The following is a 72089-nucleotide window of genomic DNA, read 5'->3' on the forward strand; positions in this document are numbered from 1 at the left end:
ACTTCTTAAAATTCAGGATGACATCTATGGTTTTAACTAAAATGAAGAGAACAATGGGAATTAATTTCTCTGTAAAGTTCAAGGCAATCTTCTCATCAGAAGGCAAATATGTTTATCAAAGTGCACCACTTGTACAAGCTTGAAAATATATTTGTCCAATGCTTAAAATTCTAATGTAATAGCGCTTAATCATCAGGTACCTCCTTAAACACTGGTAATGCTACAGAGGATAACTCTACATCATACACTGTGCTGGTTATTTACGTGCTGTCTGAAGAGATGCAATTTTTCATCAGTACTAAAGTAAACATTCATATTGTGTACTGTTCAAATTACAGATGAGTTCTTTGCTCATTCATCTCCTCAGATTTTCATAATCTGTTCCTTCCTGGGTTCTTTGTCTAGTGTCTACATGTTTAACAAAGTGGTAATGCTGTTTAATATATTCTAAAACAGAGTTGTATTTTATTTATTTGCACAGTGGCATTTTATATAATAATTAAAGCAAAATGGATAAGAAGGAATGAATATGAACGTAAGTCTGTGATGTTGTTACACCGGCTTAAATTTTATTATGATTGGGTCCAAGGGCTGGAGATTATAAAAGGGCTACATTGAACATCTTTCCATAAAAACCAGAGTGGTGTAATTTGTAGAGTGTTGGAATAGGAGTCAGGAGATCTGGGTTCTAGTCCCCACTCAGCCATAGAAGTCTACTGGGTGACTTTCACAGACTCTCAGCCCTACCTCACAGGGTTGTTACTGTGAGAATAAAATGGAGCGGAAGAGAATTGTGAGCCCCTGCTTGGAAGGAAAAAGGTGGGATATAAATGAAATAAATAAATGGAAGATTAGAAAATCTCCCTATATTCTCCCACTGCCCCCCACCCAGCCACCCATATACTTCCTTTCATAAATGAAGCTCTTTTCTGGTTGCGTTAGCATGTTTTAGTTAATGGCTGACAGGAAAATAAAACACAAAAAATAGGTTCAAAATATCACCTGTTGCCTCAATGCCCGGCTTGCCCTTTAACTTGTCCCCTGTATTCAGCTTCATCGAAAGCATTCTCAGGATTCTGAGGGGTATGACAGAAAGGTCCACATATCTTTTTCTCTAAATGGCAATTTTGTCAAAGAATGCATTGTTTACAGGAGACATTTTTCTCTATCTGCGTCCTATTAGTTTGACCTTAGCAAGTTTTACTTTACTGCCACTTTAATCCTTAGTTAGGTAATTAAGGTTGCAATCCTGTACACACTTCAATGGAAGTAAGTCCCATTGAGTCTACATCTGTAGGATTGCACTGTAAGACTCAGCTTAATTGTGCAACAAAGAAATGAAAACATGCTGGACTCTTTCCCTCCATTTTTGCTTGGTTGTTTGATAGATTGTGCTCCTATTATAAATCACCTGAAGAAATAGGAACTGAACAGAACACATTCAATGTAGACAGTGCTAAGCCAGTTGTAGTTTTCTGAAGCATAAAGACATAGTGTGCACATTATGGACGAATCAGTGCGTTTTTGGTCTGTGGAATTCCTCAAATATATAATAAAAATTTATACAAGGCAAAAACAAAAATGAGTATTACTTCCACATATTACAAAAAACACATGATGGACGCCATAACTCCCTCTTACTGAAATCAATCCTGACCTTCACAGGATTGTGCCTAATGTATATATTATGAAATATAAAATATCCTCTATGGAAACAAATTTAAAATTTCAGAATGTAAATGTCATATTCCAATGAGGCTTAACTCTCACTGACATTCAAAATACTATTGAAAAGGTCACTGTTTTGAAAGTCTCTGGTCTTACAAAAATCAATACACATTTCCTCAAGCAAGATTTCTAAAATAGGGAAGTGGCCTACTAGACATTGAAATCTAATTATCTCAAGTCCCATTTGCTAGACAAATGGCATGATAAATGGCATGTTACAAATCTCAAACAATAAGATTCATTTTCCATGGCTAAAATAGACACTGTGAAAACCTGTCATTGTATTTACAACATTAAATTAGTCCTAAATCAGCCAACCAATGGCAACTTTTTCCTTCAAACTTAACTAACCAATATTTGAGTTGCTAGGAGGATTAATCTCTCTGAATAGGTCTTTTGAGACATATTTCTTTTCTTCCACATACAAACATGGCCTTATATTATAATATTTGTGTGTAAACAATACAAATGTGCATAATCAACATGCATAATCCCACATTTCAAAAATAAAATAAATATATTATTGGAGTGGTTCCGATAGATAAAGCAATCAGTAAAATAAGGATTCTGTAAGGTTAAATCGAAATCTGGGGGGCGGGGGTTGTTGTTGTTATAACCTTACTAAAATTGAAAGGGTTTCACTAATCTTCCTGAATATTGCACATGCCAGAAAGAAATGGCTGAAAATTTCAGGAAGATTGGTTAAAGATTGGCACAAAAAAGAAGAAAAACTTGGTCGTGCAAAAGTGTTTCAGAAAACTTGTTGACAATTGTTTATGCCCAAGAGGGCCCTCTCCCTTGTTGCCACTTTCTGAGCCTCCCTTGGAGGAGACACCTGGAGGAGGACCTTAGATGGTGTACATAGTGTATGGGTAGGTTCATCCCAGGAGAAGCACTGTATCAGGTATTGCGGTCCCAAACCATATCAGGCTTCATAGGACAAAATCAGCACCTTGAATCAGGCTTGTAAACATACAGGCAGCCAGTGCAAGTGGGCCACAGTTGGTCTTATATGGTCAGACCTTCACGTCCTTGTTATCAATCTGGCTGCTATGATTTGCACAAGCTGTATCTTCTAAAGCATCTTCAAAGGCAGCCCCACTTAGAGCGCATTGCAGTAACAATATTAAAAGGAAAGAAGGCAAGTAGCCATTTGCAACTCTCATCATATCTGGGTGAGGACTTCGCACGCTAGTTATTACAAGCAGAATAACATCTAGAATCCTGAAGATCCAGTGTCATGGGCATTGTAACACTATTCAACCAATGATCGTAGGAACGTAGGAAACTGCTTTTTGCCATGTCCATCTTAGCCTAGTATTGCTAACATGGACTAAAGCCAACCCTCCAAGATTTCAGGCAGGGGTTTTTCCAGCCTTACCTGGAGTTGCTGAGGATGAGCCTTCCACATGCAAAGCAGGTGCTCTACTACAGCTCCTTCCCAAACCATATGAATCTACTAGCCATATCACAGATCAAGCATGTGCTTATTTTTCTGATTAATCATTTTGTCATCTACTGAAAGCTAAGTAGATGTTTGCTGATTTGGGATTGTGCCAGTGTCCTCTGCCTGGACTGGATTCTATTATTATTCCATTATATGGAAAGAGGTCAAAACCCAATGCTGTTTCACTTATAATAATTATTTCAATTAGACGTGATTACATTACCTTCTGTGTTGACTGATAAGGAATCCAGTTGCCTGGCAACTAATTTACATTACTGATATTTTATCCAAGTGAGAAAATTACACATGTGTATTTTCCTCATCCAATCACCATGGCCTAATTTATTGAACAGTAAGTAGTTTTGTATCTCTGAGCTGCATCTTAGATTTCCAGGTTATTTCACCCCCCCCCCCAAAAAAAGTGTTTTTGCCACTCCAAAATCTATGCTCAGAAAATAGTTGTATTTGCAACTTTCCTTTTGTTCAAGATTAGAATTCATGCTTTTTTGCATTCACCAGATCTTGGAGGCACTGCATGTTACAGCTGTAATACTTCTATTGAATGATGTGTGGTGTTGAATAAAACTGGGTAATTTAGTGGCATTAATTCCATTGGAAGCGCTGGGAAGACAACACTCATTTATGATAAAACACTAGCCTTGAATGCTCAATAGCTGCCCCAGGAACTTGGTTTCATATGTTTCCTTTAATTACTTGCACACATCAGGTATCATGAGAAATCCACATGAGTGCAATCTTTAATTCTAACAGATCCTTCAGTGTAATTTGGTTCATTCCAAGCACCTCTAGAGGGTTGTTGAAAGCAAGACAGCCAATTGGTAATTGCATTTGGCAGCTTTCTGTCTTGATTGGGCTCATGCTCACATCATGGCCACCTTCGTCGCTCTGCAAATCAATCCCCAATCTGTTACGTGGAAAGCTCCATCACACCTGAATGTTTGCCTTTGTATTATCCCACTTAGCATTTGAAAGCCTTACATTTCATTCATCTTCACACCTCTCCTCTGAATTGCTGTCCCCACCCCCACCCTGCAGATCTCATTTGTACCTCCCTTTACAATCTATTGGTTGTTTGCAGGGACACCTCGCCCTGGCATGCCCCCTCCCTTTTACCAGCAATGCCGCCCATCCTCAGAACATCAGATTGAGTATGATGGGATAAAAATACACGTAGAGGGTCGAGTGCATTGCTGGAAAAAACATTCCTTCTCCACACTTGGAAACCTCGCAAAGAGGGGGGGAGAGGTGAGATCAGGGCAGGACATGGACGATGTCATCTGAGTCCTTTGTATGCAACACACCATGACAGCGGGCTATAACGGGTGTGTTGGAGCTTTTAGATGACAATGCCACTAAATTCTCTGGGGTTTCATTGGTTTAGAAGAGTGTCCAACTTCAGCTTGCCATCCAGATGAACGGTTCCAAATGGACACTGAGGGAGCTTTCGCCATCTCCTAAATATACTCTATGTACTATGTGCCTGAATATATCTGTCAGCATTTGGAAGAGAAAGGCCATTTCTATACCTGCTTCCACCACCACCCCCGGATCATCCCTGTGCATGCAAATGACACACAGGGGATCCCAAGAGCAGGCAGGGATGATCCCTCCATTTTCCTGGGATAATCCTTAGGTGTAGAAAGGGCCAAATAGTTCATAAACAGGACTTGTTTCCCTCCTCAACCTGTATTTGCAAGAGAATCAGCAGGGATGAATGAGACAAAAGAAAAAGAGCCCTAATGGCTCAGACCAAGAGCCCATCTAGTTCAACGTTTTCTTTCCAACAACAGTGGACAGCTGAATGCCTTGAGAAAACACACAAATATTTTAAATTTATATCCAACCTTTCCACTAAAAATGGTGCTCAAGGCATGAGGGAAAGAGTTCTCTCCTGTACTTTGTCTCCATCATCTGCTATTCAGTGGCTGAATAGTAAGCATCTGGGATTATTCTACACTAAAAGATACTAGTGGTGGTGGGAGAATTACTGATGGGAACAATGCTGAGAATATATAACAATCAAGGGTGGAGATGGAAATTATACCAAGATTCTGGGGGTGCCCCGTAGTCTCAATGGGTGTGGATTGGAACCTCCTAACGTAGGAAGATATGTGTCAGGGTTCCTTCTATGACCTGGACCTCATGAGAGATTCCTTAAGAATCTCTGCCTCCTTAAGAGTTCCACCTTCCTCATCCCAACAGAAAAACTCCAGGCCTCTAAGGAGTTTTTACTTTGCCTCTGTAGGCCTCAAACCTTCACAACATGCAAGGGCAGACCAGTCATAATGGCATTGCCTTCCCCATGAGGCACAAGATGCTTCCATTGTTTCTGTTCATTGATGGGAGCTTTTCCCCTTGAACCCTCACCTTCCACCAACTGGTAATAAATGCTTCATCCACAGACATGTCTACACCTAGGGAGGAAGGGGGAGGATCTCATGATATGCTGATCACAATATCCTCCCACTGGATTCACATGTGGCACGTGACATCCGGGGCGGGAGTCATGACTGCCATTTTGGGGGAGGAAGCAGTGGGGCTGGTCATGCAAGAGCGAGGCCCCACTCCAACAGAAAGTAAGAAAAATAAAAACAAACTTTCCCCCGAAATTGGCTCCCAAACCCCCGCCCCTGCCATCCAAGGGGTGGCGAAATTGCTGCCATCCCCTCCCCTGATGGGTACGGAGCTGCACTGGCTTTGTGCCCATTTCTGGTCCTGCGCTTACTTGCGAGTAAGCAGGCACCAGGTGGGATGGGCTAGAACCCCTATTCAGATGTTCAAAAATCTGCTCAAGTTAAAACACTAGTGAGGTCGCATACCCCTGCCCCTGACATCACACACGTTACATAGGCATTCCAGGAGTCTGCACATAGGCTTCTGCCTATTGTCCCAGTCCCTCAGGCAAGCACACATTCTGGCAAACTGACATGGGACAGCCAAATCAGTGAGACATCTTTATTGCAGGAAATCCCACGGCAAAGCTTAATGGTTACACCCTTCAGAAATCATATAGCTGATGGCCAGTAGCTACAGGTACCAAGAGATTCTAGAACAGTCAAAAGCTACTCACTACTACTGTAATGAGATCCCCAACAATTTGTCATCCCATAAAGCTGTTTGGTGGGAGATTCAGAACAAATAAAAGGAAGTACTTATTCACACAGCGTGTAGTTAAATTATGGAATTCACTACCACAAGATGTAGCGATGGCCAACAACTTGGATGGCTTTAAAATGGGGTTGGATAAATTCCTGGAGGGGAAGGCTATCAATGGCTACTAACTCTGATGGTTATGTGCTACCTCCAGTATCGCAGGCAGTAAGCCTATGTATACCACTTGCTGGTGAACATGGGTGGGAGAGTGCTGTTGCACTGTGTCCTGCTTGTGGGTTCCTTGGTGACAGCTGGTTGGCCACTGTATGAACAGAGTGCTGGACTAGATGGACCCGTGGTCTGATCCAGCATCGCACTTCTTATGTTCTTATCAGTGTGGTTTCCCTGTTGCCATCTCCACAGGTCTGAACACAAGGGAAGGTCAATCCATACATGGGTTCCAAACCCGGACAAGGGAGAGGGATGGTTCCTGACATGATCCCTCAGGCAATCAAAGGAGCAAATTCTTGAAAGGCCTAACAAACCACCCAAAGAGAGCGAGTCCAACCTCAGATCACACGTTGGTAACTCAAAGACAAAGGTGAACCTTCAGACGCAAGGAGTTGCATACCTTCCAGGCTACTTCTAATTAAATCTTAGCTAAAAAGTACAAGAACACATGACCAGTGCCTTAACTATCCCTGACAACTTCAGACATTCACACTGCATGTGTGGATACTTGTGGAGGGCTACGTGTTCATGTGACATCAAGGGTGGGGCAATGTCAGGGCCTGGCAGAATCCCGATGACAACTTATTCCAGAGGTGCGGACCACTGCGGAAAAGGCCCTCTCTCATGTTGTCACCACCTAACTGTCCTCACAAGTGGGCAAATGAGAAGGGCCTCTCTTGTTGATCTTAGAATGTGGGGAGGCTGATATGGGTGAAGGCATTTCCTTCAAGTAATTTGGTTCCAAACCAGAGTTGTAAACCTCCATGCAGAGTCCTTGGTTTCCAAATCCACAATACCTCCAACTTGCCTGAATTAAGTTCTTTAACCTCATCTACCCCAAAGCAGCCTCCAGACACTGGTTCGCTATTGCTGTTCAATATATTTAAATTAATAGACACAGAGTTTTAATGTAAGCCATCCTGGGATTATATTAATAATATATAGTATGCCTTTTAATCAAAGCTTGTTTGATATTATACAAATGTCTGTCTCATAATTACAGCAAATATTCCCTACCTGATATTGTATTCATTACTCATCGAAACTGATAAAAGGCCTATCTTGAATTGTCTGCCCATATTAGCCTCCTAATTCACTTTCGTTATTTCCTATATCTCAGTCAAAGGCAGAAAGCCAAAAGAAAAAAGAAAAAAGAAGTCATTTATGGCTCAATTAGGCAAATACTTTCCTGGAGGCTGATCTAATGGGTAACAGTTATCTAGTCTGTTATACTGGCAAACACAGCGACCATCCTGTGCCCTTGGCATTTACTGAGAACCCATAGGAAACATTTGTTATCTTGTTTCCATAATATATCATGGTCTTTAACTCTCTGATCCAATTACTGGCCTAAAAGTATATTTCTTCTATAGGCTTTCCTGCCATGTTCTTACCAGATGATATTTAATGTAATTGTAATATTTCCCATTAGAAAGAAAACAGGCTGCATAGATTAGATAATTAATACCAGTTAGGACTTCTGTCCCCTCAATATGGCACTCAGCATGGTTTCAGTTATCCAAGCCAAATCTCATCCGTTAGCTGATTTTTCACCCACCTCCTGTGAACGGTGTTATCACCATAAGCTAATTACAAATACTTGCTACATGAAGAATAAACATAGTTCGCTAGGCTGGATGTCTCCCAGTTTTTTCAGATTAGTTCATTGAGGGCACAATCCTATGCATGTTCAGACAGAAAAATAAAATCCTACAGATCCAAGCATTGCCCAGCCAGGCATGCTGGGAGTTATAGGGCTTCTTTTTCTGTCTAAACATGCATAGGTTTATGTCTTAGGATATGGAAATCCTGATCTTCAGAGAAGATGTCTTGCCCCACTCTTGGCTTGGTACGTCTGTGCTAAATATCAAACCAATGCCTTGGGGGTGGGGGAGGAGAGGCCGTTGCATTGGTTGTTCGTAATCAGACTCCCCCTATGCAAACAGCAAATTGTACAGACTTGTGGGCGGAAAGGGAGTGAATTGACATGGGGGGAAATTGTGTGGACATGAAGAACACAGAGGAGTTTGTATGTGCATGACGCACACACCCATCCACCGTGAATGGGCATTTTTAAAAGAATGTCTCATAAGCTCCACTTAACTCTGTCCCCTGGGCTTCAGTTCCCCGTCCCGCACAGCAGTTTTCCAGCTCTGGGTAGGTCAGGCAGATTCGCAATGGTGTTCTCATTGGACGGTGGGTAGGTCAAGCCTTGCCTGTCAGGTAAGGTGCCCCTGCAGGTGGGCAAACTACTGCATGTTCACTTTGGGGCCCTGTGGCTGGCCCTTGATTTAGTCACAGCTTGCTGCTATGGTTGAATCTTGGCGGAAAAAGCCCAAACCCTGTATTCTCTATCTCTGCCCATGATCTATGGGATGGAGGAAGTAATTTCTAATGAAAGTATTCCTTGAATCGCTGTCTTGAAACACGTGTTTTATAGTGCACTTGTTCCTGGCCACTTGGATGTTCGTGGGTCATTCTGATGATGCCATCAACCTCCTATGTGTCTCCCACTCTGTTTTCTGGTTTTAGCGCTAAAAATAAAATGAAAGAAAACTCGATTTATAATTATGCTATAAAATGCCCACTAGCAGGTGCTGTCTGATTCAACTGCATTGAGGTTGTACAAGCCACGTGGTCGCTGCTTTCTTCCTCATGTAATTATAGCTCATTGCAGAAGCAGAAGAGAAGCAGGAAGCAGAGCCACAGTAAGGGAACATGATTTCCCCCATCTGAAGGAGCTCACTGAGCCTTTTGGGGCCCTGAAAGTTGGAAACCGTGATCTAGAATACATTATTTCTCATTTCCCTAACTGCTGAAGGCCTACTTAGGACACTTGCAGTTCTTGTCTACTTTCCTGAAGGGACGTGTCAAGTTCTGACCTTAGGAAACACCCAGGGGTGTGGGGAGTTTTCCTAACCAATGCTCAAAAAGGAGCACAGATATGTAGCAAATTAAAGATAAGCCTGTATCATGTATTGTGCTGTCTCAGACTCAGGATTCAGAGACATGAACTATCAGAATCATATAAGTATTCCTTTTATGGTGTGACCAAATATGATATATGAGGTGAAACACACAAAATATTAGACTAATACTAGAACCTGTTTAGCTAATGCAGGCATTGAAAAAAAGAGAATAAAATTAGCAGGTGGAAGATAAGCATATGTCACGAATCATACAGTCACAGAATATTTTTATTGACATTTCTATTAATATACAAGATGTTATTTGGTATAGGAACGGTCTCATTTACATTGGTTTGGCTCCCATAAATTTTCAGCACTTCTATTTTTACGAAGAAAAATAATGCTGTGAAAAGAATGGCATGTTCCTAGGTTGTCTGTACTTCTGTAATTCTTTAAATAATCAAGCAATCAAGCTTCAGTCATGAAGCAAGACATCAGGAAAGCATCTCTCTCCCCCTGCCCCTTTGGTATAAGGCACATGAGAAATAGCCAGACATTTAAGAATGGTGAAAAGCCAAACAGTTCAATTAAATAAAATCACCAAGATGATGCATATCATTAAAAATTACTAATGGCTCATTTGCACCTTAAACTTTTTCAGCAGTAGGATTACATCCCACACTTATTCTAACTACCCAACACCTACCAGATCTTTTTAATTTTCTTATATCCAATCCTAATATAAGGATGTAGCCATATGTGTATTCTTGTTGTATCTACTTTGCTCCCATACAAAGCTATATTTTATGAGATGGAGCACTGGGTAGAAAGGGAGGGAGCTAAACCCTGCCTCTCCCCCCCCCCTTTACTCCTTGTTAACCAGGGCTGGGCAACTACAGGAGATCCGGGGGAACATTTTTGCCCCTCCAGTAACAGCATTTGTTGGAGTTCCTATTCTAGTCAATGAGTAAGACATTCAAGGCTTCAAAAATGGAGTAAATGGAGCCCCTGCCTTGGTTCTAAAGTGAAATATGGCACTAATCCAAGCCTCCGAGCCAAGGTGACCCGCCATCTGAGCCAACTAGGAGGGTTCTGAAATTGACTTTCTTCTTTTTGCACTGCCCTAGTATTTAAGATTGAAGAAGTAACTTACCTCTGAGGAATAATTTACCTCTACATGAATATGAAGGTAAAATGGAAGAATGAAAAGAAACTGGGGAGCTTTGGAAGGAGTTGCTGTAGAAAAATATGTATAGTGAGTTGGGTAAAAAAGAAAATGGATGAAGAAATATTGCAGATGGATAAGGACTGGTGCAAAGTGAGAAGCAGTATGAGAGGGGACGTTCTAGGAAATTGAGGATGCGTCTAAGACCCGGGTGCAGAACTTTAGGCCTCAAAACTTAATCTGGTCCTCCTGGGGTCCCAATCCAGCCCTCTGGAGTTCTCCAGATGGCCACACCAACCATTAGATAATTTCCTGGCTTTTGTGCAATATTTTCCTCATTCTAAAAGTTTTAAATGTGTCTCCTACCTACTGGCAGTAAGAGCTTTCAGCTAAAATATGCTGATATTTTGCCTTGCCCCATCCCTTTTGGACTTCAGCCCTGCCACCACTGGAAAGCCTACCCATGCCACTGAGCGCTTACACACAAAAAAAATTTAGCCCTCACACTGAAAGAGGTTCAACGTTCTTGGTCTAAGATATGATGGAAAGGGAATTGGAGGAAAGGAGAGCAAGAGCAAGACCTGTATGCAATTACATAAAGAGAACTGAAAATCAATGGAGAGACATGCAGGCTTGTGCAAGACAGATAAGAAGAGACAGCTCTCTCAAGTACCAATTTATGGGGTGAAGCATGTAAGATAGTGCTTCATGAAGATCTTTTCAAATCTTTCACTATAGCATCAGTTAAATTCATTGTTCCATCAGCTAGACTACTGCAATGCAGCTTGTTGGATTCTATTTCCTTTACTTGCTTATGAAAGCAGAAAAAGTCCTAAATACCAAATAGTAGACTGGTTGTCGCTTGAGCAAAAACAAAATGGAAATTCAGCTTGTAGATTAAGATAGTGTCAAGCATCTTCATCCAGCAAACTCTTGCAGTTGTATGGGGTCTAGTGGTGCCCCCCCCCAAAAAAAACCATAAGAGCATGAAAGATTTGAGTGTACCCTCCGTTGAAACGAATAGGAGGTCCAACTGCAGATCCAAAGCGAGTATCCAGAGCCCTGTGTGCTCTGGAATCACAGGCTTCAGTGCTTAGTGGTGCAAATGTGATTAATGTTGACCTATCTCTGTAAATAAGTTTGCCTAAGTGATAACTACTGCCCATTTTCATTTGTACCAGTGTATTATTAGTGTGAGACCATTGGCTTCAGTTCATTCCAATTGCTATTAGTCTTTTAGTTGTGTAAGTATATAGGTATGTCGAGACATTTTAAAGCACTAACATGATGCAATGAGAGTTCATTACACTAAAGATTCCATGGGGCTCCTATTCAGCTCGCATTGAAATCAATGGAAAGGGTTGAGCAGGTAAACTCAGGTAAAAATATTGTTTCTGGCATTCTAGATATAACACTCGGACATAATGCAGTATCAAGCAGCTTTTATATTTTGTGTAACACAATTATGTGCAGAAATACAGATTGTACAAATGCTACATTATACAAATGAAAGACATTATAGGACAATGAAATTCAAAACAATTTCAAGCTAACCAGTATAGCTACAAGTCTGACTTTCTAGTCTCACTCTTACCGAGTAATATTGTAAGTGTAGAAAGTCCTTTTAGTTTCATTTATTAAAAATGTATGTGTTTACTTTTATGCAAAGAGAACAAAGTCTTGAGCAGCCGTTAACGATGAAGTCATAAAATGAATACAATCATAACATTATAACTGTAATTTGATTTTCCCCATTTGCAGCAGTTTTTATGTTTTCAAAAGAGAAGTTATTCTTGTGTCACTTTAAAATACAGTACATTTCTGAGAGATAGTAACACCCATTTGCAAAAAGAAGAAAATAGGTTGTCAGATAATAACTTCAAAAGCAGGCGCATTCGTAAAACAATATGGAACGCTAAAGGGTACAATCAGCACATACATTCCTAGCTAGACTAATCTGCATGTGGGAAGTGAGGGAAGAAGCTGCACACTTTTTTTTTTTTTATCTGTGAAATGGCTACTATTTGAAAATGTTTAAAGCACATGCCATATTAAATTTTATACTGTATGAGTACAAGAATATATTTTGTTTTCTTGTGGTCGGTCTGAAAAAACTTATTGAAAATCACTACATTGACATCCTGAAATATATTAGATTCAGCCCACAACTGAATTTTAACTTCGTAGCATTCCTTTTCATTTTTTTGTGGTTTTTGTTTTTTTTTTACTCGTTTGAAATATGTCTTTGTACAGGATAAGAGATGCAGAAGGGTACAAATTAATATTTTACAGCTGTCTGAAACAGAATGATATTCATATAGTAATCAGTTCCTTTCATCTGAATTTCTTGAATAGTTCAAGATGACAAAGATGGCATTCATGAGAATACTAGACTATTTAATTAACATCTTTATAAAATGTCAACAAAAGTAATTGCCATGCCAATAAAAAATAATTTTAAAAGCCACCAAGGCCTTGCATTGCACATGCTTCTAATGGCTAGGACGGTGTTTCTCAAACTTGAACATGAGTTTCCCCTTCAAAATAAACTCTGCCTTGTCCCCTACATGCCAACATCAACAATCTGTTCTATGGGGTTTTGTATAGAGATGCTCATGGGCAAGTCTCACATTTAATTTGCTGTCTAGTAATGCTATGAAGTGAAAACAAGCATCTCCTCTGGAAATATAAGCCATGTCCCATAATCTCCATCAATTTACCTACATAATCCTTCTTTACTAGGGAACAATCAGTGAACTTTGCCGAGGTCTGTGAAACCCTTTGTATGTTTACTTGGAAGTAGGTCACTGTGTTCAGAGGGGCTTACTCTCTCAGGGCAGCAGCCTTAAGCAATACACACTTATGTACAAATAAGCCCTACTAAACACAGTGGGACCAACTTCCAATTAAAGATGAATAGCCTTCTTTGGCAGGTCTTTTAACATAACCTGGTTTAGATGCTTACCAAGACCAGAATTTCTTTCTGATTCTTTTGATGGTTGAGCTGGCAAATGGACCCACCTCTGCCGTAGTCATAACATAATATGCAACTTGGGGCAGATTTACACCTTGTGTCTAATCATTACAAATGTGGAATAAAAAGCAGGAAATAACTCAATGACAACGGTATATGGAATGTGGAATGTCATCACACCGGGGGGGGGGGAGAGAGAAATCACATTTGCTTACCATCGCTTCTCCACCTGCACGATTGTCCCTCATTACTTCCTCTTTTGAAAGAGGAAGTAAGCAACGTGTGCATGGCCCATTCAGTGGGCCATTTTGATCACACTGCTTCTCCTGCACACAGCAGGAGATAGCGGCAACTTCCATCTTTAAAAATAAGTCAGACTTACTGGGGTTTTGTTGTTTTTTGTGGTGCAAAGAAGGCTAGAAGGGGCAGGAGGCGCATGGGAGGCAAACGTCATGAGAGAGACCCACAAAAATCTGTGAGTGCCCAGTAACGAGTGTGCAATAAAAAGTTTATCTGATGAAGCTCGTGGATTGTTCCTTAACAGATATCAGTGCACTTTAATACCACTATAAAGCAGTACTGTAGTTCCAGCCTAGGGCTTTTCAGTGCTGCCTGTATGCAGAGAGGCCTAAATTACATAAACATTTACCCCTTTAAAATGTTATGAACCTAGTGGTACAGGAAGTATGCATGCCTATGGAAAGCATTTATTTATTCCTTTTTCCAGGCCGGCAAGGCCTGGGCGTGGGGAGGCTTTTGCGGGCGGGGTGAGGACAGGAGACATGTCCTATTGGGACTGGATAAACAGGGAACCACGGGGAGGGGAGGGAAACAATGTTTGCTTATAAATAGGCTCTTACCCCTCCCTGATTCCTTTTCATGCACCCAAACATTCCGGCCACAGTCCTCCTGCTGCTGCTATCGGCACAACACTAACTACAGCAATAAATAAATAAATCAGCAGTTTGCCACCAAGTTTTTGGCAGCAAACTGTGGCTGAGATTTAAAGGGGATAGATGTAGCTTGTTTTCAAGTTAAATTTGTCTCTTTTAAGCCTCCATCATGGCTTGCAAGTGAAATTCAACTGCAAACCATGATTATTATTATTTTTGCTGCTGCCATGCCAATGAATTTTGGCAGAGGGGCTGCACTAGAAGCTACCGTAGGTTGGGGGGGATGTGTTGCCAACCCCTGCTTTATTGATTCATTAATTCATTAAAAGTAGTGATGAACACCTTTCCAAGCTCAAGGGGAAATGTTATCATTAATAGTTAACACAAATTCAAAATCAGTACAAAAGCTTCTGAACTGGTCCACAGAATAAGCTATTGATCTTTCTCAAGAATGCCATGTTCACTTATTAATGGATAAATGCATGGGAGAGTCAATGGTCCTTTGACTAACCAAAATATCACGGCTGTGCAAAAATTGAAGGTGGATTTCTGTTTCACATCTACTTTCTTGGCACCAATCAGCAGTTTTCTGCAGAAAATCCATCTGTCTGTTCAAATTCCAACCAGTTTTGTTTGAACTTCATTCAATATTGTCAGTTGTTCACTTCAGTTAAAAGCTTCACATCTTTTATAACCTTTCTTGTTTTGTGATTGTGCTGGGCTTAGTTGATAAAAGTGTGAAAACAATTAAAAATGACATTCATGCTTCTTCATTCATTGCTCAGAAACTTGTAAAACATACTGTGAATTGCAAAATTTCATTTAGACTATTAATTTTCTACATGGGCGAACAACATAAAGCATCAATGAACTGGTGACAATGAGAGAGTTTTTCATACACAAAAAAGAGGAGACAATATATATAATGCTGCCCAAGAAACTGCGAAAATGTCTTAAGATTTGTGTATAAGTAAAGTGCATGAAATTAATGTGCAAATACTAAGGCTGATTTGGAATATGTTCACCTTCCAGTACTGCCCCTGCTGTCTAGCAGTGGGGCACCTGTATTTCGAGCCTTTGAACCTGTCATTCCATCACCAATGCTCCACATCTTTTGGAATATTTTGTGCATTACATTCAGAACAGTTGCAGCAGGACAGTGGATGAGAATGGAGAAACAGCACCTGCAAATATAAGTAAATGGAGAGCAAGGCTGCTCACTCAGCTCCTCAACACCACAAGATTGACCTGATTTTTGCACAACTTGAGAAAATCTAGATTATTATTTTTTAAAAAAACTCATGATCTGAAAGTATCAGGTTTCTATAGGATCTTTCACTTGACCGTGGGCCTGTTCAGACAACATGCTAAGCCATGGTTAGGCAGCTAATCCTTTTGCAGCAAATGGTTAGTGACAGTGTTTAAACCATGGTTATTCCATGGTTAGGAATGGTTCACACAACATGCTAAGTAAATATATATGTTTTAAATTTTGTGATGCTGCCTTGAGGCCCAGCATTGGACAGAAGGTAGGATATAATAATAATAATAATAATAATAATAATAATAATAATAAGTCGTCATCATGGTTCACATGACATGCTAAGCCATAATGGTTAGCTCAAAATGCTTAACCACCATGTTTTACCATTTCACTGAATAGGGTCAATGATTGCTTCCTCTTCTCTGGCCCATCATGAAATGGACAGGGATGTGTCCTGTGACTTCAAATATATTTGCAATTGGGAATGGTTGGTAAATGCCAAATGAAGTCAGCTGTCAATGAGATTAACTAAAAACTGACTTTAGGGTTGAGTTTTCTCAATCTCTTGTGAACAGCCCAGAGAGCTTCAGCTATTGGGAGGTGTAAAAATGTAATAAATAAATAAATAAAAATAAACCATGCAGTATGGGTTGTTTGGAAGGCTAACTGGAGTGGGCATAATTTGGCTAAAATTTGGGGGTAAGGCAGCATGTGTGGCCTATGGATTTCATTAAATGCCCTCCCCACAATAATTCATGCAGGAGTCAAATCCCTCCTGACACAGAAGGAAAACTAAGGGCAAACCTAACAGGGAGACTGAGTGAAACAAAGTAGGGTTTGTAGTTCCAGTGACCTATTGTAAATTAGCAGCATTCCTTGAACAAACTGTAATCAAGAGACTGGACAGATTTTCCATGGAAATCTGTGGCAATCCCCTCCTTGAATGGAGATTGATTATCCTGGGGATTTCATATTTTTGAGACATTCATTCTGGGTAGAATGAACATAAATGGGGAGAGTGCTACAGGCTCTGACCTACACATATTTATTTCACCTGGAATAACCAGCTATGTCCAGGTAAATGAAAATGTCATGTCTAGTTTGACCCTCACGCAGTATACTGAAAAAATAAAATAAATCACCTTGGCCTGTGATGGCTTTACAATCACAATTACAACTAATAATCCAAAGCCATCTAGTGTGTTTTGTATCTTCATTATACAGCTCGAGGACATAAAGAAGAAATAATTTTTGGTATCAACTCTGGAAATAAAACAAATAAATGGATGGCTTGAACTCAAAGCAAAAGTTAGATGTTTTTAGTAAACCAATTCTCTTCTGTGCATGGAACTACATAAGATTCCATGTTTTCCAGATAGCAGAAAGAAAATGATCCAAATCCATATTTAATTTGAAATTACTTTCCCTAAAATCTAAGAATTTAGATAAAGCTGTGTTTGAATGGGTGTTCTGAAAAATATCACTGTGCGCTCTACTTTGATATAGTAACAAATAAAGTATCAAAATGTAGATACTCATTTGCTTATCCCTTACAACACAGAGCCAGAGCACTAAGTGTCTGAATTTCATTGTTGGTGTGCACATTACAGATTTGGAAACAGGTCTATAAATCCCATCTGCATGACATTCTTTCAATATCCATCCACAGGGGAATCCCCTACAGGTTTGCATGCACAGAAAGCAAAGCCATCAACCTGATCTTATTTATCGTGCAGAGCAGGACATGGTAAGAAGTTCCATAAAACAGCAGCGATTGTGTTATTAATTACATGGGGCCATTGCATGGTCTGGACAACAAATCTTTGAGGCATATTCCAATTCTATCCATTAAGTGCCTATGATTTAATTTGTATCCCATTTCCTGACAAAATTATAATTATTCAAAATAAATGGCTTAGCGATTTATAAGAGGGAAAATATTATATAATCAGTAAAAAAAATATACACCTCTCCTTCTAAATGTATATCAGGCAAATTACACACAAGATTTACTTTTATAGCACAATTAAAACAAAAACAAAAACCTACGGTCTTTTTCATCTGAAAATCCTTCCAGAATAAAGATATTAGCATGTCTTTCATTTGAATCCAGATTTTTCTTATATTAAAGTTACTCATTTTCACCAGCTGTTATTACAAACAGTACTTCAATAATCTGAATACCAATTATCAATGTACACCTTGAAATACTTGCTCAGTTTGGGAGCTCTTGTGCTTTTATTTTTTAAACAAGTCCATTCATGTGATAACCCAGCATTGCAGATAAAGACATTTGTTGTTGTTGTTCACACATGTGTAGAATTAGTAGATGGTGGTGTGTCAATATTACTCTTATTTTCTTTGACTTCATTCAGAGGAGAGCTGTTACCGATCTGGCATTTGAATACTTGCTTATAGGACTTCCTAAAATTCTCAGAGAGGAATGCATATATAATAGGATTCACAGAAGAATTGCTATAAGCCAAGCAATGTGCTGCCACTCTGAAGAGAAATGAGGCTTGAGTCAGGGGGAAGTCTCCAAATTCAGCCCAGAGGTGTACAATATGATGCGGCAGCCAGGATATCCCAAAAACCACTACGACCACTAGGACCGTTTGTGCTGTCTAAGATAGAAAGGGTAAAGCATAGATTATTTATTAACAAGCCAACAACCTGCCCCACAATGTAGGCTTGACAAGCATTACCAGTCCACATCAAAAGCAATAGAAATAAGAAAGAATGTGCCAAAGCACAATAAATTCTCAGATATGCTATTCAAATATACTGAGCAATGTCTTGCATAATTTTAATAAATTGTTCAGGTGATCTCTTAGGGCAGCCCTTCCACAATGCCTGACTCAGAGAAAGGACCCTCTCAGAGCCAGGCATTTCGGCCTGACTGGCTTTCTGAAGAGCTTCCTTGGCCAATGTGGCTCTCTAGAGAGTCCGCCCACCCTCACCTCAGCATGAGACAGAGGATGGGTGGCCGAGACCAGTCACCTGTTCTCTGAGGATCCCCTCAGAGTGAAACAGAGGTCAGGTGGCTGCTCTAGAGAGCTCTGCCAGCCCTGCTCTTTCAAATGCCAGAGCAGGAGAGTGGCTGGCAGGGCTCTCTGGTTCACTCACTGAAGGTGGTAGTGGCAGTGGGCCCTCTTCCTGCTCTGCCACCTAAGGCAGGAGCTTTGCCCTTTCTCAAGTGAAGGCCAACCGTGCCCCCACCCCCAGCAGATTACAATAACCCCAATGATCCTGAGGAGCTTTTGGACTCAGCCAGAGGATCAAAGGTTGCTATGCCAGTCACCTAGGTTCTTCTCTTGCTCTTAGACCTGCCACCATCAACCACAGGATAGAGGAGATGGCAAGTCAGGCAGGAGCTTCAGGGCTTCTAACAATGTTCCTGGCTAGCTATGTGCCATTTTACATGGAAGGAGGGGAAGTACATACAAGTATTTGCCTGGATAAAGACCGGACTGAGAACCAGGAATGGGTGGAGCCTATAGCTCATATACAAATCCTCAGTTTGAGCTATGTCATCAAGTAAGGGCTGAAGGAACTGGAGCAGTGGTTCCCAATTGGTGGTCTGTGGACCCCAGGGGGCCCGTGTAACCCACCCAGGGAGTCTGTGGCACCATTCAAACATTCACCATTCGTTTCTGGAGTCCACTGACAACGAATTCCTACCAGAAGTAGGAATTCCTGCCACTAGCTTCAGAGATTACTTCCCTGCACCTAATCCTGAAAACTCATGGATAAGGAATCCTTTTGAATATGGTGATGTACAACTAACAACTCTATCTGCAGAAGAGCAAGTTGCACTTGTTGACGTGATTTGTGATAGTTCATTGAAATCATTTTTCAAAGAATATAGACTGGTCCAATTCTGGGTGACGGTTTTTCCTGATTATAAGAAGTTAGGTGAAAAAGCTTTGAGACATCTAGTTCCCTTTTGTTCCACATATCTTTGTGAACAAACATTTTCGACATTTTGTTATATGAAGAACAAGCATAGAAATCGGCTCGATGTTGATCCAGATTTGAGATTAAAAGTAGGAAATATTGAAACGGATATGGAATGGATTGTTCGGGACAAAAAGAGGCATGATTTCTCCCATCACATTTAGCTTTAGTAGCTGCTAGACATGTCATATTTTTTTCAGTTGTAAACTAGACATTAGTAAAATTAAATTCGTCTTTATATTCCTAACTAAATCATTGTCATTTTTGCGTGATAATATCACAAATATCACAAATTTTACGGTCGGTCTGTTTTTTAGTATACCTAAAATCCTTTGCTTATTAGGGGCTACCCCTTATTTTCTCCAAAAAATTGCTTCGCACAGGTAACTACCATAGAGATAACAATTTTTTCAAAAGTAGTGGGTCCATGGCTTGGCATTTTAAAAACAAGGGGTCCGCAGTACTTAGCTAATTGGGAACCACTGCTTTAGAGCACTGGTGTAAAAGTGTCTTGAACTTGAAAAATTGACATGATGTATTGTAGCCTTTTTCCTCTGATACTGGGATCAGACCGTGGTCATTCAAAAGATACAATGAATTCACTATGTCTTAAGAGTTGATCAAAAAGTAGGCCTTATTGTGCACAAATATATGCCCAGATTGGTTTCAGGATGGAATAAGGTAATGAAAGATATTGTCTCCTTTTATGTCATGAGGCATAGCAATCAGTCCTTAAAACAAATTCTAGGCTATCTGGATTGTCCTTAGTTTGCCAGTATAATAATCACATAAGAAATAAAATTAATCCTAATCTAAAAGACTATGATTGAAAATATATATGACAATGAGGAGGAAAAAAAGGGGGGTTGTTGTATTATCTTCTAATAATGAACAGCTCTTTCTCCCCATGAATCTAGCTGAAACACAATATAGTTCCTGTCATATTTAATTATATAACAAATTAATATCTAAGCATGCTTCATTTGCCCTGTTAGTTTAAAAACTATGAGCTTATATGTTAGACACAAGCAACACTGGATGTAACTGATGGCAGAATTTGATCACTGCCTCTTAAAATCTATCATACATAAGACAGATGGTTACATTGGCAGGAGTAATTGTGCATAATAGCCTGAAAATCCCTTGCAATGTCTTATTCCATTATATCTGGAACTCTTTATAATGTTATTGGTATAATTTGCAACCAAGGAAACACTACAAGGCTGTTCTTGTTTGTTTAATGTAATCACTCTTAAGGATTTTCCTTCAAAAAATGAAAGTACATGAAATTTCAGCGAACATGGAATGCATTTCAAATATTTTATTTGTATTGTTTATGCACCATAAATAAAAACTTTCTTACCAATCTGCCTCTTGTCAGGCTGTGACATTTATTCATTAATAGATCTTATGAGTAGGCATGTTAACCTACCACTTGGAACAGCATCATTGGATGCTTACTTAAGAGTATTTTTATTCATTGCTATATGCCTCAAACCAACTGTTTCAAATACAAGATTATGGTTGTGATCCTATACACACTTACTTGTGACTAAATCCCATTAAATTTCACATGCATAGGATTGTACTGCAAGGTACCTATCCAGAAAAGTATTTATCTGCAAGAAAGTGCCTGTCATTAAAACTAGCATTTACAAAATCTACCCAGAACCTGATCTGCTCATGCATAAATGTTCAAACTTTTCCCTTGGGTTTTTTGTGTCTCTTGATCCTTGATTATTATTATTTTATTCTTTGTGCACATATTCAGCAAATAAACAAAGAACAGTCCAATATCAGAAAGTGACATATGAGAGTGAAGAGTCAAACAGAGGAAACAAAATGGCAGAGTACTTTGAAAAGAACTGATGAAATAGTTTCTGTCCTGCAAAAGGCTGTGGTGCTCCGAGTGCCTCTCTCTCATTGCATGGTGCCTCTCCCAGATCTCTGGCTAAGGAACAGGAAACAAGGAGGCCACTTCTGCTTTTAAGCAGGATAGCACAAATATTTTATGAATTCCGTAAAATATTATTTGATTGTATGATTATTGATTGGCATTGATTTGTTAAAATAGTCAAAATCACTGATACTGGCATTGGCTTTTTTTTAAAAAAAATGCATAATGTGTAGTGGGGACATCTGAAGAGCAATTACTTTTTCTGTAATTCTTAATATCTCTCATTTGGAAAAATGCCAATATTTATTGGTAAAAAGATTTGACGGTTCCTAAAATGTGCTGGTTGGTACATATCATAAACTACTCCTGTATCATCAGATACGATTTTGGCATTTACTAACATGCCTTCATAAATGTCACCCTTTATGGCATAAAGAATGGAAATAAGAATAAAGTTTCATTATTAACGAAAGGGTCCTGGCTGGCCTTGACGTATATCTGCTTACATGCTTACATGATGTTGATTGTAGCTAAAATTATAACGTATTGTGCTGTATCACCTAAAAAATGCAGTCTGTCACATAAAGGGTTTAAACACGATTTCACCAAGCTTGGAGTCTAAATGGACTGATTTTATGCATGTCTACTCAGAAGTAAGTCCTATTAAGTTCAATTTAGCTTAGTACCAGGTAAGTGGGTAAAACTGCAGCCATAGGTACATAGATGCATACTTAGCTGAAAGCAAATTTCAGTTAACTCAATAGAACTTATCCTCAGTAGATATAAGATTGCACTATAATGACTTGTCTGCAAATCCAAACTTTGATTTTTTTATTTTTTTTATTTTGTGCAATGTGCAACTACAATGATCTGAAGTTTGGATGGGTTGGCACAAGGGGGTTCCTAAGAAGGATAGAGTATGCAGTTGCAATTCTGTATCAATTGAAGATACTATTCATGTACTGCTAGAATGCTCTATTTATAATGCTCTCAGAACCAAATACATTCATCTGTTGTTGAGATCGTTCAAGGGAAGGCCATCCCTTGCTCAGGCTTGTTTCCTATTGTTTGATGCTGAGAAGTATGTATCTTTTAGAACTTCTAAATTTCTTGTCAATGTTCTATAAATATGTGCCACGAAGTCTAAAAGCTGTATGGAAAACTATTCAACTCTTAATGGTTTGTCGGTGGAGTTTTAAATTGCATAGTATTTTATTCTGTGCTTGTGTATAATGGCAATTTGCTAAGACACAATAAATCTGTGTGATTTAACACCCACTGCTGCACAATATCGTATTTTATCTTATTGTACGGTGACATCATTTTATCTAGTACACCATCTAAAGTTAACTCTAGCTGTCCAGTTTCTCTCTCTTTCTGTTTTGTATCTACCAAGTAACCTGTGTATTTTGCCTAAGAATGGAGACAGATCCAGGTAACAGCTAGACTTTATATTTTGAAAACAAGGCAGATGAATCATTGCATGTTTGTTTCTTCATCCCAGCTTTCCTAGAGACAATCCTAGGTGCAACTGGAAATCACAGCAAGTAGCAGGGCATACATTTCATCTTAAGAGTGAGACTCTATGGCCCTTGCTTTATTTACCATTTAACCTGATGAAGAAATCTGAAAAACCTGAAAGCTTGCACGCTGTTTGTGACATTTTCATTGGCCTATTAAAGGTACTGCCCTAAAATAGATTTTGGAATAAGAAAAACTATTTACCTTCTTCTTCGATGCTTCCGACTTCTTTGATATGTTTTTCAGCTTTTTATGTAGATGACTGAGGACCTGAAAAGATAAATTTGCACCCTTCACTTTATTTTATTTGTAAAATTCAAAGTCTTATTAAAAGCATGCACACATTTGCATTCATTGCATAAAGAAGAAATAGCAAATACATTTCATAATAACAAGTTCTAAACTGATAAGTGTATTACTTTGCCTTAAATGAGTGGACAGCGTACTATGAGGCATATTAGAGGCAAATTCTAAATTCTGTTCTTTGGAAGCAACATCTATTGACTCTTCTAAATCACTGTATTCCAAATTGGAGTTAATTAAGCAAATACAGCACACGCTGTAGGTCAGTTCTTACCATTACAGCTGCCATATGAAAGCTGCTAGGAATGATGCCCCATGACAATGGCTACACACATCAGCTCTAACATATGATTGGTACTCACCTGATGGATTATTCCAATCACATAGGTTGATAGTTTCCAAGCATTACTGATGGCAGCTGGCTATGGTGAGAGATAACTTTCTAACAGACATATCTACTCAGATTTTTTTTTTAAACTGAGTTCAATAGGACTCTTAGAATTGAAACTTAGGCCGTTGCTAGACAATGAGTTAGCCCGGTGCGAGCCCTGGGCTCGCCCCTGTGCATCCGGATGACGCACAGGGGGTCCCGGGCTCAGGCAGGGGTAACCCTCCCTTGGCCCGGGATAACCGGCACCACTTGTGGCCCGGTTTTTCCCATGGTCTCGGCCTGAGCCTGAGAACACAGGCATGTAGACCAGTCTGCTGCTTTTCCTGGCTACCGCAATTACTTGCGAGTAGCTGGGGAAAGCGCCAGACGGAGCGCAGCACTCCACAGGAGCACTGGGCCCATCAGGGCAGGGGGAGAGATTGGGGGTGGGGAGATTGCGGGGGGGGAACTGGAGATGGGGGGGAATCTTGGCCAGGGTGGGAAAAGCGGAGATCACGGGGGGGGGGACTGGAGATGGGGGGAACCCTTTAAAAAAAACACCACTTACCGGTCGATGGTGCGCTCCTGCACAACCAGCCCTTTAAAATTTAAAAATGGTGGACGCGACGGGTCCTTCCTGCAGCCCGTTGCACCTGACGTGTAGACTGGGGGGAGAGCCCGTGCTACTCGTAGCGCGGGCTGGCCCCTCCTCCCACATGGATTATCAGGTAGGTCTAGCAAGGCCCATAGTGTTGAGTAGTCAACACACATTATGGCCACAGTAAGGAGCCAATGCCATACAAGAGCATTTCTTATATTTCCTGTGATTGAATGGCAAGAAACATGAAAATACATAAAGTCTATTATGTTAGCCAGTTGACATCCTTATTAGTATTTGATTTTCCTTTTAAACAAAAGATAAATTTATCAAATGTCTATCTTAATTTTGACATTACTTTCAATATTTTCTTAAATAAATTCTGTATCATGACCACAATTGGAACCTAAAGATTCAAACTTTAGGGCTGCAGTCCTATATCCACATACCTAAAAGTAAGCCCCACAGAACTTAAGGGGTCTTAGTTCTGGTTAGAGAGGTATATGTTGAATTAGGTACTTATTAGGTATCTGATTTATTTACTACATAAATATATTAAATACTAGGTTGTTAGGATTTTTCAATCAGAATAATTTATGACTATGTTTTAAAATATCACGTTTTGATTAGATTGACTTATAAATAATCATTTCATTCTGGGAGCAGTATGAACGCAATATCTCAGAAATGTGAAAACAGCAATTAAAGACAGGTGTGAGACATAGCAGCCAGACTAAACTAGCACAAATACAATCCCTCAAAGACTGAGCTCTCTGTTCCTCTTTAAACAAATAACTCATTATGTACGGGACTGATTGATAATAATGTGGCCCAAATGGGGGGAAAGGAGGGGGGATCAATTGAGGTAAACGTGCTTCAATATCCAGCACACAAAAATGCATAACATTATGCTCATTTTAAAAATGCAGTAAAGGAATCACAATGTCTTCCTTAATTTAAACTATAGAAAATGATTTTATCAATGGAAAAAATAATCTGGCCCTTTAGTTGGATTCTTTGAGGAGTGTGTTGTTTTCTGACCTATTGTAAGAAGTGATTACAGGGAAACACGGGAGTGTTTCCCTGTGTTATAGGCGATCAGTGAAAAGAGCATTCCACCATGTTAAGGCCAAAATTGGGGGTGGGTCATTCTGACGTTCATAAAATGGAAAATGTTTCACCAATCTTTGTGAAACGGAGACCTGCCAGAAAGAATTGCTGGTTTTACATACCCTGCGCATTTCAAGAAGATTGGTGAAATATTGAGGGCAGGATGGCAGTTCAAAGTACCAAAGTGGGAAAAGCCTCTCTGCTTCAAACTGACACAGACCTGCTTCCGGGTGGCGACGATTTTTTTGCTCAATAAAAGCTCTGAATTGGGACCCTTACCCTTCAAACCAGTGGTGGGATCTTATCCCCCTATCCTTCTAGTTGGTGGAATGGCTTTTCTTTTTTCAAATTTCGCTTCCGTTGATTTTTAATTAATATATTTCTTTGCCCCATTAAAGTGAATGGAAGGCCCGATAGAGCAGGAGCATGCTCAGTAGTGTCGATCTCCCCCTTCCTCCTGTCTCAGATAGACTGGAATGTTGGAAATAAGATGGCCGCCTGGCTCATCTAGGAGCCATTTCCTTCTGCAGTTGAGCCAAGGGCTCTCTCCTTCCCCACAGTGCTGTGGAGGCCTGGTAGGGAGAGAGAAATTATCTGCCTTGCTTGGAGGGAGGCCATTCCCTGGCCTCCAAGGAAGAACAAAACCTGGCTGGCTCAGGTAGGGGTTTGATAGAGGGATAGACTTTGTTGTGTGTCTGTGATTGTGAAGAGGGAGGGAGGGTGTGTGTGTGTGTTTGAGTTTGAAGTGCTGGTGCATCCTTCTTAATTCAAAGTAAAGAATATATGGCAAACTTTCCTTTGGGGTGGCAGCTCCTCACCCAAGCCTCTTATAAAGTTTAAATTTTATGGAAAGAAATATTGAGTTGAGACTAGGAATGAAAGGAGGTTAACCCTGGCCTATCTGCCATGAGTTTAAGCTTCTTCAGGTAGTGTGTGTTTCTTTAAAAGGTGCTGAACTACATTTTAAGCTTTCTTTTATAGATTTGTGTGTGTGTGTGTGTGTATTTTGAATTTGAATACACATATAGGTCTCTTTAAAAAATATCTGGTGTGAAGGAAGGTGAATGTTTTGGTGTGAAGGAAGGTGAATGGTTTTGGTTATACATAGAAAATATTTTCCCTTCTCTGTGTACCTGCTTCTTATAAGCTAAATCTGCTACTTTATGTTTGTATGAAAGGAAAATGTTTTCTAAAATGTACCGTACATCTATGAATCTTACACCCAAAACATTACTTCACACCAGAGAAATGGTTAAGGGACCTAGTTTTTGCTACAACCTGGCACCCTCCAGTTGCTGTAGACTTAGATTCACAGAATCATAGAATTCAATGCCCCTCAGTAGTTGCAGTAGTCCAGGGCATGTAGTCCTCTTCATCCTCCTCTTCATTTTATCCTCACAATGACCCTGTGAGGTAGTGTAGGCTGAAGGAAAGCCAGGAAGGGGGGGCATAAGGAATTACATTTATATACTGCCCCATAGCCTGGGTGTATTTATTTATTACATTGATGTACCACCCCATAGCCAAAGCTCTGCAATAAATACCTAAACGTGTTGTTAACAATGATCTCCACTTATTGACATAGCAAGAAAATACGAGCAAGGAAGCAACATTTGGTGATGCCTTTCATCTGGAAGTTATGTGATATGTGGGTTATCAAGCAGTTATATGAAAAATGCTAGATACTCTGATCCTTGGTTTAACTGGATTCTTTAATGTCAATATAGTAAAAACTATAAATTTTAGTGTAATTTTTAAAATAATTACACTATAGTGTAATAATTTAAATTTTTTAAATAGTGTAAATTGCAAAATTACTTTAAAAAAAATTTTTTTTCTCCCCTGTGTGGGTTCTTTGATGTCTACTCAAGGTCCCACTACAGCTGAAGCTTTCCCCACATCCCATACATTTATATGGCTTCTTTCCTGTGTGGTCATCCGTTACACAAAGCCATGAAATTCAATAAACAAAAAACCTACGGTTTACAAAACAACGTTAAAGGCTCTACAGTTTTCAACCAAACTCCAAAAAGCAGGGAAATTGGGAGTTATGGCTCACAAGGCTTTAACGTCACATCCTCCCTAAGGAGGCAGAAAGTGCCAGTGAAATTCTCATTCTCCCAAAGCAGATATAAACCATGAGGACAGGATGGAGAATAGGATATGCAGAGGTGACTGTGGGGTTGTGGAAAACTGATGACGAACAACTTAGAGTCACCTACTTTTCTTTTTTTTGTTTAGAGCAGCCCTTCCACAACCTGGTGCCCTCCAAAGGTGTTAGACTACAACTCCCATCATTGCAAGTCAGTATGTCCCATGATCAGGAATGCTGCGACTTGTACTCTCAAACATGTGGAGGGCAGCAGGCTATCATATGCAGAGGTGACTGTGGGGTTTTGGAAAACTGATTGGGGAATGCTGTTCTAGAGCAAGGGCAGGCAAAATGTAGATCTCTAGATGTTTTGGCATTCAACTCATAAAAGTCTCTGTCAGCATGGACAGTGATCAAGAATGCTGTGACGGCAGAGGATTTTTCTTACGTGTTCAGCAGTGTGAGATCAAAGGCAGAGCTACCACCTAATAGATTCATGTGTAAGGAAGGATTATTTTAAAAACTATTGATGAAAATGATTTTTGTCCTCACCATAACATGGGAGTTGCAGCGCAGCACATCTGGAGAGCACCAGGCTAGAGAAGGATGGTTTATACTTGGATCCTATACATGTCTTCTTAGAAGCCAGTGCCACTGATTTTACTAGGGCTACCCCCAAGTGGTATAGGATTGCAAACTAATCTCATCTGAAAGGAGTTCAAGACACCCAAACTAATCCTTTTCTGTTCCTCTGTCACTCTGATGAGATGATGTATTGTGGAGGGATTGTGGGGAGTGAACAATATATTTTGTATGAACACATTTTAAGAAAAAACATTGGTTCTTTGAAGGGCAGGGTATTTACCAAAAGCTGAAAGTGCCAGCCCTTGCTCTGGTTCTACATCTCCAACAAATAGTGCCCCTTCTTTTATCAATCGTGCTGCTCTATACAAGATGTGTGTGAGGAAAAAATATTGCGCAGTCCCTGTATTTGGTAAGAATATAGAACAGTGTTCCCTATCCTGCTGTCCCAGCTTTCCTGACCATGGGACATACTGACTTGCAATGATGGGAGTTGTAGTCCAACACCTTTGGAGGGCACTAGGTTGGGGAAGGGCTGCTCTAAACAAAAAAAGAGAAGTAGGTGGCCCTAAGTTGTTCGTCATCAGTTTTCCACAACCCCACAGTCACCTCTGCATATCCTATTCTCCATCCTGTCTTCATGGTTTATATCTGCTTTGGGAGAATGAGAATTTCACTGGCACTTTCTGCCTCCTTAGGGAGGATGTGACGTTAAAGGCTTGTGAGCCTTAACTCCCAATTTCCCTGCTTTTTGGAGTTTGGTTGAAAACTGTAGAGCCTTTAACATTGTTTTGTAAACCATAGGTTTTTTGTTTATTGAATATATTTATAAGGTGATCACATGAAAAGGAAGGCAGGGCTCCAGTATCTTTAACAATTGTATTGAAAAGGGAATTTCAGCAGGTGTCATTTGTATATATGGAGAAGTTGGTGAAATTTTCTCTTCATCTAACTAACAGACTAGATATAGGGAGAGACTACTAATATTATGACTGATCTACCCATTTATTACTTTTATTTATTTATTTATTTCTAGCATTTTATAGACTGTGTTCTCACTAGTATTGTCTGTAATGGTACTTCTTATCACAAGATGTCAGAAACAATATTTCTGGAAATTCACATAAGCAATACAACCTCTGAAATAGCTATATGACTAACTTAAATCAAAGCTCCTTCTAAGATTTTCCCTACACGTTCAGACTGGAAAATTCCCTTGCAAGATTAGAGTTTAAGAACAACTCAGAGACCAAAAGAGGTTTGAATAAATTTTAAACTACAAAAATAGGCAGTATCTTAATGCATTTTATTAGGCAATCCCTACTATCAGACAGAGTGGGTGGCTGACTTCAAGCAGTTGGTTTCAAATATCATTAAAGGACAACAAATAATTTTGTTTTTGCTTTATTGTATTTTCTGCCTCTGGCGCAGAAATAAATTGGCCAACCTTGGATACTATGCACATGGACCAGGGGAGGAGGTGCTGTTTCCTGTTTTCCCCACTCAGCAAATGTCTTGAACCAGCCCAGCAGACTCATCCATTCCATCTGTAGCCTACTGTAAAGGTTTCGGGTAGTTTATCACTAGATCTATGACCAATTCCCTCCACAAGCAGAGAACACTTAAGTGAAAGTGAGTAGGCAATGAGGGGAGAGAGATAAACTAGTTCAGATTAGAAGCTATTACTACCCCAGGGGAACATGGCAGTTGCCAGTTTGGGACAGACTAATACTTCATTACATTTATCAAACTGCCTTACTAAAATTATACTGATGTAGTGAATGGGTTGTCAATAAGGAAAATTAGGGAACAGTACTTCAAAGTAACTTCTAAAGGGCTTTTGTACATGAAGTTGTCCAAGAATTGAGATCTGAGCACTACATGAAGAGCATCTCCTTTCCTGCTTTTCCACTACATAACCTCTAAGTGGCACTATGGTGTAGCAGAATACCATAAATACACAATTAGAAACAGTGCTTTTTTTCCCCAGTGAGAAATAACGTCCCATATTCCCTGCTCTTAAAAAAAAATCACTGAAAGTGCTGTTTACAAACAGAAGCAAAACCGGAGGGTCACGATATAATCTAAAGAGCCCATAAACAACCATGAGTAGTGAATGCTGAATGCACAATAAATGCCTCATGTAGAAAAGCTCTTAGTACCATTACAGAGTTATTTTTCTAGACCTTAAAGCTCACCAACATCAATTTACTCTTTGTTCTCAAGCTAGATTTTGATGTTTTAAAAGCATTCTATTTTGGCCAGGAGGAAAGACATTCTGGTAAAGGTATCATTGATGCTAGGGCTGTGCATCACTTCAGATCTGAATCCCAAATCCAAGGAAAATTGGGGTGATTTGGAGGGCTTTGTAACAGTTCTGAATCGAATCGAAACAGGTCCAAATCAGTCCGAAGCGAATCGGCATGATCCGAATCAATTTGGATTGATTTGGATTGATTCAGACCTTTTTCCAAGCACAGATGAACATGAAAATTGGCACCATGATAGGGCTTCAGTAGGGCTTCAGTCCTGCCAAGTTTGAAGCACATTGGTTCATTCCCTGATTTCTAGGAATTTTTAAAATTTTGAGGTTTTGAAATTAATTATTTTAAAAATACGGTGACATTTTTAAAGATAGAGATCATAGAATCATAGTATAGTAGAGTTGGAAGGGGCCTAAAAGGCCATCGAGTCCAACGCCTTTAGCAATGCGATAGCTCTTAAGTAGGGCTTTAGGCATTCCAAGGTTGAAGCATATTGGTTCATCCCTTGTTTTGGGGGGAATTTTTAAAGTTCAAACTCAAACCTCATTTCAGGGAGGAAATAGAATTACAGATAAAGACATGAAAATTAGCACCATGGTAGGTCATCGGTAGGGTTTCAGCTGTACCAAGTTTGAAGCAGATCAGTTCAACCGTTGTTGTTTTTTTATGGAATTTTATAAAAGCGTGCTTTATTTTGTGTACTGTTTGTGCACAACACACAGCAGACACACACACACACACACACACACACAAAGTAGAAGACACTGAGAGACTAAACACCACAGAACTCACAGAGGAGATCATCATCATTATTATTATTGGCTGTGCTGCTTACAGTGCAATAAGATGGACCTTTAAACAATACTCCTCCTAGGCTCCTATTAAGGGGTTGCCGAAATATCTCTCACTGTCTATGTTTTGAACCACTGTGCCCACCTTGCAGGGCCGGTTTGTTTGCTTTCTGCCAGCCTCTCCAGGCCAGCCTGCCTCTCTGCCTGGGAGATGTAGATGGGTTGTGTGGGTCAACCCCACAAGCCAATGGCATACTTGCTCCCAGTGTTCCATGGACATAGGTGCCTGCTGCCTCCCCCTCTATGCCTGCCTCGCAGGGCTGGTTTGTTTGTTTTCTACCAGCCTCTCTGTATCCACCCGCATAGCTGCCTTCTTGCCTCTCTGCCTGCCTGAGCACCTGCACACTTCTCTAAAACAACAACAACAACAACAATAATAATATATTACCAGTCTCTCCCTCTGGATCAAGGAGCATATAAAACCAATACAATATTAAAATAACAATCACAACATATTAAAATTCTTAGGTTTAAAATTCATCTGGGTAAGCCTGCCAGAAGAGACTAGTCTTTATGGCTGTCTTAAACTTGGAAAGACTGTTAAGGTGACAAATTTCCTCTGGCAGGCCATTCCACAGTCTGGGGGCAGAAGAAGAAACGGTCCTCTCGGTAACTGTTGTCAGGCTAGTTGTGGCTGACTGGAGTAAATCCTTTCCAGAGGACCTGAGTGTGCAGGAAGGATTGTATGGGAGAAGGCGATCCCGCAGGTATGATCTGTCCTGTCCCACCTTGCAGAGCTGTTTGTGTTTCTGGCTTTGCTTTGACTCAATTTCTGAGGCACATTGCTCCCAGCCAGATAATGTGTGTATTGTAGGCTGCCTACTTTCCTTATTTCTCTCTGAATGGGAAGAGCCTGAGGATGTGTCAGCTTCAGAACAAACAAAAGAAAAGTAGGGGAGATTTGCACTTGAAGGGATAGTGTGAGCTTGAATGAATACACACCTTCTCAAATCACTCTTTGCTTTAAGTGGCTGCTTTAATTGGTTCCTTGAAAAATCACATTTTAGCAGTGCATTACAGGAAAACCACTGCACAGATGTGTCTGAAATTTGGCACACATGAGCACCTCCAGGGCATCTGGAAGGTCACCAACTTTCATGTTTCTATCTTGAAAAATAAAAACAGTATAGGCATTTATGTTTTCCAATGCACAACTATGAGAAAATTAAAAATCCGCATAATTCAGACATCTGAATCTCAATTTGGATTCGGGGTGAGGCAGACTGGGTCCAAATCAATCTGAAACAAATCGGGAGGTCCATGCATAGCCCTAATTGATGCCAGTTTGTATGTACATCTTATGTATCAATACTTTTATCCTTTCCTGAAAGCAAAGAGAATGAATGCCTGTTATTGATCATATGTTTTCATGAGCTTTTAGGGGCACATTCCTATGCATGTTTAGACAGAGAAAAAGTCCCAAAACTTACAGCATTCCCCAGCCAGCTAAGAAATATAGGCCAGATCTACACTTCGGGCCTGTTCAGACGACATGGTAAGCCATGGTTCAGCCACTAACCCTTTTGCAGCAAATGGTTAGTGAGCATGTTTGAACCATAGTTATGTAACCACCATGGCTAGGAATGGTTCACGCAACATGGTAAGTAATGGTTCACATGACACTCTAAGCCATAATATTTAGCTCAAAACGCATAACTACCATGGTTTAGTGAGTTGTCTGAACAGGATCCATGTGTCAAATCATTACCAATGTGGAATAAAAAGCAGGATATAACACTATGAAAGTGGTATATGGAATGTGGATTGTGGCCCAACAGTTATCAGTGCACTTCAATACTGCTATAAAGCAGTAGTATAGATTATTATTATTATTATTATTATTATTATTATTATTATTAATTTATATAGCACCATCAATGTACATGGTGCTGTACAGAGTAAAACAGTAAATAGCAAGACTCTGCCGCATAGGCTTACATTCTAATAAAATCATAATGAAACAATAAGGAGGGGAAGAGAATGCAAACAGGCACAGGGTAGGGTAAGCAGGCACAGGGTAGGGTAGATCTAGCCATTGATGCATCCCTCTTTATACCACAAACTGGTATAACACAACATTGCAGACAATCCCCATTTGTATCCTCCTACTGCCTCTTCTAGTAAGCTTTTCTATTTTGGAATGAGGAATAAAACAAGAATTAAAAAAAATCTTTGGGGCATCTGCAGCTGATATTTCCTTAAGGTGTTTTTATACATTCATCCAGAGGAGCTTCTTCTAATGGAGGAAGAGCTACTTCCATCAGAAGAAGTACCTTCCTCTAACAGAGAAAGTTCTTCCATTAAAGGAAGCTCCGGTAGATCCTACCTATGAGATTTAAAGGTAGTCTTGTTTCAATTGGGGGCTCATCTACACCAAGCAGGATATTCCACTATGAAAACGGTATATAAAAGGCAGGAGCCACACTACTGCTTTATAGCGGTACTGAAGTGCACTGACAACTGTTGGGGCCCATGACGCATCTACACTAAGTAGGATATAACATATGAAAGTGATATATGGTATGTGTCAATGAGCCCCAACAGTTGTCAATGCATTTCAATACTGCTGTGAAGCAGTAGTGTGGCTCCTGCCTTTTATATACCGTTTTCATAGTGGAATATCCTGCTTGGTGAAGATGAGCCCTGGGTTTGTAATGCAATTGTGAAACCTACATTATTCAGAATGTTCAAATATATAAATATATAAACTAGAGAAAAGAAGTCAAGAAAGTATAGGTGATTTTTCCCCCACACATGGTGAGGTGTAAGAAAGAGAAAAATACTGAAGGAACATTAATGACATCTTGCAATTAATTATTCATAGACCATATTCATTCCTGAATAATATAAATATATTATCCTTACTGTTAGTCAAAAAACAGGTCTATATATTTATATTTAAACCATACAAAACTTCTCCTTGCTAAGTCCTGGGAAAATAGCCATAGATGGAAAAATGCAGAATTACCAATTAGAATTTGGGATCAGTTATCCTTGGTATAAATATCAATGCAAAAGTATCATTTTATGTTAAATAGATGGGGAAAGTACAATATGTAATGAACAAATGATCAATAGTTGTTTCTATGTATTTATGATGAAATCATGCCCCTAATTTATATTTTCGCAAGATAAATATTTAGTAAACTTTTTTATAATATTGTCCTTTCGTATCAGTTTGATTGTAACACTTTTTTTTGGAGGGGGTGGCATCTTCAGGAATACTTATTCACATAACAAATATAACCTCTACTTTTGCTCATTCACATTTCTGATGCTAAGTCTTCTGCATTGGTAAGACATTAATATATAAAAAATAATATAAGAAGCTTAAGCATAATTTAGCTTCCAAGTATGGTATTATTCCTTCTTGTCCATGAATTAAAATAGTTTCAAATGAATGCACTTTTTAACTTGACCAGGAACTGTACAAGAAGGTGAATTTTACAATTACATTTCAACCTTCATGCACTTTTGATGTCACCTGGAAAGGATGATTTCTTCCTCTGGTGGATTCTATTCACTAATGAGTAGAATAGAAAAAATCTTTAGAAAAGTGTGAAATTGGATGCTCCCAAATGATGTTGATTTAGATGAACAGTTTAAGCTCTGTTCTTGTGGTCTACAGTTTTACAGCAGAAGGATAAAGTCATACATACTAATAAAAATAAATACAGGAGTGAATCCAAAGATGCACTTCTGTTAGCCCACAAGGGAGTCACATTTTTTCCCCAGGCTACAACCTCCCTGTGCCCTATTGCACATTGTTTTGGAAGTTCCCCTGAGACACTGGAGTAGCTTCCCATGGTGGTGTGTGGGCGGCAACCTAAAAGTTCCCCAATGCATTTGCAGAAGGTACTGTGTCCATGTTACCATAGACTAAAATAGTAGTAGTGGACAGTATTAACTAGAATGGAAAGAAAAATTCTGTTGTCATTATTGGATATCCTGACATTACCATATCTAACAGAATGATTTAAAGAAACTCTGATATAAAAACATTTCTGTGAAAAGCCATGATTTGAAGTGTAATGAATTTGTACACTTGCCTCCATTGTATGCTTTTTAGTAAACCAATTATTAATTATAGGATAACTTCAATAAACTTTATTGATACATTAATTTAAATGGAGTTTTCCCATACTCTAATTGCTAATGAAGCTACAGCCTATGAAACAAGTTGAAGAATCTACAAGCATAATTATTACCTGCTACAAATAGAAAAAAATGCCTTTTGTATGAAAATGCCCTTAGAAAATGCTCTTAAAAATACTGACAAGTAAAATACCTCAGAAAAACCTAACACATAAAGAGCTCACTTTTGCTTCTATTGTATTTCTAGTGGAAAGCAGCTTTATGAAACAGCAATTGCTCTTCTTAGGAGCCAAAAAGACATCGTACTTCAGCAACATCTCCCAGGCAGCATGCAGAATAAGATGCTTTGAAAATGTCTAATAATAATAATAGTGTTAATAATAATTTACAATGTAATATTTTACAATAGCAGAAATATTCATAACCCTTAGCTATCAGAACACTTTAATGTTTTGTCTGCAGATATAGTAGCGCTCCATCAGACAGGAGGAAATTACACTTCCTTACCGATGCTTCTCCGCCCTTGCTTTTGTTGCTCAATACTTCCTCTTTCTCAGAGAGAGGAAAGAGGAAGTAAACAACTTGCATGTGGCCCATTCAGTGGGCCATTTTCATCACACCACTTCTCCTGCACACAGCAAGTTCTGACTCTAAAAATAATTCGAACTTACTGGGGTCTTTTTTTATCATGGGAAGAAGGTTAGAAAGGGTGGGAGGCATGTGGGAGGTGAACTATGTCATGAATAGGACCCATGAAAATCTGAGTATTCAGTAAGGAGCGTTCAATAAAAAGTTCATCTGATGATGCTCAGAGATGTGGATCCCTATAGCAGGCTTGCAAATAGTTTGCAAATATTTCTTACAGAAAAGAAGAGCAAGGGGGCTAATTACTTAATTTGTCCCAAAGTCCCAGCAATGATGGCTCTCCTCTCAACCTATATATATATATATATATATATATATATATATATATATATAAAAACCCCAATTTGGTCTGGTGGATACCTTAAGTAGTCAACTTTTTGATCCCATTAAAATTATAGGGTAAAAATATTGGTGGTGAATTACAAGAAAGGTAAGAAAAATTATTGGCCATTCAGTTTAACTGAGGTAGTGGTTAACATATGGAATGTTTTTCTTTGTAAATTAGAGTAATGGGTGGTGGTTGATTTTAACAGATTCCATATAATCAGAAAAGAGTATATTTACAGGGTGAGTATAGCTGAAGATGCCCATTTCATGCTGAGGCACTCCATCTATATACGAAGGTGAGAATTAGATAAACCCAAATTAATTCTTTCTTGCCTATATGGCTTGGAACATGACTGAAAATATAGTTTCCTTTTTCTGTTATATATTTAAATAAAACATGTTATTTTCTATATGTTTTGATTGTTTTACTGCTGCTTGGATTGTTTTCATGATTAAAAAAACTATTAACAGTGGATTTTTTTTACATTTTTGTAACCACTAAATTTGTTATCACTTACTGTAAATGAATTACTATTAGTATAGTAATTAGCCATTCATCTGGCTGGTTGTGGCAAGTAGAAAGAAACCCAATGTATTCAAGCAGAAAAGCAAAAGTTAGAGTTGGTGGGGGTTTTCTGTTAAGCCACAAATGTCCAAGACTGCTTCTAAACAAGAATTTTATGGTGCCATTGCCCTGCCTCATTCAGAGAGATTTATAGGTGTTCAGATGTCATTGTCTTCTACTTATGCCCCTCCCATGTTTTGTACTGCTTCCTCCATCTTTCTTCTTTAGCCCTACATGGTTTGGGTCCAGGCTACCTGCGGGATCACCTTCTCCCATACAATCCACTCCGCACACTCAGGTCCTCTGGGAATAATTTCCTTCAGCCTGCCAAAACTAGGCTGACAGGTATTACCCAGAGGACCTTCTCTTCTGCTGCTCCCGGACTGTGGAATGGCCTGCTGGAGGAGATTCATCAACTTAAAAGGTTTTTTTTTTTTTAGCATTTTAAGAAAGCTATAAAGTCTGATCTCTTCTGGCAGGCCTATCCAGTGGAATTTTAGGATGCTTTAGGATGTTTTTTAGGATGTTTTAACAATGTATACTATGTTTTTAATCAGTGTTTTATGTATTTTATACTTACTGCTGTTTTCTGCTTCGATCAGAATGGGGAGGCGGGTAAGAAATTATTATTATTATTATTATTATTATTATTATTATTATTATTATTATTATGCACAATTCATTAGGGAGAAAAAGGTGGAACAGCTGCACAGTGCCTTCTAACTGCTAGTGCTAGGAGCACCTCAAGAGAGAAACATCAGTGCAGCCAAAACTAGTAGAAAAATATTTGTGACTAGTAAAAGAATCTCATGGGCTTAATTGCACAGCTATGTTACAGGCATTTATAAGTAAGGCCCAAATCTATGTTATCTTGTGCTACCAATTAAAGTTAGAATAGGGATAACAACCACTACACTGGAGCATTGCAACCCATTATGCTTTAGTAATGTAGGCAGTGCAAACATATCTAAAAATGATACAGAAGCTGTTCGACATATCTTCTGTAAAACTTTTGTACTTGGACAAGTATTTGGATGATGAGTTGAGAGCAAGAGGTTGTTTTTAGTGGTAACTTTGAATAGCTAATAAGCCCATAAGATTCTGCTGCACATCTTCTATGATTACTTGTAATGTTGTTGCCCATTCTGAACCTTTGGGGATACAGTAAATTTAAATAAACAGTGGTTGCCAGTGCAGTGGTTTGCAAGACAAAACTGCTAGTATCCATTCTATGGTGATTGAAGGAGTTAATTTCTGCACATCACACATTTAAGACATGGCAGGTGGCAGTAAAGGCAAAGGAGGGGCTCATTTACCACTGTGCAAGCACACCATTACTGCCTGGATAGTTTTCCTTGCTGTCATCAGCAACCTGGGTGACAGCTATTCAGTCAGCAAACATACATTTTAACAGATTCACCACCTCCCTTCACTGCTGCCTTCCAGTACTTAAAAGTATATGTGGGACTTCCCCTCCTTCCACAATCCCCACAATAGGTTTCACATAATGAAATGCTTTACTGGCAACTGTTTAACTGAGTACATGATTAGAATACAAATTGGTACAGAATGTTGCACCATACGAAGATGTGACCAAGATCAGAAATAGGTTACAGAATACTCTTAGCTCCATTTAGGAATTCTCCACAACCCTATATCTGATCATAGGAAACATGTGAAGAGGGGAAGCATGCTAGCTCTGCTCTCTCCTCACGTGTTGCCATCACATTGTACTCATGGAGGGTGACTTTCTGGAGGGGAGAGGCTCCTGTATCTATGGAATCTCTCCACATGAGCCAGAATGCTAGGAAAATGTATGAGGAGGAGACGTGGCTAGTACAGAGCCCCATCACATCTAGTTCAAACGCACAGCTCCCAGCGCTTCTTCTGCCACTGCTCCGACATCGCTTCCTGAAAACAGGAAGTAATAGCACCATCTGGGAATTTAGGAGAGAGCAGCAACAGAACTTTATCAGGTTTTTTTTGCTGTGCAACAACGGCCAGAAGGGGCGGAAGATGCACGAGAGGCAGACAATGTCATGTGAGTAATCCGTGAGTGCCCAGTAACGAGCATGCAGTAAAACACTCATCGGATGGAGCTTACATTTTCCTCCTCACATGTTTACTATACTCAGATGTAGAACTCTTGAATAAGGCTCCTGGGTAGAAATCTATGTGAGGAGAAGAGAGCAGCAGACTGCACTGCAGTCAATATCCACCAACATCCTGCGCAACACTAGTCATGCATCCTGAATGTTCACACATTGGTGTGAATGTCTGGATACAGATAGCCTATGCATTAGCTGCTGCAAAACATTGGAGGTGGGACCAGCAGTGTGGAATCTATCCAAACTATTCATAGTTTCCACTGTACTAATAATTACTGCATCCTACTACTTTTGCTATTAAAAATTGAAACATTTCTCATGTTTTTATTTTTTAGGCATTGTGAAAACTGAAAGCTGATATTTCTTTTCTGCTTAATATAATTAGTATATCAGCACATGCATATTATATTCAAATATTTCTTTGTACTGGAAGACTTGGAAGTTCAGAGATTCTGGGCTAAAGACAAAATGTAACAGTTAATTTCAAACAATCTTTCTAATTAAGGAACCAGGTCTGAAATTCATTATTCTTTACAATATGGACTTCAGTGAAGCTTTGGCTGTTAATAAGAATTAATTACAGATTTTGAGAGGTGAAATTATTTACAGGACATATTAAGCCAACTTATATTCCAGCCTGCTGCAACACAATTTAAATTTCAGCAAAAGTAACTGTATAAATTGTCCTGGAATTAAGGGTGCAAACAATGAAAGTACAGAAAGTGGATCTTCAGTCAGATGAAAGGGTGTGCTGAGTTTTAAATGCAATGGTTCAGTCCTTCAACCTCCTAGCATCTCCATTAATTCTCTCTTCTCAATCAGATAGTCAAGATGAGGTCTTCATCACTGACTGCTTCCTAGCCTGAGTCACTGAAGTCAATAGCAGAGCTTCCATTGATAGCTCTGATGCAGCACTGGGAGCACAGTCCATATTCCACTGAAGAGAGTGGAAAGACCCCCATTGATATAAACACTGATGGACTGCACTCAGTCTATCCCCATCTATTAAATACAGTAAAGCCTATTCACAGATCTCCCTTTGGGATGTTATCTGTGCAACCATTACCTGGAAATCAGTTCTGGTGCAGGGACAGATTTCAGGAAACATCTACCTTCTATCCTACAGCAGGTGATTCACACACTGTCAGACACCCAGTCATTTCTGTGAGAGATGGTCATATGAAATAGCATTCACACAGATACAACCTATTGCTGCTTGCAAAGTAATCTGGATTAAGATATTTAGCCACATGGTAAGAAGCACAACTAGACCATGGAAGCATTGTCCCATCTTTTAAATAGCTATAGAAGGAACATGTATAACTATGCTTTGAGAAAGTTGTAAACAACATGGCATGAATGGAATGGAAAACTATTCTTGTTGCAACCGCTGTGTTATACCTCTAGTACATAAACTATGAAGTTTGCACTGTCATTAAGAGAACTCTAGATCAACAGTCATAGTTAAACCCCTTGAATCTGTCCCCTCATATTTTGTATTTCAATTTGTGTAAAACTTTCAGATGCTTTTCAGCTAAGCCCTCCCCAAATTACCCCATATATAACTTCATTAAATTTCTATACATCTGAGCTGCTGCATCCTCAGCAAAATCCTTGCAAAAGTAACTAAAACATTTTAGTGCAGGTTGAATATTGGGCAATTATACCTATACCCAACACAGAAAATGTTCACTATAATTAGTAAGATGAAATATTCATTGCAAACACTCACAGCCTGTTCATATTTGTATGCTGCATACATATAAGGTACATTTAATTTTTGTGAACCACCCAGAGAGCTTTGGCTATTAGGTGGTATAGAAATGCAATAAATAAATAATACCATATAAAGGCAAAGAAAGAGAAAGCATTGCCTATAGGTAAGATATATCCTGCATATGTCTACAATACTCTGTAACCGTATAGTATAAAACATCGTCCTCTAGAGTTGTATCCCTTTCCCATATACATGGGAGTAGTTGTCTCACACACTTATGTGGTAACTCTTCCATAGCTTATTAACTTGCACTTACCTTAGTATAACAAAAGGAGATCAGCAGCAGAGGTAGCAGGTACCCGAAAACAAAGGTGCAGATCACATACACTTTCTTGTACTGAAGATTGGGCCACACTTCCCAGCAGAAAGTCTGGTTAATGATGTTCTGGTGGACGATGCGCTGATGGTGAGCCACAGGTGAGGCCATGGCAATGGAGAGCAGCCAGATGACCCCTACCCCTATAAGTGCATTACGGGACACCCGCAGGGATGAGGAGCGCCGGGAATGCACAATGGCCACGTAGCGGTCCACAGACATTGCTGAAAGGGTGAAGATGCTGACCAACATTGAGACAGTGAAGAAGTAGTGGATAAACTTGCAGATGAACGTGCCCAGCACCCAGCTGGGCAACATGTACACTGTAGACTGGAAAGGGATACAGAAGAGCAAGTAGGCCAAGTCGGCAATGCTCAAGTTAAGGACAAAAATGTTGGTGGTGCTGCGGGGCTTGCCAGGCTTGCTCCTGGCAAGCACCGTGATGACCAGCGAGTTTCCCAGCACTCCCAGCGTGAAAATGAGGCCAAAGGCAATCAACGTGATGAAGTTTTCAACGCCAATTTCAAAGAGGAAGTTGGCCTTCTTTTCCTTCGGGTGATGCTCCAGGGATGACCTGGAGGTATTGGAGTCCAGCCAGGACAGCAGCTCCCATGTCTGGTTCATGGCGGTGGCCAGTGCTTCTGTGTCCATACTCTGGGCAGCTTGGAAAAATAAAAGTCGACAAAACAACGCAACAGCCCAACAGCCCCGTTCCTTCACTCCCCTCCCACAGAGACCCGTTCAGACCCAGCACTCCTGTCTGCCCCAACCCACCTTCCAAAGAATCCACAGAGACTGAACAAACGCTTTAAACTCCCCCTTTATTTAAGAGCAGCCTAAAGACGATGGGGGAACCAAAGCAGCGGTCTTTGAGTTCAAATGAGAAGTTCCACAAGTCCCAGGGACAGTTGCTTTCCAGTGACCATTCTCTGTCATTCGTTTCAGTGTGTCCCTTTCGCGCTCCTCATCAAAGGGAAACTTCCCCCAGCCTGAGCCCAAGAGAGAGGGTGGCTGAGCGTCAAACGACTCTTCTTGCCTTGTCTGGGTCCGCTTGCCAGCTCTTGAATGCCGCCCATGGGACAGACAACAGGCAGCGAGCGAAAGACTGAGAGCTTTCCTTTCCCGCCTTTCTTACCGCGGTGCGCGGCGAACGCAGCGTTCAAGGCAGCGGTCGCGACAGCAGACCCTGCTTGGCTCTGCGCTGACGGGCGCTCGCGCTGCCTTTTCTCTTTGCTTACCCCCCCCCACCTTCACGCTCCTCCCTCAGCCTGCCTGACGTGCCTCTCGCTCGGGCAGCAAAATCTGGCGACCGGCTGGGTCGGTTTTCTAACCTTCCCTGCAACCCGTAGCGTTGCTTACAATGCAATCCAAGCAGCCTCTCCTCAGAATTTGATGCCTCTCTCTGCTTGAGCTACGAATTGGGCACAGGGCGGGGGGTTGGGGGTGCTGGGGGTGGGGGGGTTCCGAATTGTCTGTGCTTTTTTCCTTCTTCTTTTCGCCTCTTCCTGCTGACTCCACTGAGGTACTGGAGAGGACAGCCCAATTTTCCCAGCCAGAGAGAACCACCCAGTAACACCATCAACTACATATTACACGTTTATCCTGTCTTTTTTCCAAAGAGCTCAGAGCTCGTGTGTCCTTCCATTGTAGAAGAATCCTGCAAGGTAGCTTAGGCAGAAACGGGGGGGGGGGGGGGCCTAGCCCAAAGCATCTTTCTCTCTTTCATGATGGAGGAGCTTATCATATGCAGCCACCTTATAGAGCCCAAATCTGTATTTCTGTTTTCCTTTCACCTGCTGCCCCATGGAGGAGCAGACAGGGCAGCTCCCATTCCGAAAGTGTAACGCCAGGTTCACCTCATTCTCTTTCCCCTCTTTCATGGGGGATGTATTCAAATCCAGAACTGAGCGCCTCTTCTAGCCCTTCAAATCTGGGAATTTTTGCAAACACAGCTTCTCTTCTTTTGACAGCATTGAAAAACAAAGACAGAGAAAAAAGCCCCAATACGTTTATGACTGTCACTTAGGAAAATACCCAAGGTAATCACTGTAGGAGAAAAACAAATGATTGTCAAATGCATATGACTGCTTAGCAATTATACATAGGCTTCAACAAAAGCAGACAAAATATCCAAATATGTATGTATCTATTTGAAGGAGGTGTCAATATGCCACACGTTCAAATATTGAAAGAATTATAAGATCCTTGATCCATTACATTATAGGAGGTGAGTGTTTATCCTCCAATGTTGTAATGTCCATCTTTTGGCTGTCAAAAGAGCACAGAGAATCCATTTACACTGACCATTTGTTAATTTCTATGAAGCAGGTAAATAAGTTAAAAGAGTGTGTATATCAGTGAATATTAAAGACTGTTCCAGTACAAAATTTATCCCTGTAATAACCTCCCCACAAAAACTGCCAGCAACTCACTGAATTAGACAATCCCTTATTAAAGAAAGGTTGTGGTGTCCAATAGACACGAAACAAACATTTCTACTGAATATGACACAGCCCAAGATCAGAGTAGATGCCATTTTGTGGTGGTGCCCACAGCAGTTTCTCAAATTCCCAAATGTGCCCATTCATCCAAAAAAGTTGGGGACCCCTGGGCTACTCAATCCATAGCGTAAGCTGGCAGGACTCTTTCATTCAACTCTAAAGAGACCAAGCTTTTAACTGAAAGGATTCAGTACCTTTAATAGCAATCTGATATGCAGAAACAAAATAGATAAAGCAATCCTCATATCTCCATGGTTGGAAAAGCTTTGTTTACTTTGTTTCTTCTTGTTGGGAAAAGGCAATGCCCTCCCATTGACTGCACGGTAGCAGAGCTAATTAAAAAGGGGGGGCTGCTCCATTAATCCCAGTTAGTGTTTGCGTTCTGCTTTCTCTTCTGAACTTTCTCTATATCATATCATAACCTTTTACCTCATTATCATGACATCTGATAATGTTTCCATTAAAAAAATGCTTAGAGGCTTATGTGAACCAACTGAATACAGGAGCACTCATGTAGCAATTTGGAAACAAAAAAAGTTGTGTACACCAACAAAGTTAGCCTTTCTATTGCAGCAATGTGCTCCTGCAGCAGAAACTATATCTTGATTATTTTTTACTTACTTATTTTAGTTCTTTGTAGAGAGTGCAAAGATATAAGTGCACAATGCCCTTGGGTTGCCACCCGTTCTTTAAAAAGTGCCAATCACAATTCTCTTTTCTGTCCTCAATAACCAGCACAAGACAATCTCTGTCTACGCATTCCATATTGCTTTGCAGTTGGTCCTATAATATCCCACAGAGACTAAGGCCATGGCTAGACCAGGCCTATATCCCCGGATTGTCCCGGGATCATCCCTGTGCATCCAAATGACACACGGGATCCTGGGAGCAGGCAGGGACGACCCCTCCATTTGCCTGGGATAATCCTTAGGTCTAGCTAAGGCCTAAAATGGGGTCATGATGGCACACTTTGAATAATGGTCTGAATTACACAAAGTGATGAACTCTACACATGTTCTGAAACCCAAGAATAAACTAAAGTAGGTAATATCTAACTAGCTAAGTTTGATTGACTTTACTGGCTTTTTATTTGGAATTCTATATGATTCTTGCCTTTCCTTGTAATTCCCTTTTCCCTTCCAATAAACTTCTTTTTATATTTGAAGATTTGTCTCCACTGTTTTAAAATGGGGATTTTTCATTAAAATCTTCCCCACATGCCAGACTGCATGGTTGCTCAACCACCCCTTGTGTTCTTAAGATAGTTCACACAGTGTTATTAATCTCTATGTTTTATGGACTTTGGGCAAGTAAATCCTAAGTACTTTATTATTTTCTTTCTAAAGAGGGGCTGAAGGGGAAGTCCTTAGTAGCTGGACAGCCTAGAGCGTTCAGGTCAGCATGGTAGCCTATTGGGATTTGGGGGGAAATCTTAAGAAAATGGGGTCTACCAGTACAGAAAGTCTCCCTCCAATCAGCCAGATCTACACTTTGTGTCAAATCATTATGAATGTGGAATAAAAAGCAGGAAATAACTCTGAAAGGTCCATCACATAAGTGTTTTATCACACACTCCCTACTGCCCACTTACAGATGTGCATGTCTCCTTTAGATGACGATGTCTGACTCTTGCTCCTTCCGCTCGTTTTTTTGGTCGCAAAATAGACCCCAAAAAAACTGACTGTTTTTTTAAAGGAATGTGCCGCGATGTGCTGTGTGCAGGAAAAGAGGTACAATAAAAACAGCTCCTGAATGGGCCACATGGTCTTTGTTTACTTCCTCTTTCCCATCCAGGTAAAAGAGGAAGTAATGAGGAACAGAATCAGGGGCGGAGAAGCAAGGGTAAGGAAACATGATTCTCCCATGTGATGATGCTCTCTTAAAGCAGTAAATGGAATGTGGATTGTGCCCCAACAGTTATCAGTGCAGTTCAGTACCACTATAAAGCAGTAGTGTAAATCAAGCCACATTTTCAAATGAGGTTTAAAGCAGATCTTTGTTAAACTGGCTTTTAAAGTGAATTTAAATCCTACATAAGCCAGAAAACTCATTTGGATTACAAATGCATCTCTCTCTCTCTCTCTCTCTCTCTCTCTCTCTCTCTCTCTCTCTCTCTCTCTTTTCCTCCTCCTCCTCCTCTTCCTCCTCCTCCTCCTCTCTATATCAAGAATAAACTATCTGCACAAACAGTAAAAAGAATATGAGGTGATTATTGATGTATGAAAATGCTTTACCACCACATTGCTTATGGTGTTTCTGTTCATTAGCAACCCCCACTGGCCAAACTTTGCACTTATTGGCAAGTTTAGGCTGAGTTTTCAATACTATAAGTGGGTTTTTTCCCCAACTTCAACTTCCTGAATCTACTTATGTTCTTAAAAAGCATTTGTTATTAATTATGCTAGTCAATGCTTGTCTAAATCAAATCAGCAAGAAAAAAAGTCCTAAGTTCACTGGAGCAGCCTGGTGGAGCAAAAGTACAAGCAGAGGAAATTCTGTAAAGTGTGATCCAATATGGTTCATGTATTTCCAGTCTCCGTCAGACACCAGTGCATAACTGCAAGCCCAAAGTCTCTCCAACCCTTCCCTATGGCACAGGCCTAAGTGAAAAATTTAGAAATGTGTCTGCCCTTTCTTGCTTTAAGCTGCATTCTTACATTCTCACTTACCTGGGAGTTAAGTTCCATTGAGCATAACTTCCAACTTGATAAAGAGTTCTGAAGAACTCAGAAGCTTGCTCACTATTTTGTGAGATTGGCCCTAACAAAGGGATGACTTATTATGGATTGAACATAGTGGAACTTACTTCTGAGTAATCATACATAGGACTGCACCACAGGTTTGTACTCATAGAAGTGCTTATTATTTTTTCCATCTTTTTTTGTTACTCAGTATTCATGCAAATGGATGACAATAGATTTTGCAAGAAAAGAATCTCATTTCGAGAACTGCTACAAAATGAAACATGATCAGGATTATATACTGCTGCGAGGCTTTATGTGGAGAGATTCACAAGCTGATAAAATAATTTACTCCAGTAGTAAAAATGTATGGACTGAAACGTAGTTTCGTGATTTTGAGATTTGCAACATAATGATGTTACTCATGAGTAAATCTCAGTGTGTTCATTGAAACTTATTCTCAAATAAGTAGGTTTAGGATTGTAGCTTTAATAATTTTCTTCCCTTAATATTTCAAACAATGCTTCTTAGAATCTAGTGTGAGCCAATGCTCTAACTTACCAAGCATCAAGACTTTAAACTGGAGGCCTGAGATTTCTGTCATCACCTCTTATTGTTCAGTGTATGTTTTCTAAGAGGATTTTTGTTATGGGATTAATGGTTAGGATGCCAACGTAAATGATTAGACGATGAAGGAAGCCAAGTGAAGCTTAAGCTGAATATGGGCTCCACAGGGTTTAAAATTGTGACTCTGCCCAGAACACCTTTCCAGAAACACTAAGTAACCAAAACTATCCTCTAACACTCATCATGAATCAAGGGGGAAAGTTTGTGGGATGTTTTTCAGACAGATTTGAACTTCTTATGTTAGAAATTAAGCCATGTAGAGTTGACTGTGATCCAAAACAAGGCCACTGGGAGAATAACAAATTCCCATGTTTTGGAATGCTCAGATTTTCAGATAAAATTCAGGATAACAGGAAAGCCACAAGTTTTGCCTGTCAGATGTTATTTTTACACTGGGCACTGTTCCAGCACTTCTTATCTGGAAAAGTAGACTTCCAGATGTTGCTAATATTGGTTTAAGATTACTACATTGCCAATTGCAATGAGGACCGTTTAGTTTAGTTATATATTGCTTCCTTAAAGGTTTTTATTTTCACTTAGGCTTTAGCTAGACCTAAAGTTTATCCTTGGAGCGTCCCGGGATAAACCTTAGGTCTAGCTAAGGCCTTAGTCTCTAGATAAATGCTTAGTTAAAGTACAAATGTTAAAATGTATAAATTAGCAATGGGTAGCTTCTGTTTCCTTCTGATAGAGATGGCACCTGTATGACTAGGGCAGCAAGAAGTAGAGTCCAAACTAATGCACTGTTGTTAAATCCAAAGTGCAGCTGCTATTCTCTTAAACAAGATTACAGCCTGCAAGTGGCAATGTATATTATTATTATTATTATTATTATTATTATTATTATTATTATCAGTTTTAATAAAGTTGGAATGTTTAAACCTTTAGTTATATGGCTTACCATCAAATGGTAACACTGTGCACTGTACTCAACTGGGGGCCTTTGGGGGGCATCCCCATCACCCTCCATGTTTAAGCAAGGCCTTATCAATCAGTCACCAGGCAGGAAAATTCCAATAGGTTCACTTGATCCTTGGATTGGGATGGATCTTGTTCTCATCACTGAGACAGTGCCCTACTTTCCCCTCCACCTCAAGCCCCAGCCCAACACACCACTACACTTAGCGAATTACATTGTTCTTTGTCTCTTGGTCTCCCCCTTGTATTAGGTGATTGCAACCTGCATTCTCTACCTGCATCCACCTTACAGCTGGCAAATAGCTGGTGTGCTGATTATCCTTGTCTGAAGACTCCTCTGACAGCCCAGCCAACCCATGGCTAAAACAAACAGTAAGGCACAACTAGAGATCCCATGCTGAGAGTGACCAGGTACTGCAAAGAGGGAAGAGAGGGAGATGCAGAGAGCAGTAATTGGGGGGATTGGGAGCTGCAAGGGCCCCTTGGGCCATACACGGAAGAACACTGCCCTAAGCACTTGTTCTCTCAAACCCACACCAACACACAACTGAACATTATTTAATGCACTTCTCCATTTGCTATGCAATATAATCAATTACTCTGCAGTGACATCTACTACATCGCTTGTGTTAAAAATTGCAGTGTGTTGGTAAACATATTGTTTACAAATATTTAAAATATGCTTAATAGTTAAGGGGACATGGAAGAAAAGTTACAATATTGTTAATGATTTAAAACTTTTGAAAACATACAAACAGCAACCCACCCAACACTCCAAAGTCTGATCAGATGGATAGCATTTTCATTCTGTGTTAGAATTAGTGAATTCTTCATAATTTGAAAACATCTTTCTCTTTATGTTGCTATGTATATTTCAGCCCAACACATATTTCCATAAATTATTACCTATCTTTGTTGGCTTTAGACTGTCCTTATTTTCATTTGCATACTGTGTTAAACATCTCCAAACATGTTCTTGACTGTAGTGTTATGCTCTCTTTCTGCCCATTTTTGTTCAGTCAGCTTTTCCATCAGAATGATTGCCTATATAAATGTTGTATTTCCCAAAATGCCTGATTCCAAGAGACGGAGAGGGAAGATGCTCCCATGACAAAAAAATAACAATCACCAATGGATTACTTTTTTGTGGTACTATACTATTTCCCTGCCCTGCTTCCCAAGTGTGAGTCTGGGAATATGTGTGTGCAAACCAAGGCACAAGAGCACACAAATATTTATTGGAGAAAGTATGGGCAAGCTTCTAAGTTGCACAGCATTTAGAAAGGTGGATAGTTCTCAGCTACATAATGAACAACATGGGCAAACATTTGAACAGGCTTAGAGAGCAATCCTATGGCCCCTAGACAACCTCAGGGGAGCCATAGGATAGAATCTGCTCAATCCTATGGCTTCTAGAGGTCATAGGATTACTCACTAAGGGCTCATCTACACCAAGCAGGACATTTCACTATGAAAGCAGTATATAAAAGGCAGGAGCCACACCAAGCAGGATATAGTGTTATGAAAGTGGTATGAAAGTGGCATATGACATGTGTCAATGGGCCCCAACAGTTGTCAGTGCACTTCAATACCGCTATAAAGCAGTAGTGTGGCTCCTGCCTTTTATATACTGCTTTCATACCGCTTTTATAGTGGAATATCGTGCTTGGTGTTAACTGAGCCCTAAGCCTCAGTGAGTTGGTTGAAAAGCCCTTCTAACTGAAATGCAAAGCAGAAGAAATGCAGAGGCAAAGATCACTCTTCACTGGATGACTGTAAGCCTCCAAGTTCGGCCATCCCTATAGTATCATGAACTTAGGCCTTAGCTAGACCTACCTGTTAGCCCGCGAAGGAGGAGGGAAGATCTCGCATTGTTTTTGATGCGACATCCCTCCTCTGTTTACACACAACACGCTACAACCTCAGAAGAAGAGGTGTTGCGCCCACCTTTTTTAAAAAAAACACTTAAAGGGCCAGCAGCGCACGAATGCTTATGCGCAAAAAGTAAGTCTTTTTTAAATTTAAATTACTTTCCCCGCTCCCCCCACCCTACCCCCGATGGATGCAGCGCTCCTGAGGAGCACTGCGCCCTGTGTGCAGCTCCTCGTGAGGAATCGCACGGAGCCGGGTCAACCCATGGCACCTGGCCACACGTTCTGCGGTGTCAGGCTCAGCATGTGACCAGGGAAAAGCCGAGGTCAAAGGGGAGAGCGAGATCCCAGGGCAAGGGAGGAATCATCCCTCCCTGATCCCAGGATCCCCTGTGCGTCATGTGGATGCACAAGAATGATCCCGCGGATCACCCCGGGATAGAGCCCCATCTAGCTATGGCCTTAGTCACTTTATCTTGTTATCAGTTATGCAAAGGTAATTTCCACTGACTTTAACTTAGTTGAAGACTACAGCCAAAGGCCACATGTAACACACCTTAGATATGCTGAAACCCACTGAAATTAATGGATATAGGGTCAAACTACATGCTTCATTAATTGCTACCACAAGGCCCCTGATTAGGTTTAGGACCATGGCATGCAGGGAAGGACCTGGTGAAGATCCACTTACCCTGAAGCTGTTAGCCCTAGAAAGGAAGCTTCCATTGGTCTACATTCTGCTCTGGGGACTCCTTGGCTGCTATATAAAATTTAGAAACTAAATAAACTCATTTATTGCATTTATGCAACTAACATAACATATACTTTGGCTCTTAAACACCCTTAATTCTGTTTTGGATTATATGGTTACAATATTTTAGCATTTGCAGTGCATGTAAGACACTGACCAGCAGGGGGATTGCAGATTTTTGTTACGACATATATAACTTGAAAAATAGCTGTCTTTCTAGAATGCTCTTGGAGGCTTTCAAGCACTCCTATATCAACAAGTTAGGCCATAAAAGATACCACCAAATGGATTTTCTGGCTGATATATTCCTCTAGTAACTGAGGCTTGGAAGATCTGGATAGGATGAGTAGCCATAAACACAAGCAAACATTATATAAACATGTTACCAAGACAACTGGATGAAATTTTAACTTCATGTGAGACTAGAGATAACAGTATCATGTAAAAAACTTGCAGACCAACCCCTTTAATTCTCAGTTTTCATAAACATTCTTGAGCATGTTAGAGATTTTTGTCAAATCTGACAGTGACTCTGCTTAACTTATTTGATTCATCCTTACTAGCCTTGCTAATTGGATATGATATTTTTGCTTGAGAACTAAAGAATGGAGTAAAAATTAGAGCATGTTAAACTGTCTTAAATTGGAATTAAGTTTGGTGAACCAAAAAGCCTAAGTTCTGCGACAACTGAAAGATGTTTACTTCTACATGGTCTTATGTACAGGTCCTTACCTTTCATTTTAAATAACATCTGTGCATTTTTAGTATTATGAAGAATGTGTTTTGGGAATGAAAAATAATATTTTGTTTTCTTCAGGAGTAGGCATCAGATTGGCTTTATCTAGATTTCCAAACTATGCTTGTATATAACAAAGAAATCCTGAAATCCTTCAATCATTAATTCTGAAAACAATTTGAAAACCTGCTTTGATTAGATATGAAATCCAATATTATTTTCTAGAGATAAAGTTTAAACACATAAAACACCTCACTTTGAAGGCACTACAGGAAAAGAACTAAAGCAATAAGGATTTTGTAAATGTTTGATAAGTAGCTAGCTTTAAACTATGCACACAAACAAAGTTCCATTGTATTCATTTGCTTAAAATACTTTCACTCTGATTGGCTCATGCCCTATATTCTTACTGAAAATAGTCCCGATCCAGTTGGAGTCACAGGCAACTAGTTACATGGAACAAGCGATGGACACAATTATTAAACACAATTTTTTACACAAGCAGTCCATTCCAGTCCAACAAGATTGCTAATATAGGACTACCCAGTGCTCTTGGGCACTGAGGCAAGGGAGAGGTGAGTCCGTAGTACCATTACCCACAACATGCAGAAATCTATAATTTATGCTGGTATTCTACGAGCATCATGTGTGAAAGATAGGGCAATAAGCAGAATCAGCATGGGCTATACTATCCTCTTACAATTTCCTATTTTTGAAGTTGAAGTGCTGCATAGGAAGTGCAGGGATCTCCCATAAAGAAGCAACCCCCTCTAAGAATGTGCAGAGCTCTCTGAAGGAATTCCATTAATTCAGCTAAAGCATTTCCTGGATAAAGGGATGACAATGGATTCAGTGAAAACAATGCGGATCTCAATAAGCCAGTTATCTCTTTTGGAACTATTCTGCTTCAACTGTATTTCACGTTTTGAGCTACATCAACTTATACATAAATGATGGCAACTAGGACCAAACAGCTCTATTCCATGCTAATGCTCCACACCTTCTTGTATCATGTAAGCAGCAACCTTTGGTATAATATAGATAGCTGCTTGCATACAGCTGATACCACTTTACACACTGAGACAATTCACACCATCACCACAGGCCACCATTGAAGCCCTGATGAGTTGTGGCATGGACTAGAGGCCATTTTGAATATTCAACCCTGTTCCATCTGAACTCAGGCAGCAGGGATTGTCTGATGGGTAAACAACCCTCAAATTATTATTATTTATTACATTTCTATACCACCCCATAGCCAAAACTCTCTATAACACTACACCAGACCATGGGTTATGTGATGGTCTTCAAAAACCCCTGCTGCCCAGATTCAGATGACACAGTAAACCATGGAAACCCCTCTCTGGGGGATGAATATACAAAATGGCTGCTAGGATGTGCCACCACCCACTATGGCTTAAATAAGCCATGGTTGGCTACAGTGATCATGTGAACCTAGTCACTATGTACTCAATGAATACAAATCAGATTCAGAATGTGCAGTGTGTATATATGTGTGAACATAATGTAGATATAAATAAAGTGTTTTGTTCAACACCTATCCTGGTGGGGAATCAATATGTGCATCCTCCAACTCTGTATACTAGTTCTGCTCAATTGTAAAGCAGATTTACTGTGAATTTCTGTCTTCAAAGAGGAAAAGTCACAAAGCCAGCTATCTGTGAAACCTTATTCCCTCCAAAACCTCTGCAGACATTGTATTAGATACTATTTTTTCTTACGATAAGACATTTATCACTTTTCATAAGCACAAATACATATATTGTTTGACATTTATTTTAATCCTATTCAAATGCCAATTCATTCCAATGAATGGGTGGGGCTGTTTTTTGTTTTTGTTTTGTTTTTGTTAACATGGAAGACATTGATCCTTTTTAAATTACTGTTGAATATATGCAGAGGCATGGGAAGAGGTCAGGAATTCATTCTCTCACTCTGAGCTCTTAGAAATAATTGCCATATATAATGCATCACACCATAGTGGAGGGAACTGACCTGTGAAATTACTCAGACTGTACTATCTGTTGATGGGCAGTTTTGAGACCCTATTTCCATTCTTCCAGTTCTTCACCTTTAAACCAGACTGGGACAGTCCCCAGGCAACCCTTCTAATACAGAACGGCTTCAAATAAAGGACTGGTATCTTATAGCTCTTCAAATAGAGAATTGTCTTCTGTAAAAGAGGACACATGGGGTAGGTACCAACTAAAGTCCTACTTGGAGTATACCCATTGAAATGAATGGGTCTCAAGTTAATCATGACTAACTTAACTGCCATTCATTTCAGTGGGTCTACTCTATGTAGGACTATATTTGGCTCTTACCCCAAGGTTACTGTACAACCTACTGGCTGCTGTAACTGCAAGCCCCTTAGTCTGGTAGCAACAATTTTTCTTTTGGAATAAGCCTCCATCCAGGAAGATTACTCTACAGTAACCATGTGTTACAATACTTGCCCTTACTTAAATCAATGACTTAGGAAACTTTAAAATACTCAGATTTTACACTCAGAGGTTTTCACCAAGCCATAATAAGAAAGATTCATGCACTATACTTAGGGTGACCATATGAAAAGGAGGACAGTGCTCCTGTATCTTTAACAGTTGCATAGCAAAGGGAATTTCAGCAGGTGTCATTTGTATATACAGAGAACCTGGTGAAATTCCCTCTTCATCACAACAGTTAAAGCTGCAGGAGCTATACTAGAGTGACCAGATTTAAAAGAGGACAGGGCACTGCAGCTTTAACTGGTGTGATGAAGAGGAAATTTCACCAGGTTCTCCATATATACAAATGACACCTGCTGAAATTCCCTTTTCAATACAACTGTTAAAGATGCAGGAGCCCTGTCCTCCTTTTCATATGGTCACCCTACTATACTTATATTTATGAAAGCCATGGTTATGGATTTCCAAATAATGTTGTGGCATGATAGGAAGAAAACACCATAAACAGCTCTCAGAACTATATGTGTTAATTTATTTTTCTAAAAATAATTTAAAGATGCAATAAACTAAAATGACTGTATTGCCAACTCTCTCCATTGAGGAGTTAAAAATGGATTTTACAATGCAATCCTATTACATGTCTACTCATAAGTAACTTCCACTGACTACAATAGGGTCTTCTCCCAGGTATGTCTCTATAAGATTAAAGCATTGATAGTGCTGTGCCTGAATACTCCAAAGTACACTCCACTGAACAAATGGAAATTGGTCTTGAGTAAATATGCATAGCATTCCACTGCCTAACATCTTTCGGCAATTATTTTTCTCCCTAGCAAGCAAGGGAAAGCAGGTATTTTTTTTATGCTAATATGGTACCAACATATTCGCTCAGAAGAAATTTCTAGTTCATACATTTTTTCCAGGCTTTCCAATGAAATTTATTTCCATCTTCATCAGAAAAAAATAAATAAAAATTAAGATTTGTTAAGTAATAAAACATTTATATTCATACTAGAAATTATAACTCAAGGTCCGAATGTTTTAATACCTTTGCATCATTATTTCTATTAATTTGCTGACATTGTGAAAGCATACTATCGAAACTTGTCCATCTTAGTTCCCATTTTAAATAGGGTAATATTTTATTTTATTTTTTCATTCACAACACAGAAAGAATAGGTTTACCTGAATAAATACATCTCAGGATCAAATGGAAAGTTTTGCTGACACGTATGGGGGCAAGATTTAAAAACAAGCAAACTGGAATATGTAAACCGGATAGCTGTACTCCACTTTTCACTTTCGCATCAGTGGTACTAGCTAACAAGGACTTGAGCTGTGACAAATAAAGAGGTCCTAGAATTAGACTCTAATTTATATATATTAGCTCTTATAACATATGTATTAGCAAAGTATAATCTCACTCCTAAAATGCTGGCTCTGGAATTGATCAATACAAGCAATCTAATCTAGCACTCCTTATATATTCTGAAGTATATACCAAGATCTTGTATCCTCAGAAGTCCTAGTCATTGCCATTGAGAATCGCAGATCAGTGCACAGACATCATCTTTGTCAGAGATAAATACTCCCTTAGAAATAAGTAGGAAAACATTTATAGGGAAGGAACTTCATGTGTATTATACTGTGAGAACAAAAGATAGTTCTCTTTTATTCTTAAAGTAACTATTTACTTTAACTATTTCCCCCATGCTGTTCAACATCTACAAGAAACTGTTGAGTCCGGTCATATGGAGTTTTGAAGTGCATTGTCATCAGAACGCTAATGACACGCAGCTCTATTTCTCCTTTTCATCTTCATCAGCTGAGGCTGTGGATGTACTGAACCGGTGCCTGGCTGCGGCAATGGACTGGATAATAAACTGAAACTCAATAAGCTAATAATGTTTTGTTTTTTTAATGGTTTTTAATGCTTTATGTGTGTATGTTCTGTGTTTTAGGATTTTAAATTTTGTATACTTGTTTTAAAATTAATTTTAGAATTTCTGTAAACCGCCCAGAGAGCCCTGGCTATGGGAGCGGTATATAAGTGCATTAAATAAATAAATAAACTGAAACTCAGACTGAGATGCTGTTAGTGGTGGTTCTGCTGACCAGGTGGAGAGTGTTCAACCTGTTCTGGATGGGGTTGCACTCCCCCTGAAGGAGCAGGTTTATAGCTTGGGGGTTCTTCTAGAACTATCTCTGTCACTTGAGGCTCAGGTGGCCTTGGTGACATGGAGTGCCTTCTACCAGCTTCGGTTGGTGGCCCAGCTACACCCCTATCTGGACAGTGATAACCTGGCTTCAGTTGTCTATGCTCTGGTAATCTCCAAGTTAGATTACTGCAATGCACTCTACGTGGGGCTGCCTTTGAAGATGGTTTGGAAGCTGCAGCTTGTGCAAAGTGCAGCGGCCAGATTGGTAACAGGGAGCAGAAGGATTGAGCATATAAGATCTGCTTTGGTCCACTTGCATTGGCTGCCTGTATGTTTCCAAGCCCGATTCAAGGTGCTGGTTTTAACATATAAAGCCTTACACAACTTGGGACCACAATACCTGACAGAACGCCTCTCCCGACATGAACCTACCTGAAAACTATGTTCAACATCTAAGGTCCTCCTCTGGGTGCCTACTCTGAGGGAAGCTTGGGGGACAGCAACAAGAGAGAGGGCCTTCTCTGTGGTGGCCCCCCAACTGTGGAACGATTTCCCTGATAAGGCCCACCTGGTGCCAACACTGTTATCTTTTTAGTGCCAGGTCAAGACTTTTCTCTTCTCCCAGGCATTTAGCAATATGTGATAAGCCTGCATCTGTTTTTTTAGATCACAGTTTTTAAAAGTTGTTATAGAGTTTTTAAATGTATGTGTATATTGTTTTTAATTTTTGTATATTGTTTATTATTATTATTATTATTATTATTATTATTATTATTATTATTTATTTATTTATTTGTTACCCGCCTCTCCCTCTGGATCAAGGTGTCTAATCTTATGTATACTGCACAGAGAGCTTCAGCTAAAGGCAGTATACAAATGTAATTAATAATAATAATAATAATAATAATAATAATAATAATGAATAGTTTCAAAGAATCTAGAAAAATGAGAGCAAAAATCTGTAGCAATTTTAAAGAGCCAAATGCGTAGGTTACAGATTACATGAGTAAAATTCACAATGATTTCTAAACAATTATGAGGGAGAAAATTCCAAATGAATTTCCTGACACTAGAGTAAACAGACTCAGCATGATCAATGGAACACAAAAGTATGTTTCTTTGTAAACAGAATTATGCAATTAAAATCAGAGCCTACGTCAATTATCAGCTAAGTGCAGGCTGTTGTGAAAGTTAGTATTGCAGAAAAGTTGAAGCTAAAAAGAATGAAACAGAGCAAAACCAAAGCTACCAGTCACAGTAAACAAAAGGTCTGATCTAGTATAGAGCTATTTGATTATATTATTATATAAAACATATACTGAGTTCTTGGTAATTTGCTAATATATTTAAATTAATTAATTAACATATCTATCTGTTGAAAGGCAAGTGTTTAATCAAGTAGAATTCTTTGAGCAATTAACACCCAAGATTATAACAAGGTAATGTTCTATGTAAGAGCCTCGTGTGGCGCAGGGCGGTAAAGCAGCAGTTTCTGCAGCTGAAACTCTCCCCACGGCCTGAGTTTGATCCCAGCGGAAGCTGGTTTCAGGCAGCCGGCTCGGGTCGACTCAGCCTTCCATCCTCCCGAGGTCGGTAAAATGAGTACCCAGTTAGCTGGGGGAAAGGTAATAACGGCCGGGGAAGGCAACAGCAAACCACCCCGCTATAAGGCCTGCCAAGAAAACGTCAACGAAAGCTGGCGTCCCTCCAAGAGTCAGTAATGACTCAGTGCTTGCACAAGAGGTTCCTTTCCTTTCAATGTTCTATGTAGGGCAGGCCTAGGGAACCTCTGTCCCTCCAGAAGTTGTCTGACTCCAGCTTCCATTAACCCCAGCCAGCATGGCCAGTGTTCAAGGATTATGGGAGTTGTACTCTAGTAACATTTAGAGGAAAACAAGTTTTCCACTTGATATAGGACCAGGAAAGAAATCTTTTGTGGAGAGATACTGAGGCTGTAATTCTAAACACATTTACTAGTAAACCCTGCTGAACATAGTGGGATATACATCTAAGAAAACATAAATAGAATTGCACTGTGACTCAATTCAGAAAACACGAAGGCTATTGCCTGTTTAACCATCTGTGGCAGATTATCTTAATTGCCATCTGTTTAGATCAATAATTGCCAGATGATGAGTTAGATGCCACATTGTCATGTGGAATAATAAAGGACCAACAGAAGCTATAGAGAACGGTGCAGAACAGGAAGCTCATAGAGTACCATGTCCAGGTTTATATTGTCTCAAATAAAAGCAAAAATCCACTGATAGATCCCAGTGGAAAGACAAAGAAGCTTTATACAAAAGAAAAACTCTAGCTCATTTGCAAATGGCCCCTTTAACGAATGACTCAGCATGTCTCTACATTAAGGAAAAAACCCTGCATCCTAACTGGGGTTTCTTCTTCTGGAATCTTTCCATGTTTACTACTGGCTTCTTTAAATGGCGTTCACATGATTTTGAATTGAAACTCCCCCTCTCATTATGTTCAATGAAACCATGGCACTATGCCAGCTTTACATACTGGGGGCATCTCATGATAATTTAAATACTGCATTACTGGGGGAAAGCGTAGGAGACATGATGGAGGTTGACACCGCCATGTAAAGGACCACAAACTTACATGAGTGGCCAATCATAAGCGTGCAATAAATTTCTCTCTCTTACAATAGTCTAGGGGCCAGTAAGAATATAAGTAAAAATGATGGGAAAATATGGTATTTGTAGTCTCAGAACAATCAAACACATGGGATTGCTAGAGCTCTGAAAGCAAATCTGCATCTCTCAACATAAATAACAATCCCTTACAATGCAATCCTATGGAGTTCTATTCAGAAGTAAATCCTACTGAATTTAATGGGACTTATTTCCAGGTTCCAATTCCATAGGATTGTAACCTGAAATATATGAGTTAAGAAAAATAACACTGGAATCAGCCCTGTACACCTTGATGGGTGAATGCTCTAGGAATTATTTCTTGTTCTTATTTTTATTGTTATCTGAAGTCAAAACTAAAATAATATAAGGTTGGTATAATTTCACTTAAAAGATTCAAGTTGTGGAATGATTAATCTTAAAAAGTTGTGACAGAAGATTATATTAGAGGCTGTTATGCAGAAAAGAAAAATCTCTCTCTGGGTTTCAGATGCTTTAGAAATGACATCTGTTCTAAACACAACTTTTAAAGTTAATTCTGACACACAGCATGTCTAGAACTAGATTACAGTTCCATTCTTTCCCTGATTATGGAAGAGCTTGTAAAACTAATGACAACAGGAGGATATTAATCGTCCTTTGTTTCCCAGTCTGCTCTCAGCAGCAAAAATGCAAAAGGAATTTCTTATAAATTATATAGTTGCCGGCTGCTGAGCATACCTTCTTAGTAATTACAGCTAGTCCCACTGTCATTCCTGCCCATGCTTTGAAGAACAAATAGGATCCAGGTGCCACTGCTGGAGTGGGCTACAGTCACAGGTCCCTGAAAAGATACATTCAAGAGCTCCCCCAAAGGATAACTTCAAAGGGAAATGTGCTCAGTTGGGTTGGGTGGGTGTATTTGTAAATGCAAGCTATGTGGGGCATTACAAATAGCTTGCATTTCAATGCAAAATCTATTAGCATTGTTGGAAATGTAGGGTATGTGTTATTTATATTAAAGCATTTTTAAAGAAAATGTTGGCAAATCGTGCTTGATGTTGAATCCATTTATTATGCTCGCCATGCTCCTTCTATAACCATTAACCTTTAAAAGTCAGAAAAACAAAATGGCCACCACCACATGAGGATTTGAAGTATAACTACATTGTTTTATGTTTATTTATAGTGCATCCGATGAAGATACTTGGCCCCTTCCAAACTCAGAGACTGTCCAGTATCCAGTGCAGAGCTGCGGCAGTGCAGAGGTGATTTCCACCTCTGCTCTCCAGCTGCCCTGATCTACGGGTGATTCAGGCAGGGGGAGAGAAGGAAGCTGGGGATGGCTGGGGATAGCTTGTAGCTCCACGTCCCCAGTCTCTTCCCCCTTTAGGAACTTTCCCTTTTCCCCATCTCCATCCTCCGTTTTGTGAGCGTGGAGAGGTAGCCACCATGGTTCTCTCTGTGCTGGCTATGAGAGGCAGGGGGAGGGGAGCACTCCTAGCTCAGAGCCTGTCTACAGATGGGAGCCAGGAAACAGAATAATCCTCCCCTTCCCACTCAGACACTGTCTAAGGGACATAGGATTGCTCCCTCCATGGGCATGTTTAGCCTTGAGAAGAGAAGACTGAGGGGAGACATGATAGCACTCTTCAAATACTTGAAAGGTTGTCACAGAGAGAAGGGCCAGGATCTCATCCCAGAATGCAGGACACTGAATAATGGGCTCAAGTTATAGGAAGTCAGATTCCAGCTGAGCATCAGGAAAAACTTCCTGACAGTTACAGCAGTATGACAATGGAGCCAATTATTTAGGGAGGTTGTGGGCTCTCCCACACTAGAGGCATTCAAGATGCAGCTGAACAGCCATCTGTCCAGTATGCTTTAAAGTGGATTCCTGCATTGAGCAGGGGGTTGGACTCGGTGGCCTTATAGTCCCCTTCCAACTCTACTATTCTATGATACTAATATGCATGCATGTATGTACTTAGCAATAAATACTTACTTTTGCATTACCTGTAGTTGATGAACCTAGATGTCTGCTATTTGTCAGATCTAAATGTCATCTTGTTTGTCTTAATTAAGAAATTTCAAGATGTCCTACATATCCAGATGCTATAGAGGGAATTTTGTTGTAGTTACAGATAGAAAATCAACAATGTGGTCTTGTGAGCTATCCCTGTTGTAATGCAAACTGTTTTGGTGTGGCTTGGCTTGGAATGCGAAATCAGTACTCATTAGCTTTGCAAAAGACCTGTTCCTGATGGATATGAAAATGACTAGAACTGGTTTGTTCCCTTTGATATAAAATATTTGTCCCTGGGGATGGGGAAATAAATTCTTGGGAAATCTTAAACTGGTGGTCTCATGCTGTTTGGCATACATTGTGTCCCTGCCTTTCCCTTTCTTCTTGAAAGTTTTAGGTCTTTCAAGCCAAAGTCCATCATGCTATCAGCTAAACTTAACAAATTAGGTATAATGCTGTATACTGCCAGTCTTAAGTGTGTGTATGTGTGTGTGGACACATGTAATGAATATATAAATATGCATCAAAACATTTGCCTGCATTTTTAGGTACATGTTGGGGGCAGATCTATGGGGACTAGGCTATGCACCGCCTCGGGCTGACGCCCCGAATCCGAGCCGAGACAGGCTGATTTGACCCACCTCACCTCAGTTCCAAGGCAGTTCTGGCTCAGCCCGAGGCACTTCAAAGCCAAAGCCAATAGCCTTCAAAGCTTCAGGGCACCTCTGGCTGCTTCGGAGCAGCACTGGGCGGGAAGTGAGCACTGCTGCCATCACCGCCGCCTCGCTCCTGCCAGCTTCCGCTGTTGCATATGAGAATATCCAGGCCACATGCAATTTTAAGATATCATGGGGCTCTGAGTGATTAGTTCCTCTATGGCCACAAACTATGATGGCCATAGAGGTACTATTCACTCAGAGCAGCCACGATATCATAAAATCACACATGGCCTGGTTATTCTCACATGCAGCAGTGGAAGCCAGCAGGAGCGAGGAGGCGGTAGAGGTGACAGTGGCAGCAGCAGCAGCGGCAGCAGATAAGCAGGGAGAGCAGGGAAAGGGAGGCTTTTCTGGGTACCAGATGTGCAGCAAGCACCTAGAAAAGTCCAAGTTGCCTCGGAGGGCCTGAATCTCACCTCAGCTTTGGCACCGAGGTGAGGTGAGCAACCCCCGAAGCACCCCTGAGGCAGATCAGGGCTGCTTTGGGGGCTCCAAACTGGCCTCCGAGGCAAATCGGGGGGTCCCTGCACAGCCCTAAAGGGGACTATCATGTTTAGCACTAGGGGTGTGCACGGACCCACCGCTCCGCCCCGCAGGCTGCTCCGCCCATACTCCGCTCCTCTTCGCCGCGGAGCTCTGACTCCGAATCGGAGCTCCGCAGTGAAGAGGAGTGGCGCCAGGTAAGGCCGGGAGAGGAGGGCGGGAGGTTTACCGGGCCCTGCCGCCATCGCCGCCCATGCGGCGACGGCGGCAGAGCCCGGTAAGGGACCAAGGGGGAGGGGGGCCTTACCTGCCTCCATCCACAGTCCGTCGGCGTCTTCAATTGAGCCCGCGGTTCAACTAGGAAGTCTGGGCCGCTTGCGGCCCAGACTTCCTGGTTGAAACGTGGGCTCAATTGAAGACGCCGACGGACCGCGGACGGAGGCAGGTAAGGGAGATGAGGGCTGGGGGGTTACTGGGCCCTGCTGCTGTCACCGCATGGGCAACAGTGACAGCGGCAGGGCCCGGTAAACCCCACTTACCTTTCCGGCGGAGCTCCGGATCGAGGCGAAGGATCCGCCTTCTCCTCGATCCTCTTCGCCACACTCTGCCGGCCCCCCAATCCTCTTCGCCTCCGCCTTAAGGGCAGGCGAAGCCCCCCGCTCCGCTTCTAATTCGCCCGTCCGATTAGAAGCGGAGCACATCCCTATTTAGCACCTACACTTTAAAATATATTGCTACACCACCAATTATATTGTGTACTGTTTACCATTTTTCTCTCTACATCCATGTATATGGTGTGTGTGTGTGTGTGTGTGTGTACACACACACAAACACGTATACATGCTAGCTGAGGATAATACATCATGCACTTAATAAAGTAGACTCTACTATATGAAAGCTATTTTTAATGTGCCACAAGATGTATTTATTTTTGTTCCTTTTACAGTTGATGAGCCATTGTTCGCTCAATTTATGCAACTGAAGTGGGCAAAGATACAATATTTCTTTGTCGTCAGACCTTGTAGTCTGCTTTACAGTTCATACTACCTTGAACTTTCCCAAAATGAAGGAAAACATGTACACTCTTCTGGGCTACTGGTCACATAAGCTGATGTCTGGGGAGCACTATAATAAGATACAAGAGCTTCAGAAGATGACCTGTAAGGTCATGTTGTGAACTCTACTTACACAACTGCTCAGCTACAGTGAGACTGAAAGAATGCTGGAAGAGAGAAAGAAGAGAAAGACCTGATAGCCCTGATCAAGAGGTCCAACCTTGCTTCTTCCCAAAAGTTCAGAAATGTCATAGAAGCCTTCATAACCATGAATTCAAATTCTTTTGGTGCTACCAAATTGTTCAGATTGTTCTCATGTGCTCAAGAAGATATTGGAGTCTTGGACATGTATTTCTAGTCATATTTCCTTGCTTATTAAAAATCACACAATTATGTAAGCAGGGGAACAATTTACATTAATTATATGTTCCAGATTCCACCTAAAGTGAGAGCAGAATTGAGAATAGAAATTTCATGGTGAAGTTTGTATGCCAAAGATTCAATAAAGTGGATACCAGAAATGGCTAAATGGAACTGGTAAAATGGAAATGACATCACTGGCATTACAAAGATATTGTCTTTTCCGAGTAGTTAATCACATTCCTAGAACTTCTGAAGTATCATTTAGCATGCATTAATGAGATGTACATGAAGAGGCACATGGGTGGAACCTGGATTTTGTACTGGATAAGGAAGATTTCTTGGACAGTAAACTACAAGAATGGGAAAACAGAGTAGATGTTAGATGCATCTCTTGCATGAGTTGGGAGTGGGCATTTCCTAGTGAAACAAAGTCCATGTCTGTATATCTTATGTACTTATCAGGCAAGGGAGAACAGTAGATAAAGTCGGATGCAAAAAGTATCTGGAATTAATAACCAGACATCATTTATATTACAAACTTAAAATAGTTTAACTCAGTGGAGGCTGATGGCTCCTATGTCAGTTGGACAGTGAATCCACTCTAGTTCCACGTTGGATAGCTCCTTTACTATTCTGAGTGCTTCTGACTGAAATCAAGAGTGGATTCACTGCCCCACTGACATAGAACCCACCAGCATCCAATGGTTTAACTCTAATAGCTTCTCCCAGAGAACTAGGAGGAGGGCCTTCTCCGCTGTGGCACCCTGGCTGTGGAATGAGCTCCCCAGAGAAATCCGCCTGGCGCCTACACTGTACTCCTTTCGTCGCCAGCTGAAGACCTTATTCTCTCAGTATTTTAACACTTAATTTTGACTTAAATTAAAATTTTGCTGTTCTAACTCTGTATATTTTAATCTTATATCAATTTTTGCTGCATGGTTTTATCCTGGTGGTGCTTTTTATACTGTATTTTGTATTTGTGTTTTTAACCTGTTGGTTGTTTTATTATGGTTTTAATTTTTGTGAACCACCCAGAGAGCTTCAGCTATTGGGTGGTATAAAAATATAATAAATTAATAAATAAATAAATACCATGGTGACGTAGCATTGTAGCTAATAGATTGAATCAGGAAGACAATGTTTCAAATATCATCTCAGGTTGAAACCCATTTGATGACATCAGACAAGCTAGTTTCTCTCAGCCATCTATCTACAGTTGGAAGTTAATAATACCAAATGACCTTAAACAGTTGTTGTAAGGATTATAACAAGATGGTCTACATGAAGTGTTCTCAGCACTCTAAATGTACAATGTAAATGTTGATAACACAACAGGAACAACAAGAACAACTGCATCAAGAGCAACAACAACAGATTCTTAATTCTTCTCAGCCTCTTACAAAATCCTGGGGTGTGGAGCACTGATCATTGTGTTAAATTCATAATTGTGTTTAACACTCCATTTAAAAATAATAATAATTAGCAGCCATAGGGGGATTCGAATTTGGACCATTGGACATATGGAGTGGTGTTTAAATTGTGCTCCCAACAAACATGCCCCTAGCAGTTGCTATTTCCAGGAAACTATTAGTGCCAACAGCAACTTCCTTCCTGCAACCAATAGCAGCTTTGAGCAGGCAACTTTTGTCAAGATTGCAGTGCAGGGGGAAAGGGTTAGCCTCCCCCATGCACCATGGTCCAAGTCTTCATTCCTTTGCCCCATAGCTACTATTTATTTTTTAAAATAATAATCATAGTAATAACAGACATCAAGGGTGCAACCCTCTGCATTTTAGATAAGTCCTACAACTCCCAACATTCCCCAACCAGCATGGCTGGCCAAGTCATCGGATAGGCTAGAGCAACTCATTCCCATTCATAATATAAGGAAAATATACCTGCTCTGAGCCTTAATACTAGTTTGCTTCAGGAATTCTAACTCTGATTTGCCTAAAAACAACTTTTCCTTCTGCAAGGTCGCATCCATACACAATGAGGATTTATTGGTGAGGGTGGCTTTGATGAAAATAAAAAGAATCCAGTTCCTGACCCTGCTCCTATAAGATTTCTGATAATTTTTTCCTCCTTGGAATCTGAGAAATTATAACCAAAAGTTATTTTTTTAGTATTAGTTTATTTCTGCTCAGATGTTCAGGCATCGGAAGGAGAAATAAATAACCTGACCATCAGCCTCCATCACTTCTGCAGTTCCACACCAGAGCTGGAACTATTCGGAAAACAGCCAGAGAGGGTATTGCACTCATGTCCTGTTGGCATCTGTTTGGCCGCTGTGGGAACAGAATGTTGAACTAGACGTGCTTTTATTCTGAGCCAGCACCATTTTCCTTAAGTTCCTATGCATGGATCAAAGGCCCCAATGCACCAGGAGGATAAAGCTGACCAGTTAAGTTAACTCAGGATCAAAGTAGATATTAAAAGTGTTCTTGTATTTAACATGCATGGCTTTTTAAATGCAAATAGTGACTGCTGGCAAAAGGACAGGATAATTTTCAGAATTGCAACAAGCAGAGAAGGGGAATTTACCCTTCTCTTTCCCTGCTATTGTCCTGATGTAAATTGCTCCTTTAAAGCTGTTATTCACATCATCATCATCATCTTTTTTGCATTTCTATACAGCCCAATAGCTGAAGCTCTCTGGAATGAAATTCCCAATTGCAAGTTCCCTAAATGCAAATTCCATATTTGCGGAGTTTTGTTTGTTTGTTTTTGTTTTTGTTTTTTAAAAAAAGCACTTTAAGGGCAAAGATGCATTTAACATCATGTCTACTTTGGCTCTCAGTGAAAGATTCAAGCAAACCTGAAGACAAAAGATCTGGCCAAATATCAGAATCTAATTCGCATAGCTTGATCAAAAAAGCAGGAATGGGTAATGGCAGGATTTGGACATATTGCTAAACTATGATTTATTGTTACACTCCCTCCTCTCTCCTCTCATCCTCCAGCACAGCCACTGCGAGACTAGGCGGTTTTGTTTCTGTTTCCAGTTAACCACAATTTAAATTCTAAACTGTGGTTAACCTTAACCACATGGTTTAACCACCATAAATCATGGGTTCACGTTGGCCTGCTTTGGTAGGCCATAGTTAATAGTAGCTGCAGTTTGTCCAAAATGTGTCACAATTCTCACTGTGGTTAGTGAACCATAGATGTGGAAGCTTTTGCTCTCACCCTAATGCCAGAGGAGAAAAGGGAAAAGAGACATACATGAGCCTGAAGATTGCCTAAGCTCATTCATCAAACAGTAAACCATAGTTTATTATTGTTGCATCTGAATGCAGCCAACATTACCAAATAAACAGGGGAGGAGATACAGCTCAGCTGGTTTACCAATTAAGCAAAGCACACATGGAAGCAGCTGCTCAAGTATAGGCTTTTCCCCTGCAGACAAAGACAGAAACACATAGACATCTGTAGGCAGAGCCGGCACATTTGCCGCTATTAAAATGTACGCTTATAGGCTGGGATCGGTGTGAAGTTTTTATTTATTATAAATCTATTGGAAATAATGGGGCAATAACAATTATGATGAATAAAATGTGCTATTCTGCAAACTACATGCTTATCCCTGATGTTAGGGCTGTGGTGTGGTGTGTGTATAGCAAGGGGGGTTATTTGCTTGCTGGGTAATGTGATCATCTGTCTGTAAAACTCCTGTGGATTAGCTTCTACTCTCATAAATTAGAAGCTAGCCAGGTTTTTGGCGTGGGTGGGTGGATAATTTTTTTTTTTCGTTTAGTAATGTCTTGCCTGTAAGTTCTTTGTAGTTGCTTTGATGGAGGGATAACTGAAGTTTTGGGGAGCTGTGGAGGACAATTTTGAATGGGACAGCAAGAGGCCATGTTATGGTTCACAAAATTGCAACAGTGACAAAAGCCTCATTCATCTTGGGCAAGGAGAGAGCTTAGAAAATGGGGCTAATAACCTCTCGGGAATTAGATGATGCTACTCCCTACACAGGGCATATTAGTCCCCGATGGCATTCTTAGACATACAGACTCCTTAGGAGCATTACTGTTTAGAAGAAAATCAATTTTTAATTGGGACTTAATGGGTTCCAGTCTGTTTAAGAATTGGCTGTTTATCTGAACTTATCTTTGTTCCACAACCCATTTAGATGCTTTAAAAATATTATCCCTCACAAAGCTAGCTCAATCATAAAAATGTTATGCAAGTTAATGTTTTGTACCAACCACTTAATTCCACCTCATATTTCAATCTGAGCTTAGGAAGTATTTCTATCAAAATAAAAGAAAGAACCTGATTACAGTTTGCCTTATCCATTCATTTATATAGGGCATGTCTACACCTTAGGGTGTACAGGGAGGGAGAGGGGAGGAACATGGACTTACCTGCTTCTGCAATCCTCCCCCAGCATCTTGATGGCCGAGTGATGTCCTGGAAGGGAAGAGAGACTTTGCAGCTACCATTTTTTTCCCTTCAATGGAGATGGAGCACAATCACACTCCAATGTATGGAAGTTGTTTTAAAAAACCACAACCTTTTAAACTGCTCCCCTTACCAACTGTCGGTGGACATGGACTGCCCCCCCCCACACACACAGAGCTCCGTGCCCATTTTAAGAGCCCTGCTACTCACGGGGAGGAAGGAATGACTCGGGAGCAGCATCTACACTGCCTGGGCTCCTCAAGATGGTCCTGAGACTGTGGAAATATCAGGAAATCCACGGTCCCAGATATCCCAGGGAAAGTCCCTGCTCATCCAGGGATGATCTGGAGACAAGCCCGGATATAGGCATGGTGTAGACTTGCCCATAGTCGGAAAATGAAAGAACAAATGAATGACTATCCAATTATTGCCTGGTGCAAAAAATTCCCATAGATTGTAATGAGGTGACAGCAAATGTGGCATCAAAACTCTAGTTTATAAGATCTAAGGTGCTTATATAGAGAACTATTAACACTGCAGTGGACTGAATACCTGTTGTTGCTGCTGCTGCTCATCAAACACTATTTCTGTCAGTACAGGATTAATCAGCATGGCAAAAACATCAAGGGAAAATGCTTGAAATTTGGTGGGGGTGAGGATTAAATACTGGGGGAAATAATTGTTTATTAAATGACAAATAATAAATCTGGTGGATCTTTTTGGTGCAGACATAAATGACACCTATTTTGCTATTTCCTTGTGTATATAAGAGGAGCATGAGCCATTCATTTATTTAATTGGTCTACAGCTATCTAACAAACACCCAAAAATGCATTTAAAAATCAGTAATTAGAATGCAGTCCTACTGCCCCTAGACATTATCTGAGGGGCCACACAATACTGGGGGTTTTTAATTCCAAGGATGTAAAGAGTTACAACCTTGGAGGTGAAAATCCTCACCTGGAACTTCACCCCCCACCCCTCCAGCCACCACAGAAAGCTCCGTGATGTCTCCTCTTCTGAGGTGGCTGATGTCACGACATCAGACAAGGACAGGAAAAAGCCAATGGGTGGGGAAGTGAGGGAGGAGGAGAAGGCAGAATATACTGTATCCTGTGGCCTCCCCAGGCCCACCCCTGCCAGTGTGGGCTCAGTGTCTAGTGGGGAAAGTTGAATGTAAGTCAATGGGACTTACTAAAATTGCACTGTCAGTAATTTAGCCATGCAGACCTCCATGCACAGCCAACTGTACTTGATTCCCATTGATTTATAGGGTGAGGCAAAACATCCCACTGTACCGTGCCTTAGCTCTGCATTAGAACCATGTGGAAATGCTCACAGCAAATCATTATTCTGGAAATGCATCCAGAATGTGGAAGAAGAAACATCGATCTTTCCCTCGCTTAAACCCCTGCTGTACCCCAAAGCTGGCCTGTTGCTAAAGGTTATTTTGGGTTGAGTTTGTTTATTTCTTTTATTGTTGTGTTTTTAATTGTGCTTACAATTTATTTGTTTTTATGGTGGTTTTATGTGTTGGTTTTAATCCTATCATTGTTAGCCACCTAGAGCACCATTTTTGGTGGAAAAATTCAGATATAAATCTATTATTACTATTGATTTAATAATAATTATTATTTATACCCATTCTTCATCCAAGGGCTCAGGGCAGGATTCTCTCCGCCTCACATCTAATTCTCACAACACCCCTGTGAGGTAGGGTAGGTGACTAGTGCAAGAGCTTCATGGCTGAGTGGAATCTGAAGCCATGTGTCCCCAGTTTTATTCCAGCACTGTCACTACACCACACTATGGCCGTTGCTAGATGAGGCTTTAGCGCGGTGTGAGGCCCGGTTTCCCTCCTGTGCATCCAGATGACGCACAGGGGAATCTGGGGTCAGGCTGCGCTAAAACCTCCCTTAAACCGGCATAAGCAAATTCACTTATGGCCCTGCCTGAGGCCGGGGCTGCAGAAGGTCTAGCAGGGTCCGTGGCTTTTTGTGGCTGCTCGCTTACTCGCAAGTAGCCGGGAGAAGCCATGGACTGTGCCCATCGGGCCGGGGGGGATCCAGGGGGGGAGATAGGGGCCGCGGGGGAAGGCCGGACCCAGCAGGAGAGAGGGGGCAGAGAAGGCATCAGGCATGGGACAAGGGACGGGAGACAAGGCATTGGGCATCAGGCAAGGGAAGAAGGTCGGCCATCAGGAATGGGGGGAGGGAAGAAGGCCGGGCATCGGGCATGGGGCAAGGGAAGAAGGCCGGGCATCGGCCATCGGGAATGGGGGGAGAACAGGCGAGCGAGGGGGAGGGGGTCATCGGGCATTGGGGGGAAGCAGGGGCAGGGGGAGCGGGGGGCTTTATTTTTTTTAAAAAAAGCACTTACCTTCTGTGGCGGCTCTCCGGCACACATGGCCCCTTTAACTGAAAAAAAAAATGTCGGACGTGACAGGGCTTCCCCTTGCCCCTTTGCGTCTTATGTCTCGAAGCCAGCAACGGCGCGCACTACCTCTAGCGCGCCGTCGGCCCTCCTCCCTGCCGGCTTATCCGGCAGGTCTAGCAAGGCCCTATGTCTCCTCATAGAGATACAGCAGTGTGAAAAAGAAAGTGCACCCTCTTGGAATTGTATGATTTTATATATCAAGACATAATAACAATCATCTGTTCCTTAGCAGGTCTAAAAATTAGGTAAATACAACCTCAGATGAACAACAACACATGACATATTAAACCGTGTCATGATTTATTTAACAGAAATAAAGACAAAATGGAGAAGCCATGTGTGAAAAAGTAAGTACACCCTTACTGCTTCCATAGGAATTAAGATGCTAAGTAGCAGACAGGTGCTACTAATCAAATGCCAGTGATTTATTGATCAACAGCAAGTATGACCACCTCTATAAAAGCGGCTGTGGGCAAGGCTTGGAGGACCTGCTAAGCGTTCATCTGCCCCGCCCCTTTGCAGGTACTAAAGACCCCTGGGTGCTGGGAAAGGCTGCTATGGGCAAGGCTTAGAGGACCTGTTGAGCTGAGTGTTTGTCTGCCCTGCCCCTTTGCAGGTACTAAAGACTCCTGGGTGCTGGGAGAGGCTGCTGTGGGCAAGGCTTGGAGGGCCTGCTGAGCTGAGTGTTTGTCTGCCCCGCCCCTTTGCAGGTACTAAAGACTCCTGGGTGCTGGAGATGCGAGCCGAAGGATGAGAGCCAAAGGGCTCTCGGCCTGAGGCTCTCTGCCATGGGTGCGAAGCCGGTCAAGCGGAACAGTTACTTTGGAGGAAGAACCCCAGCCTCGGACCAGTCTCTGAATCCTAGCAACTGGGGTGCCCAGGCATACTGCCTCTGATGAAGGAAAACAAAAATGAAATTTTAACGAATTACAGCTGCTTTGATCTTTGGAATTTATTTTCAGAAAGTATACATCTCAACTCTCTGGAACTATAAGCAGAGTTGATTTGTACAAGTACAGTTAATTTGTAACTGTTTTTAATTTTCTCATTTTTAGAGTCTGTTTGTCTGTAGGTTGCTAGATTTGGGGTGTGGGTGTAATTAAGTTGCTTGTTCTATTAGTCAGTGTATTTTAGTAATTTAATTTGATTTGTTATTTTATTATTGTCTGATTGATGAGGAACCGTTAACTTCAATGGGTCTGAGAAAGCGTGCTCATAGTAACTCCAGGTCGAACTATCCTTGTCCCCCGTCCACTAAACAGCTTAGAATTGATGAGTTTTATAAATTAGATACTTGGAAGCCTACTATCCCTACCTCTAACAGATTTAGTGTGTTGGAGGTGGAGAGTTTTGAGCCCCAACCTTTACGTGCTGGAAACAATGTCATAAATCAGAATAGTATAATAGAAAATATAGATGTAGTTAATGATAATGCTGATGAAGCTAAAGGAAAGTCTGCTTCCTTTTGTAATGGTAGGCTTCTTTTGGAAGAGCATTATAACTTGGTGGCCCTAACGGTTAAAAATATATATAAGGAACTTAGAAAGATCTCAAATAGAGTTGATAGTCTTGTAACAGTCATGAAGGGGCAAAATTCTGTTCCCTTATTTAAGTCACCTATTAAAAAGATAGATGATACTGGGGCTCCTAATAGGATGGTACCTGATTACTCTTCTCAGTCATCTGCAGTCATGAGTTCTCAGTTTGCTTCAAATCTTCTTCTGCAGCCTAACAGGATAGCTTTAACTGTATACCCTAACAGAAACCGTATTATCCAATGGAACACCTTGTCTTCTATGCAGAGACATCTTAGTTATCTATTACAACTGCCACTGAAGGAAATTGATTTAGTGTCTATGGATAAGCTGTATGCCCTTCCACTAGTGCAAAAACATATTTTACTGTTTAGATCTGATAAAATACCAGTAATGATTATGAAGGAGAAGGCTCTTTTAGCTAGGTTTGATGTCATCTCTACCCGAGTTTTTTTTAGATGCAGTAAGGCTACCTCTCCTACCATTTTTGTGACTAGAAAATCCCCAGTCCTCAAGAGACTTCCCTGGCCCATCTTCTCTACCAGAAAAGGCTATTTTACATGCTTCTTCATCTAATGCCTCTAGGATTCCGGAAGAAGAGCAGTTAATTAGTTCTT

At 40.4% G+C, this 72089-nt stretch overlaps 1 protein-coding gene across 1 annotated transcript; it reads right to left on the reverse strand.

Moving 5' to 3' along the window:
• Nucleotides 1-18031: 18031 nt before the first annotated feature.
• On the reverse strand, nucleotides 18032-41754 carry GALR1 (galanin receptor 1). Its single transcript, XM_063129801.1, has 3 exons — nucleotides 41044-41754; nucleotides 23305-23370; nucleotides 18032-18349 (listed from the first exon to the last, which is right to left on the reverse strand). Exons 1-3 carry the CDS (start codon nucleotides 41752-41754, stop codon nucleotides 18032-18034), a joined length of 1095 nt encoding a protein of 364 aa, XP_062985871.1.
• Between the last annotated feature and the right edge of the window lie 30335 nt (nucleotides 41755-72089).

The sequence above is a fragment of the Elgaria multicarinata genome, chromosome 7, assembly GCF_023053635.1.
Source record: "Elgaria multicarinata webbii isolate HBS135686 ecotype San Diego chromosome 7, rElgMul1.1.pri, whole genome shotgun sequence".
Lineage (NCBI taxonomy): Eukaryota > Metazoa > Chordata > Lepidosauria > Squamata > Anguidae > Elgaria > Elgaria multicarinata.

Bases quoted from the DNA above. Each gene is read 5' to 3' on its own strand.
- GALR1 (XM_063129801.1), bottom strand. From the start codon at position 41,754: ATGGACACAGAAGCACTGGCCACCGCCATGAACCAGACATGGGAGCTG. The intron at 23,371-41,043 runs GTAAGTGCAAGT...TTATCTTTTCAG, and splicing joins TCTCCTTTTGTTATACTAAG to GTCCTCAGTCATCTACATAA. The intron at 18,350-23,304 runs GTAAATAGTTTT...TTTCTATCTTAG, and splicing joins CGGAAGCATCGAAGAAGAAG to ACAGCACAAACGGTCCTAGT.